The sequence below is a fragment of the Choloepus didactylus genome, chromosome 9 (assembly GCF_015220235.1).
Source record: "Choloepus didactylus isolate mChoDid1 chromosome 9, mChoDid1.pri, whole genome shotgun sequence".
Taxonomy (NCBI): Eukaryota; Metazoa; Chordata; class Mammalia; order Pilosa; family Megalonychidae; genus Choloepus; species Choloepus didactylus.
Window position 1 is genome coordinate 124,636,031 of NC_051315.1, and position 69,898 is coordinate 124,705,928.

At 50.3% G+C, this 69,898-nt stretch overlaps 3 protein-coding genes and 2 long non-coding RNA genes across 9 annotated transcripts in view; 3 read left to right on the top strand and 2 right to left on the bottom strand.

Moving 5' to 3' along the window:
* The window catches only part of NMUR1 (neuromedin U receptor 1), a 6,678-nt gene extending 746 nt beyond the window's left edge, over window positions 1-5,932 (bottom strand). The window contains exons 1-3 of the mRNA XM_037850197.1: window positions 5,810-5,932; window positions 3,137-4,013; window positions 1-1,106 (exon numbers count right to left, since the gene is read on the bottom strand). The exon at window positions 1-1,106 is cut by the window's left edge and continues 746 nt beyond it. Of these exons, the coding sequence (XP_037706125.1) occupies window positions 724-1,106; window positions 3,137-4,013; window positions 5,810-5,812 (1,263 nt within the window). The 5' untranslated portion in view covers window positions 5,813-5,932 and the 3' untranslated portion in view covers window positions 1-723. The remainder of the gene's footprint in view (window positions 1,107-3,136; window positions 4,014-5,809) is intronic.
* A 7,610-nt stretch (window positions 5,933-13,542) lies between these two features.
* On the top strand, window positions 13,543-24,452 carry LOC119544652. The gene is made up of 2 exons (XR_005218893.1): window positions 13,543-14,059; window positions 22,377-24,452. It is a non-coding gene; the product is annotated as an uncharacterized LOC119544652 (long non-coding RNA).
* A 16,277-nt stretch (window positions 24,453-40,729) lies between these two features.
* Window positions 40,730-41,902, top strand: TEX44 (testis expressed 44). The gene has a single exon (XM_037848682.1). It carries the CDS (start codon window positions 40,730-40,732, stop codon window positions 41,900-41,902), a length of 1,173 nt encoding a protein of 390 aa, XP_037704610.1.
* Window positions 41,903-58,226: 16,324 nt separating this feature from the next.
* Window positions 58,227-66,775, top strand: LOC119544548. 4 transcript variants are annotated; one of them, XR_005218861.1, is made up of 3 exons: window positions 58,227-58,297; window positions 62,261-65,153; window positions 66,322-66,775. It is a non-coding gene; the product is annotated as an uncharacterized LOC119544548 (long non-coding RNA). The 4 variants fall into 4 exon arrangements; XR_005218859.1 differs by lacking the exon at window positions 58,227-58,297 and adding an exon at window positions 60,005-60,496; XR_005218858.1 differs by lacking the exon at window positions 58,227-58,297 and adding an exon at window positions 60,785-61,849.
* On the bottom strand, window positions 59,954-61,532 carry LOC119544547 (translation initiation factor IF-2-like). Of its 2 annotated transcripts, none has more exons than XR_005218857.1 (2): window positions 60,343-61,532; window positions 59,954-60,205 (listed from the first exon to the last, which is right to left on the bottom strand). XR_005218857.1 is itself a non-coding variant. In XM_037850015.1 (2 exons), exons 1-2 carry the CDS (start codon window positions 61,380-61,382, stop codon window positions 60,165-60,167), a joined length of 768 nt encoding a protein of 255 aa, XP_037705943.1. In that variant the 5' UTR covers window positions 61,383-61,532; the 3' UTR covers window positions 59,954-60,164. The 2 variants fall into 2 exon arrangements, 1 of the variants encoding a protein (XP_037705943.1); XM_037850015.1 differs by having other exon boundaries at window positions 60,656-61,532.
* Window positions 66,776-69,898: the final 3,123 nt, after the last annotated feature.

Sequence of the window (69,898 nt, forward strand, 5' to 3'; positions counted from 1 at the left end):
AAAGTGCCAGAGCCCAATACTGTGACTGGCAGGGCCCCTTTCCTTTTGCCAGCAAGGAACCGAGGCCTGGGAAGGTGAGGCAGCCTGCCCGATGCCACACGACAAGGTGGCGGCAGCAAGGCTGAGACTGGACCAGGTCCCCCGGGTCCCTGGGGACACCTGCCACCCTGCAGCTCCTCTAGGTAGGGGTCCCAGAGCAGGATGAGTGGACTGGTGGCCAGTGAGGGGTCAGGTGCAGGCCAAGAGCTAGAGAGGGACAGAATAGGTCAGAACCCACAGCTGCTTAGCAAGAAATGGGACGGGAAGGGGAGCCCCTGGGAACATTTCAGAAATTGGGGGTGGGGTGGGGTTGTCCCAATGGAGGATTGCTGTGCCCACTGACTGTGATGTTTCTGTGGGGGAAGAAGTTTAAATGGGGAGGCCAGGGCTCTGGAGGGCAGACAGCAACACCTTCTGAGGGGTGTCGAGCTCCTTGCATGCTGCCGGGCCTGGGGGTCCTCAGAAATGGAGCTTACTCCCCCCCTCCTCTCGTGCTTGCCCTCAAATCTCAAACACAGGGGTGGGGACAGGAGTCACTGAGGTGCTGGTCAGAGATTCTAGACTGAAATGGGACAGGGTGCAAAGAGGGGCGGGCCCCAAGGACAGCCCTGCAGAAGGCAGTCACAGCTCCCCAAATACACATGGCCCTCTGGCACCTCCCAGCAAAGCTGCTTCGAGGGTCCCTTAGGCAGGGTCAGCTTCATGCTGCCCCTCGGGGCCACCGTTCTCCACCAGGGCAAGGGCCCTGCCGCCCGGGGAGCCCAAGTCACACAGGATGCTGCCCGTGGTCACCCGGCTGAGGCTGTGGGAGCTGCGACGGCGCCTGCGGCGGCGGCACCCCGCCCCAAAGCACAGGGCTTCCTGGAAGGTCTCTCGGAAGCGGCTGGACAAGAGGCTGTAGAGGACGGGGTTGGCGACCGTTCCGAGGTAGAAGAAGATGCCGGAGACAACGTGCACGTACTGGAAGGCCAGATGCATGCCCTCGGTCCACTGGGACACGGAGCTCCACATGAGGCGGTCGATATGGAACAGGGCCCAGCAGATCGCAAACACCACGACCAGCGCAACTGCGGGGGCAGAGAGGGGAGAGCTGGGTTCCCGCCGTGCCTCCAGCCGCCTTCCCCAGCGCTTTAGTGCTGCCCTTCCCACCCTCGCCCCGCTCCTGTCCCACACGTCACCCGCGCCCATCCTGTCTGGAAGGCGCCCTGCCCTGGCCACGCCCCTCGGGATAGGCCACGCCCCCTGCCCCTGCACGGAGGCGGGGTGGGCGGCGGGCGCCAAGCCAAGCTGGCCCAATCAGATTCTCTCCCAGTGGAATTTGGGACTGGGTGACTCTCAGCTGCGGATGTTAAACCACTACTGGGATACAGAATGGGGCTAGGGCCTACTGGGGGGCCTATCTGGGGGCCATGCTTGCTGATGCGTAGGCAGAGAGCAGGAGAAAGGAGCGCTGCTCAGAGAGCCGTGGATGGCGAGGTGGTGGGGCCAGAGAGAGCGAGGCGCACACACATCACCACATACACATATCACACACCACACAAACAGCACACACAACACACACACACCCCTGCCTTGGCCCCGGAAGCCTTCCCAGCCCCAGCTCATGTCTTGACCGGGACTAACTCCTCCTTTACTGGAGAAGGAGTTTCATCCCCAGCAAAAGACAAGATGGACTGGCCAAGCCTCCCTCTTTCTTCCAAGCTTCCTTTCAGCCCCGGCCATAAAAAGTCAGACCCTTCCTTGAGTCTGCCACCAGGCCTGCCCTGACTTTTGTTTCTTGTTTGTTCGGTTTGCTTCTGCGACTTGCTCTCTTTCCCCTGCTGTGCCCTCCCATCATGCCCTAGCATGGTTTTCCTTGTAATCCCTGGTTTCCAACGAAGTCTTCCGCACACAGCCTGGCGTGCAGTAGGCCCTCAGAAAACAAAGCAGAAGCAAGAAGAAAGCCAGTGGTCCCAGGCTGGCAAGCAAGTCTGCCTTAAAAAGACACCCCACCTTCCCAGCGGTGAGAGCCTGTCCCAGATGTGTGCCAGCTGCTGGCTCAGCCCTTTTGCTGGCTGGAGGTGGAGCAGAGGCAGCAAATGGTCAGTAGAACGGGCAAAGACTGCCCCAGCCTCCCTTGACACAGAACTTGGATGCAAGCACAGCTCTGAGATGCTGTTCCAGAGGGGTGGGAGGGGTGGGCCTCTCTGGGAATGGGCTGTTCCCAGTTAGCTGGCCATAATCCCATGGCTTTGACCATGGGTCTCTCTGCCTTCTCCTACCCTGGCTTCTCCCACCTACCTGATCCAGGGCCTGCAGAGGTGGGACTGGGCTGCAGTGCAGTGGGATGGAGAGTGAGTCAATGACCAGCTTAGCGTCTGCTGGTCTTGCATCCCGGGGACCACGGAAAGATTTATGGAGCCTCAACCCAGGTGGCCATGCTCTGGCCTCCACTGGGGACTGGACACATCAGCATCCTGTCCCTCTGGTCCGTGGGGGGTGGGGGTCAGGGCTCGCCTAAGCCCCACCAATCAGAACCCTTGTTGGGGACTTTTCAATAGACTAAGGGCAGAGGGCTTTCCTCCGGCAAGGGGGACCGGTGCCTGAAGCTGGGAGTCCCAGGCTGCCATGGGGAGGAAGAGCGCTGAGACATGGTTAGGAGCAGAGATGAGAGTCCTGGAAGGTCCCTATCCTGGCCTTAGTCACCCCAGAGCCCAGCCACCATATGCCCCTGCCCTGTCTGTGGTCTGGTTCCCTGAGTGAGGGCTGGCTTCATGGGAGTGAACCTGGGTGGCACACTTGGCCTGGAGCTAGAAGGGCCTGAGGTGTGGTTGAATGCTCTGCTCTTGCCATCTTGATGTTCTTAAGAGACCCTGAATTTTTCATTTCCTACCCCACAAATTACATAGCTGATCCAGCCACCAGCCAGTAACAGTTATCTTTGGGGCAGGTTTCTAGCAGGGCAATCTAAAAGAATATGCAGATGGACAGACACACGGACACATGCACATGCACACCTCCCATATCCACCAACCCACTCAGGCCCCAAAACCCAGACACTGGGCCTTCCCTGCAGGCCCCCCACCCCCACCCGCCGCCTGCCAGCAGCGATGCTTACACAGCATCTTGGTCACCTGCCTCCGACCCCGGCCTCGCAGCGTTGCCCCGGCCGCCGCGGCACCCCGGCCCTGGGGTCCCTGCCTGTGCAGCAGCCGCTCGCGCCGCAGCCGCAGCCCGATGAGCAGGTAGAGCACGCTGATGATGGCCACCGGCAGGCAGAAGAAGAGCAGCGCGGTGGCCTGCACCACCAGCCTGTAGAGGGCCCGCGGGCGCACCAGCGTGCAGACGGCCGAGTCGGGCACGGGGCCCCGGCAGGGCACCTCCAGCGGTCGGATGCCATGCAGGCTGGTGTTGGGCAGGGAGCAGAGAACCGCCAGGCCCCAAATGGCACCGAGCACGCGGCGCACGTGAGTGCGCGTCACCAGGGACCTGGCCTCGAGCGGGTGCACCACGGCCATGTAGCGCTCCACGCTCAGGGCCGTGACGTGGAGCACCGAGGCCAGGCAGACCATCTCGAAGAGCAGCGTGCGGAAGCGGCAGCCGCCGGCGCCCAGCAGGAAGGGGTAGTTGCGCCACATCTCGTAGAGCTCCAGGGGCAGGCCCAAGACCAGCACCAGCAGGTCGGCCACGGCCAGGCTGAAGAGGTAGCAGTTGGTGGGCGTGCGCATGGCCTTATGGCGCAGGACCACCAGGCAGGTCAGCCCGTTGCCCACGGCGCCCACCGCGAAGATGAGCAGGTAGGCGGCGCAGATGGGGGTGAAGAGCTCTGACTGCGGGGGCCCCAGGTACTTGAGTCTCAGCTCCTCGTCTGTCAGGTTCAAGTCCCCGGGCTCAAAGAACCCCCAGGTCCCACTGATGTTGCAGGGGAGGGGGTTCCTAGCAGCCCCCGGGGACAGGTCTCCAGAGAAGATAGAGCAATTGGAACAGGGAGGAGCCTGTGGACAGAAGACAGAGACAGAGAAAAGTCACTTGGGGAATCCTGGCTTTGTTATAATGCATCAAGCACTCAAATGACCATAATCTTCCATACTCCCAGGAAAGAAAAAAAACTGCCATCCATTGTAAAATGCATTAGTGTCAGAGGTATAAAAACGTACATCTAAAAAAATGATAAAATGTGGCACTTCAATTTTAAATGTCACAATATGCTGAAACCTTTTCCTAAATGCCAGCTCCTCGCAAGCATGGGCTTTGCCGTCACCAGTCCTCCCCATCAAGCCCTGGACTTCAGGAGAGGCACCAGAGCCTCACTTTGGGCATCTGTAAAATGGGTACAATGCACAATATCACAGAGTCTTTAAGAGCAAGGGTTCTGAAAGCAACTGCCTCAATTCAAATCCAGCCTCCCCCAATTCCTAGCTGGCTGACCTGGTGAGTGTAGACCTCTCTGGGGCTGTTGCCTTATTGTTAGAGGATCCAGGGAGTTTAACCGTGAAAGCATTAGCACAAGGTCTGCCTGACACCTGGTGAGGAACTGGTTCCTACCCAGCTCACTGGGGGGGAAGAAGCCTCTGCAGGGACCAAATGAGGGAGTGAAAAGACTCTAAAATATAAACAAAAATGCCGATGCAAACATTGGCTTTCATTTCTATTTTCTGTCACCCAAACAGTTCAAAGTCTAAGTATTTGGCCCCCTGGATGCTACCAGTTCTGAGGTCCCCTATTCTCTGTGGGGCTTCTCTTCTCTTATTCAGTCAAGCAGGTCTAGAAGTTAAGAATCCAGGCCACAGGGCTAAACAGACAGTCCTGGAGCAGATGCCGACCTAGTCTCTCTCTAGATGAGACTTCCCCTCACTGTGCCTCAGTCTCCCTATCTGTAAAATGGAGGTGTCAGCAGAGGCTACCTCATCGTATCTGTGAAGGTTAAGTGAGAATACATGTAAAGTTCTCAGGAGTGTGGCTGGGAATCTTAAGTGTTTTATTTCAATCCATATTAGCATGATCCTTACTTCCCAGATGGAAAGGGAAGGGCAGAGTCCAGGGGGAGATGGGACAGGGGCTGAAGTGGGATCTGCTGGTCATGTGGCTTGGCACAAAAGACCAGGAGCTGCCCCAGATCAAGCAGCCCTGGATGTGCCAGAGCCTGCTCCCCAAGCCCCTAATGTCCTGGTGACAGGCAGAGGGTGGGCTTGGGGAGAGCCAGGCTGCCCCGTGCCCCCAGCCCTCAGGCTCCATTCCTCTCCTCAGACCCGACCTGGGCCTCCCCGAGCCTGGTACCCACCATCCGACTTCCAGGTTCCTTCTTCCAGGTCCTTCCCTCTCCCCAGCATCTTCCTCCTCACCAAAGCCTCCACCGAGAAGTTTCCCCCAGCCTCCCTGCGGCTCCCACACCTGAATCCCGGCATTGGGGAACCAGGTGCACTTCCTCTGCTCAAATGCCAAACTCCCCATCACCACCACCACCTCCCCCGACCATCCATCCGCCCACCAGGAGTGAAGTGGTAGCAGAGCTGGGAAAGTGCAGGTGCCATCCATGGTTCGAGGGGGGCTCCCTACCCCCTGGAAAGGGTCGCCGCGCTGGAGCCCCCCGCCCGGCGGCGCCCCTGGATGCAAAAGGCAGAAATAACCTAAAGGCTGAGAGATGAGCCCCCCACCGCCGGGGTGGGGTCGCCCCCACGGGGCCGCTGCCGTGCGCGCCTACCCCTGCCCAGCCCGGGGCGCCCGCCCCTGCGAGGTCCTTTTCCCGCCTCGCCCCTCCAAGCCCCTGCCGCCGCGCCCCCCCCCCACCTACCATGAGTGCGGCCAGGAGCCCCTGAGAGCGGCCGCCGTCCACGCACCGACCGACAGACGCGGCGCGAGAAGCAAGCGGACTGACGGACTGATGGCGCCGGCCCACGAGCAGCCCGCCCCGTCGCCCCGCCTGTCGCGGCCCGGGGCGCCCCGGCCGGGAGGGCCACCAGGGGGCAGTGGCGTCGCCGCAGCCGGGGGGACCCAGGACACACGTCGGGGACCCCCCGCACCTCCACACACCCCCGCCGACAGCGGTCGTGTTTCCAGAAGCACCTTTATCTCTCAGAACCATCGAACACAACAACCCATTTTACAGATGAAAAGATCGAGCCTCAGAGAGATAAGTCTGAGTGACTGCGTCCCACAGGCTGTCCCCACCCTAGAGCTGCTGCTGGCTAGAACACAATCCCTGTCACGTGTCGCTGCAGACCCCACCGCCTCCATTTCAGACACACCTCCAAGGACATCCCACCAGCCCCTGGAAATCAATCAGCCCAAAAGGGGGTCCATCCGGCTGCTCCCTCAGTACCCCCAGGCTCCAGACAACCTCCACCCCACCCCACCCTGCACCCAGCCGGGGCCTCCTGCCTCTCCCTCCTCCCCAAGCCCCAGGACGCCTCTTCTAGTCTCTCCTTTTCGAGTCCTCCAGCCCCTGAGTTCAAGTCCTCCTCCACTCCCCAGAACTCCCTCCTCCCCTCTAGTCTGTCCTCCCACAGCGGAACCACCTTCCTGAGCCCCCAACACCACCTCACTCCTCCCCTGGAAAACCTTGCGCAGGGCCCCACTTCCCTCTGAAAAGGCACACACCAAAGTCTAGCCTGGGTTGTCCCTCCAACCCTCCCTCCACTTGCCTTACTGGTTCCCCTCTGCTATGCTCCCTCAGCCCCAAATACCCTCCCCCTCAGCCATTCAGATGATCCCCTGCTGCCTTCCTCCTACCATGAGTGGCGCTGCAGGGAGCCAAGGAGCCAGAACGCTGGGCCCCAGCCACCTCATGCTTCCCCAGACTTCACACCTGGAAACTCTCCTACCCTGTGCCCTTCCTTCTCCTCCTCCCGCCACCCCACACACGCATCCTGCACTCTCACTGCTTGGCTGGAATTTTTTTCTTCAGGGAACTTGCTAGGTTGCTATGATGGTTAATTTTTTTTTAATTCAGTTTTATTGAGATATATTCACATATCATACAATCATCCGTGGTGTAAAATCAACTGTTCACGGTACCATCACATAGTTGTACATTCATGTGATGGTTAATTTTATCTGTCAACTCAGCTAAGGTATGGTGCCCAGTTGTTTGGTCAAACACTGGTCTAGGTGGTGCTGTGAGGGGCCTTTGCAGATGCGGATAACATCTCCAGTCAGCTGACTTTAAGTACAGGTGACCCTCGATAATGGGGGGGGAGCTCAGCCAATCACTTGAAGGCCTTAGGAGCAAGAACTGAGGTTCCCCGGAGGAGAAGAAATGCTGCCTCAAGACTGAACATCACCTCCCGCCCGAGCTTCCAACCCACTGACCTGCCTAGCGGGTTTCAGACTCGCAAGCCCTACAATTGCATGAGCCTGTAAATGGATAGTAGACTGAATCATGGACCCCCACAAAAGACATGTTCTTAATCCAGGTTCCTGTGGTCTTAGCACAGGTTCCTGCAGTCGCCGACCCCTCCTCATCCCTGGAACACACACACACACACACACACACACACACACACACACACCACTTTGCGTACCCTCTGAATGGGCTGAAACCCACTGTGGACCCCTTAGAGGTGGTCAGAGCCTGGGGAGAAGCCTTACAGAAGCAGACTGCTCCCAGACAGTCAGGAAGCTCAGCACCTAGCCACAGCATTACAGCACATCAAAGACCACACCCAGCTAAGAGGGCAGCCCCCCCAAAAGAAGAGGCCCAGTGGCCATCACAGCCATAGCCCCTGCCCCTGTGCATCCACAAGTTCTGGATGCCCTAGCCTCTGGGGCCTGAGCAGGGGGTCCCACAGGAGCCCTGTGACATCCTGCTGGCTCCCTGCTCAGGTCCTGAGGTGGCTTTCTGGGCAGTGTCCCTAGTGGACACCTACCAGGCTGAGGCTTGGAGCACAGTCATCCCCAGGCTCTCTGGATGTCCACCTCCATCTTCTCAGCTTGGCTGGTGGGTGTCTATCTCCTGACCAGCTTTCCAGCACAACAGCAAACATACTAAGGAAGGACCACCCAGGACCTCCAGCCCTGGACTAGGGGATTAGGTCCAGGGCCCCTCCTCACCCCGCTGACTCCCCAGACAGTCCCAGCCCAGGTTCTTTCCAGAACTGCCTCGGGAGACGAGGCCAGGAGGATGAGATGAGCTTGGAGACACTGAGGCATTGGTGGGGCATCCCAGGATGCACCAGCAATCAGGCTCGGCAAACACAGGGAACTGAGAATAGCAAATATCCAGAGTGGGAGAGAATGGCTTTTATCTGGCTCTGCTCAGCTGGGCCCAAGCCAGGCCAGGGCCAGGAGAGACAGGAGGGGAGGTCTGAGCCCTTGAGGAGCTGGGGTCCCCACTGCCACCTCTGACTGCACCTCAATGAGCTACAGCTCATGTATGATCATCTGCACTGCCTGAGCTCCTCAGGTCAGACTTGGCTCATAGAACGGGCCCACTCCCAAGAAGAGAGAGGGTAAAAGGAAGGCAGAGACAGGGTGGTTACAAGCCCAGCTTTGGAGACAGCAGGCCTGGGTGAGAATCCTTGTTCTGCTGTGAGCTGGCTGTGCAGTCTGGGACAAATCACTTTACATCTCCAGACCCAGCTTCCCAGTCTGTGTCACCGGAAAAATAGCACTGGTCTCTCAGGATTACTGTGGGAGTTAAACGAGATAGTGAGTGTTAACGCACTCAGTGCAGGTGAGGCACTCAAGAAATGGTGGCCATGATTATGCTCGGAATTCTCTGGAAGATACCAGAAAGCCACCAGGGGTCAGGGCTGGGATGGGAGCTGGAGGCCAGAAGAGCTTTGTTTGGCAGGGTTTGGAAAGGCAAGGTCTCCAGCAACCTGGGACAGAAGAGCTGAGCTCCGATGGAAAGAAGGAAAGTGCAGACCCATGGGGAAGCCTGGCCCCAGTGCAGACTGGCAGCCGAGGGGACCTCCAGGGATTGTCACCTCCACCCTTGCTGCCTGCAAAGAGGGCCTCCCACAACTAGACATGTGGCCTCAGGGCCCTGGGACACCGGGAGTCAGTCACCTCCTCCAGGGGCTCAGCATTTGTGCCCCCACTTCCTCTTGTGGCCAAAGGGAGGATGTGCTCAGGTCACGCAGTGAGAGGGTCAGAGAAAAGCCCAGGACTCTCTTGTCCTGAGCCTGTGTGTCCCCCATGCCACCCTGGACTGGGGCCAGCTTTACTGGTGCTCACAGGCACTCCTGGCACCCAGGGCAGTAGAGGCCTGCCCTTACGTCCACTCGGTGCTTCCCGGCCAGCAAACCACACTCATATGCACTAACAAAGATCCTCTTGGGATTTTTCAATTTGTGATGCTCACCTTTATGATGAGAGTTAGGTTTCAGAACACAGGTTAGGTTTCAGAAGTCTCAGGAACTTGTTGGTCCAGAGTAGTTTGCTGTGTATGGCTTCATATTCTTGTTTTTCCTTTTAACTTTTTATATTAGCATAATTTCAGACCTACAGAAAAGTTGCAAGAATAGCACCAAGAATTCTTATATACCCTTCACTCAGTTTCTCCAAATGTTAAAATTTTACCATATCTGTTGTATCCTTTTCTGTATGTGTGTGTTTTTAATTTTTCTTAACTGTATGAGAGTCAGTTGCAGACATAATGTCCTATTACCAATAAATACTTTCTGTCTGATTTAGTTTTAGATGTTCTGTGAATATCATTAGTTCCATCTGTCCAACAGACAGTGGCTTACCGCGGGTGGGTGCAGAGGCAGCAGCCAGTCATGGCAGGACTAATATTTTATCAGTGACATTATTTAGAATCATCAGCACAGTGTGATGCTAAAAGGAAGACCACTTTCATTTGGTTTAATTATTGTTTTACAGTTCTTCTTTATTATTGCGTGTTCCCAAGACAGACCGTGGCCCTTGGAAGGCCACAGTAGTAAATGTTCAAACTGCTACTCAGGAGGCCAGGATTACAATTAAATAACATTACCTTGGAGAAAGTATATTAAAGAACCTGAAAGTGGTGGGAAAATGACATTCACACAAACACGTGGAATGAGTCTTTCTCAAGTTGGAATATTCTTAGGGTCAATGACTGAAGAAGTAAGTAAAAGAGGTTGGGCATATCTATTAACAGCCATCAAACGCGGGAAAGTGACTGAACTCAGAACTACTGTGAGTGGCGGGGAGGGTCTGGCATCAGTGTGACACAGTGGGCCTGAAGTTAAGAGAAGGCCTGGAGTTTGAGAACTTGGAGACAGAGCCCCGGGAGATGCTACCACTGAAATTCTTGCCACAGACCATGGCAGGCTCCTGTGCCTGGCAAAGACCTCAGTTTGCAGATATCCAAACTGGCTGTGGCTAATTTAGGTGGAATTTCCCAAAGAACACAGGATTAGCTCACAGTCTTGGTGAGCAGGCTGGAGGACCGGGAGGCTGTGTGGCTGGACCCACTGCCCCAGGCTCTCAACGGGAAGGCCTGGTTGTGTGGCTCTGGCCCCTGGACTCGGGCCGGGCGGGCTGGGACTGCAGGCCCACTTGTTGAGGCACGTGCTCTAGACCCCAGCCTTGGGTGAGACGTGGGGAGCGGTGCAGTTGGGCCTGGCTCTACCTGCATTGGGCAACATGAGTATCAGGTCTCCCGGCCTGGAGTGGAGGAAGGCTAACTGCCTGAACTGTGGGGTCATCCCATGGCCCCAGGCAGACAGCACAGGTGCCCAGGAATGGAACAAACCACAGATGTCCAATATCCCTGCCACTCAGGAGCCAAGGCCTTCCAAATGCACCCAGCATTCAGAAAGATGGGCAGGCCAGATATTGCAAACTACCACAGTATGCCAAGCCCCAACCAACAGCACTCCTGAAAACTCTAGGGAGCGTGCTGAGATCTAAGTCTCTATAAAAGTTTTTCTTAGTAAGTTTTTTTTTTTTTTTCAGAAACTCAAGGCCTTCAGATCGATCATATGCCAGAGAAGCCCTGAAACCCAGAGGCACCAGTGTCTCCAAGAACATCAACCGGTTTCATGCCTCTTCCCCATAAGGTCAACACCCCTTTCCAGCATAAAGAAGTTAAAATGGCCACTGCCCAGATATCCCTGAAGATTGAGAGAAAGATCAAATGAGAGGAAGGCGGTATAACTGAGAAGTTTGGATTTAACAAATGACTACCAATACTGACTCATTATATAGTTATTTCTTTTTAGTGTCTAGTGTTTTAGAATAGCCAGAAGGAAATACCTGAAGTTGTTGAACTGTAATCCAGTAGATAGCCTTGATCTTTGATAATGATTGTATAACTATATAGCAAAATAAAAATAAAAATAAAGTCAGTTGCCTGTGTTTGTATGGATCTACTTCTGGATGATTTGTTCTGTTCCACTGATCCATATAGCTCTCTCTGACAACACTACGTCTTAGTTAACCTACCTCTATTGTAAGTCTTAAAATTGGGTAGAGTGCAATACTAGTGATCAAGAGGAAGGGGATAGGAGTATGGGATGTTTGGGATCTTTTTTCTTTTTATTTCTTTCTCTGGAGTAATGCAAATGTTCTAAAAATGTCATGGTGATGAATACACAAATATGTGATGATACCGTGAACCATTGATTGTATACTTTGGAGGAAGTATATGGTGTGTGACTATATCTCAATAAAATTGTGTTTTAAAAAATGGGGAAAAAATAAATTATACAGAGAAAGAAAAAAAAAAAAAAGGAAAGACCAGAGTGTTTCATAAATATATTTTGTTTCATGCTAATAAAGTGTTAGAATAATTTTCAAAAAAAAAAAAGATTTAATAAAATTAGTTAATTTTGGCATTTTATGAAAGTAATTCTTAAATGAGACTGGCATTTTCTTACTGTGAGTGTATGGTGGTAAACAATAAAATGACTATAGAACAGTTTGTTATTATTGCTTTGACTCATGCCAAGGTACCAACTGTTTTCCCTACCCTTGCTTTTGTATTTTCAGTCTAAATATGCAGTAAGAGAGGAAAATAAGGTCATAATAATATGAAAATAGTTTTAACCTCACAAACTCCTTAAAAAAGATCTATAGGACCTCACTTTGAGAATCATTGCTCTAGAGATAAAATGATTATTTTCTTAATTGATCACTGTGAATTTAGAGTTAATATTGTTACATTTCACATAAAATGTAAAAACCTCACAACAATAAAATTTCATTTACAAAAAAGAAGGAAAGAAAGAAAGAAAAAGAAAGAAAGGCAGACAGACGGGCAGGCAGCAAGTGCAGGCAAGATGCAGCCATCAGACAATCTCACCCTACACAGGGCCCCACGTGGAGCGGGTGGCCTGTCCCAACAGGTTAACAAGGTTTACAAAAACACTTTGGAAAAAAGAGGCCCAAGAGAACATGTATCCATGGAGAAGCTAAGGGATTCCAGGTTGTAAAACTCTGAAAGACTGACTCTCTCCTATTTGGGAGAACCCCATCTGGGAATTCACAAAACAGCAGACTTATAAACAGCCTGTTCTAAAACTGAGGGACCTCTCAATGTCCATCGCTCCTCTTAGCTACCAGTTTATGACAAATTGGCTTTAAACACAAGGAAGCAGCAACTCAGAGAGGTTAAGTAATTTCCCCAAGGTCACACAGCTAAGTGTCAAAGCTGGGATAGGAACTAAGTTTGTCTGACTAAAGAGCTTTCTGCCTTTTACTCTACGGTTCTGACCCTGGTTCCCCCCATTTCAAAAGGGGATAAAATTTTAAGGACCTAGATTTAAAATATATATATATGTGTGTTTGTGCATATTACCCAAAGAGGTGGGTTTTTGTAGAGGTGTCTGACTTAGTTCCCCTTCTGAAGCCCGTGTTGCCTTTTCCTCATTTGGTTACGTTTGCTCAAGTTTTCTCTAAGAACTTCCCTGCCGAGGTGCTATACTTAACTGCCTCTGAACTGCTCGTGGGTGGCCCCTTCCGTGGGCTAGCCTTGCACTCAGGCCCAGAGGCAGCTACTCTCTGGGGGCCCGCCCTGTGCCTTTCCCCAAGGAGCAGCCGTTGGGAGCCAATTTGCTTTGGAACTTTCATGAGGGGTCGGTGACTTCCAGCAGGCGACAATGTGTGGTCGCAGCTCAGAGAGGCTGGGGAGGGGTTTCCCGTGAAGTTCAGTCATCTTCACACTCAGACTGTTGGGGACATGTTGCTTAAGACCCTCTGTGCCTCAGTTTCCTCGTCAGTAAAATGGGGATGATACTAGTCTCTGCTTCATAGGGTTAATATGAGAATTAAACGAAATCAAGGCTGGGAAGCCCCCTGGCGGCACTTAGCAGGCTCCTGGTAACTGTTTTCCAAGTCACTGAGGCTAAGTATCTGTCTTGGAAGCTCGATGCGTTTCGTGAACCAAAAAGAAGTGCTTTTGAATATTTTTATGCCAAAGCACCAAGAGAAAATAATCCCCACTTTCTCCCCTGCGAAGAGGGGGTTATGGAGAGAGAGACGGAAGGGCGAGGAGAAGGAGGGGAGCCAGGCCCCTGAGGGAGGCGCTGGAGCCGTCCTTGTCCGCCGCCTGTGCTCTCGCCGGGACCTGCCTTCCGGCCTCTCACGTTCCCACAAAGCTCTCAAGTGTGTTTGCGTGAAGCACAATAAACACGGCGAAGCTGAGGGGGCCGCCGCAAACAGGCCTTTACTAGGGCAGAACGACTCTCGCCAGGCAGCCCCGCACCCCGGCCGCGGCAAAGGGCCCCGGAGGACCCCAGCAGGACCCCCGGAGGACCCCGACCTCCGCAGCGCGGCCCGAGCCCTCTCCCCTGCGCCCACACCGCACGCGAACAGTAGGGGGCGCCTCTGGAGCACGGCCTGGGGCAAGCACAGGCCTCGAGACCTTGGACAAGTCCCTTCACCTCTGCATTCTCGGCCTCCTTGTGCACCTGGAGCCGTGTTACCCCCTCACGGCGCTGCTGGGAGGAGAACGGGAAGGGGCTGGTCAGGGCGTCAGTGAGCAGCCCACAGCCGGGTCGGGGCACGGCCCTCGCCTCACTCCCCGCAACGGGAGCTCAGCTGCGCTGGGAGTGAGGCGGCCGCCTTCTCTCCGGGAGTTGATTCAAAAGTTGACAGTGGTCATTTCTGCGAGGTAGGTTGGGGCGTGGGCAGTGGTGTTGGTGGAGGTAAAATTGTGGGGATGTTTCATGACAAAACACACTACAGAAAATTTTTGCTAGGGTAGTACACATAACTTTTTGTTCTGAACCATATGAGAGTAAGATGCTGTCCCCGCAGCCCAGCCCCCCGAATGCTTTGGTGTGCGTTTCCTGCAAGCAGGGGCCCTCTCCTGCAGCTCCACAACTCGTCCATCAAAATCAGGAACTGAATTTTGAAGCATTACTGCCGTCTGATCCTCAGACCCTTTCAAGTTCCGCCAATTGTCCCAATCTGAAACGGTTCCTTGTCTTTCCCTGACTGTAATGACCTTGATTTTTTTTTTTTTTTTAGATTACAGGCCAGTTATTTTGTAGGAGTTCTCTCAGTTAGGGTTTGTCTAACATTTCCTTGATTCATTCCAGTTATACATTTTGGGACAGGAATAACATAGGAAAGGGTGAGGTGTTCTTTTCATTGCATCTAAATGTTTTGTCCCATGACTGAAGGTGTTAACCTTATTCTTTTGATTAACATGTGTCTGCCATTAAAGAATTACCCCTTTTCCTTTTGGAACTATATTTTGAGGGGACCTACTTTGGAATTATGTCAATATTCCATTCCTCATCAAACTTTTGCCCACTAATTTTTTTTTATCTTCGTTTTATTGAGAAATATTCACATACCACGCAGTCATACAAAACAAATCGTACATTCGATTGTTCACAGTGCCATTACATAGTTGTACATTCATCACCTAAATCAATCCCTGACACCTTCATTAGCACACACACACAAATAACAAGAATAATAATTAAAGTGAAAAAGAGCAATTGAAGTAAAAAAGAACACTGGGTGCCTTTGTCTGTTTGTTTGTTTCCCCCATTTTTCTACTCATCCATCCATAAACTAGACAAAGTGGAGTGTGGTCCTTATGGCTTTCCCAATCCCATTGTCACCCCTCATAAGCTACATTTTTATACAATTGTCTTTGAGATTCATGGGTTCTGGGTTGTAGTTTGATAGTTTCAGGTATCCACCACCAGCTACCCCAATTCTTTAGAACCTAAAAAGGTTGTCTAAATTGTGCGTAAGAGTGCCCACCAGAGTGACCTCTCGGCTCCTTTTGGAATCTCTCTGCCACTGAAGCTTATTTCATTTCCTTTCACCTCCCCCTTTTGGTCAAGAAGATGTTCTCCGTCCCACGATGCCAGGTCTACATTCCTCCCTGGGAGTCATATTCCACGTTGCCAGGGAGATTCACTCCCCTGGGTGTCTGATCCCACGTAGAGGGGAGGGCAGTGATTTCACCTTTCAAGTTGGCTTAGCCAGAGAGAGAGGGCCACATCTGAGCAACAAAGAGGCATTCGGGAGGAGGCTCTTAGGCACAACCACAGGGAGGCCTAGCCTCTCCTTTGCAGCAACCGTCTTCCCAAGGGTAAAACCTATGGTAGAGGGCTCAACCCATCAAACCACCAGTCCCCTATGTCTGTGGTCATGTTAGCAACCATCGAGGTGGGGTAGGCCAATACCCCTGCATTCTCCACAGGCTCCTCAAGGGTTGCCCACTAATTTTAGCATGTGTTTTGGTTTGCTGAAGCTGCAGGAATGCAATATACCGGAAATGGGTTGGCTTTTACAATGGAGATTTATTGGTTTCCAAATTCACAGTTTTAAGGCCATGAAAATGTCCCAGTTAAGGCATCAACAGGATGATACTGTCTCTGAAGAAAGGCTGCTGGCATCCAGGATTCCTCTGTCAGATAACAAGGCACATGGCCGGCAGCTGCTGGTCCTTCGCTCCGGGTTTTGTTGCTTTCAGATCCTGCTTCCAGTAGCCTCCTCTGTGAGCTTCTGTGGGTCGTCTTTTAACTCCTCTGAGGCTTTTCCCTCTGTAAGCTCTCTCTGGGTTTTTCTCTCTCTGCTCTCTGGGATTGTCTGTCTTTTATCCTCATAAAGGACTCTGTGCCAGTTTGAATATATTGTGTCCCCCAAACGCCATTATCTTTGATGTAATCTTGTGTGGGCAGACGTTATCAGTGTTGATTAGATTGTAATTCTTTGAGTGTTTCTTTGGAATGTGCCCCACCCAGCTGTGGGTGATAACTCTGATTGGATAATTTCCATGAAGGTGCTGGCCGCCCATTGAGTGGGTCTGAATTAAATTACTGGTGCACTATATAAGATCAGACAGAAGGAGCAAGCTTGCTACCGTGCAGCTGTGAGTGATGTTTTGAAGAGGAGCTGCAGCCAAGAGAGACACTTTGAAGAAAGCACAGGAGCTGCAGATGAGAGAGACTTTGAAGATGGCCATTGAAAGCAGACTCTTGCTCCAGAGAAGCTAAGAGAGGACAAATACCCCAAGTGCAACTAAGAGTGACATTTTTGAGGAACTGCAGCCTAGAGAGGAATGTCCTGGGAGAAAGCCATTTTGAAACCAGAACTTTGGAGCAGATGCCAGCCACGTGCCTTCCCAGCTGACAGAGGTTTTCCAGACGCCATTGGTCATCCTCCAGTGAAGGTACCCGATTGTTGATGACTTACCTTGGACATTTTGTGGCCTTAAGACTGTAACTGTCTAACCGAATAAACCCCCTTTTATAAAACCAATCCATCTCTGGTGTTTCGCACTAGGGCAGCATTAGCAAACTAGAACAGACTCCAACAGAGGATTAAGACCCACTTTGAATTGGGTAGGTCATATCTCAATTGAAACAACCTAATCAAAAGATCCCACCCACAGTGTGATTGTGAAAACCTTGTGGATCATACTCCCTTTATCCAGTGGATGAGTAGAAAAATGGGGACAAAAACTAAATGAAAAATAGGTTGGGATGGGGGGGGGTGACTTGGGTGTTCTTTTTTACTTTTATTTTTTATCCTTATTCTTATTCTTTCTGGTATAAGGAAAATGTTCAAAAATAGATTGGGGTGATGAATGCATAACTATATGATGGTACTGTGAACAGTTGATTGTACACCATGGATGATTGTTTAGTATGTGAATATATTTCAATAAAACTGAATTTAATTAAAAAAATAGCATCTTCAAGAACATCAATCAGATGTGTCCCTTTTTCTCATAAAGTTGACACCCCTTTTCTACACAAACAAGTTAGAGTGGTCACTGCCTAGACATTCCTGAAGTTTGGGAAAGTGATTAAATTAGAGGAAGGGGTAGCAACAGACAAGAAGGAATTTAACAAAGGATTATGAATACTGAATCTCTGTGTAATTGTCTTTTTCTTAGTTTCTAGGGTATTAGAATAGCTAGAAGGAAACAACTGAAAAGGTGGAACTGTAACCCATAGCATCCTTTGAAATTTTTTCTATAGTTACTTGTTAAATTATAATTTGAAAGCTATCACCTTTTTTTATATATGTTATATTTCACAATAAGGAAATAGCTGAAACTATGGTACTGTAATTCATAACAACTTTGGAAATTTCATGTATATATATATATATATATAGCTACTTGCTAAATCATACTTTGAAAGATTTTTTTTTTGTATGTATGTTATATTTCACAATAAGGTAATAACTGAAGCTGTGGAGCTGTAGCCCATAATATTCTTTGAAATTTTTTCTCTGTTAAATTGCACTTGGAAAGTTATCATTTCTATGTATGTATGTTATAGTCTAAAAAAAAGAAAAAAAAAATACTGAATTGTACACTCCCCCAAAGGATGAATTTATGAATTTTACATCTCAATAAAACTAAAAAAAAGTTAAAAAATAAATAAATAAATAAAAGGTCCCACCCACAATAGTCCTGCACCCACAGGAATGGATTAAAAGAGTATGGCCATATGGCCTTTCCTGGGGTACAGAACAGCTTCACACCAGCACAGCATCCATTGATGGTTCTTGACTGAATTAATTATCACTTAATGGTTGCCAAATGGTGATTTTTCTAATTCCATCATTCTTTCTACATTTATTAGCTGGCATTGTACCATAAGGAAAAACTTTCTCTTCTTAATATTTATTCATTTATTTATATCCATACAGACTCAGGATTTCCTATTTTATTCAATGGGTAGTCATCTGTTACCATTGTTTATTTTGATGTTAAATTGTTCCAGATTTGGCCAGTAAGAGCCTCTTCAAGCTGGCTCCTTCATCCTTTTGACCTCATGAATATTTCTTTACTATCTAGCACTAAAATATGTTCAGATGCATCTTCTATTTCCTAGAGCTAGCCTGGAACAGACCCTTTGTCCAAGGAGCCCTGGTTCCTTTTAGTGGAGAATGATACTTGGAAACCAAGATTTGGGTTCTAGGGGTCCACGTCACCAGTGAGGTGTTGCTGCTCCCAGGCTCTCCCAGTAGACAGAGCTAGGGAATACATGCACGTGCAAAGATTCTATATACACACATATGCACGTCATCTTTATTTTACATCTGTCTATAAATATTGAAAAACATGGACTGACATCAGTGCCTCCAGTCCCAACACCACAGCCCTCGTCCCTTTCCCTGTCCCAGAGAGTAAGAAACTTAGCTCCTGTTATTTTCAGCAAATTACTCATTGGACTGGTCCCCTCAGAATGTAACCAATCTTCAGTCATCCCACTGCCCCACTCTGTCACCACTCCCTGTACAGGGACTCTCCTCACAGCACCCAGGCCCCAGGCAGAGGGAAATAAGCTCCCTCACTGTGGACGGGAATTACATTTCCAGAGAATATTTGGAAGAATATTTGTCAAAATATAGACATTTAGCCCTTTGACCCTGCAAATTTGCTTCTAGAAATGTATAGAAAAGAATACTAGATACAGCCTTATTTGTAATAATGCGAGTTTGGATACAACCTAAATTTTCTTTGTCTTCGCTTTCAATAGCAGAGCCTTTTCTGTGTCTCAGCCCCTGAAAGCAGAGTATACTGCACGCCTCCCAAAATCATCAGCCTGAAGGGCCAGATGATTGGTTGAGGGCTTCCTCCAGGGTGTTAACTCCCCAGCTCTCCCTGGCTGTGCTTGTCCAAAGATCCAGAGTATGGGCATCAGAGAAGTTCCTGGGGCAGAAAGAGGGAGACGTAAAGCATGGATCTGAGTTGGGACCCTTCCTCCTTAGTTGCAGCTGAAACCAGAGTTGGGCCAAGGGCAGCAGACATGGGGCCCCAAAGCCCCTGCTACTCCACCCATAGGGACAGGTAGAATAAATAATGGGGTATCCAATCTAAAGAGTGCTATGGGGTACTCAGACTATGTGAAAGATGGATGCCAATCCACGCATGCTGGCCTGGAAAGGTATTCAGACAACACACGAAAGAGAAACCAGTTAAGGAGCACATCAATATGGTGGGTCAGATCCCAGGCATGTAAATTTACAGTATGGATTTGTATGCACAGAAGATCAATGAAGAGTATATGTTAAACAGGAGGCAGTGGTCATTTCTAGAGAGTAGGATCACAAGGGCTTTCACTTTCTAAGAAAGACATTTTTTAGTTGTTTGCATTTTTGGCAATCAATATTGTTCCACCCTGTCACATAAAAATATTGCTTGTACCCCACTTCATTCTCAGGTTTTATAAATTAAAATAGGTATAAAGTTATTGAACTCAATTTTGAATGCAATTAAAATATTTATTTTTTAAAATAGTCCATCAGGCAACAAAAAATTTAATTAATTAAGTAGCTTAAAAAGTCCTGGAGGATCTGCAGAAAGAGCTGTTAATCAACCAAGGGAGGAGCAGACAATAATGAGAACGTCCCAACCATAGGACTGGAGATGGACCAATAGCAGAATGTGCTCAGGCAGGGAGGGGTTGGATATTGGCATTAGGGTGGGTGCTGGGTGGTGATGGCCTCTCAGTGGGGAAGGCGGACACCGGAGACGTGGGAATCAGGGTCAGAGCTGCACTTGTGTCTCCTGCAGACACCTGAAGACGTGGCTCTTAAAAGCTGATGTCTTTCTGACCCTCTCTTTAGCATGATGGTGTGTTTTCAGTGTGAGCTGGCTTAGGCCAGAAGTGCCAAAGGGTTACACTCCAGGAGCAGACCCTCCTACTGAGGATGGCCCTACATGGTAGCCAGCCTCCGAGGTGGCTTCCAGCGATCCCTGTGTCCCCATGTCCATGCCCTTGTGTAGTCATACACCACCCCCACTGGATAAAGCTGAACCACTCAATAGGACATTGTGTGTGACATCCAAGGCTAGTTCATGAAAGCATTGCGGCTTCTTGCCTTGCTCTTGTTTGGATCACTTGCTCTTAGGGGCAGCCAGCTGCCGTGTGGTGGTCACGTGGTGAGAATGCTCAACCAGCCCTATGGAAAGGCCCATGTGACAAGCAACAAAGGACTCCCGCCAACAACCAGCACTAACTTGCCAGGCAAATGAGGGAGCCCCTTGGATGAGTCAGTCTCAGGAAACACCCCGAGCCCAGACCCCTCGAGTCAGCTGCTCCTGGCTTACTGACCCACTGAAACAGTGTGGTATAAGAAATGCTTATTGTTTTAAGTTGCCAAGTTTGAGGATGGTTTGTTACACAGCATTAGCTAACTGAGTCACCACAGTTCCCTCACCCTTTGGTGGGACTCTGAGGCAGGTTCCATCCACACAGTCTCCTCGGAGGGTCCCCAGTGGGATTGAGCCCCCGTCACCCATGGCCATAACTTGCCTATTAATACACACTTAATTGTCTTTCCTCTCTTCTTCATCTCACTTCCCCACCTCCTCTCACTTCCCCATCTCCTCATCGTGCTTCCTGGGATTACCTCTCAAATAAACAACTTTGCCCAATTCTCATCTCAAGGTCTGCTTTTTATTTTGAAATTGTTTCAAACTCACAGGACAGTTGCAAAAATAATCCAAAACCAAGCCATAAGGACCAAACACCACTTTGTCTAGTTTATGGATGGATGTGTAGAAAAGTAGGGGAAGGAAACAAACAGACAAAGGTACCCAGTGTTCTTTTTTACTTCAATTGCTCTTTTTCACTCTAATTATTATTCTTGTTATTTTTGTGTGTGTGCTAATGAAGGTGTCAGGGATTGATTTAGGTGATGAATGTACAACTATGTAATGGTACTGTAAACAATCGAAAGTACAATTTGTTTTGTATGACTGCGTGGTATGTGAATATATCTCAATAAAATGATGATTTAAAAAAAAAAAAAAAATAAAATAATCCAAAACCCATACATAGAACTCATAAACCCATACATGCCTTACCCCCCGCCCCATAACCAAATCCACCAATTTAACATTTTGCCACATTTGCTGTCTCATTCTATCTATCCATCCATCAGGCTATCCATCTACCAATCAATCAATCTATCTATCCTTCTATTGATCTGTTTTCTGAACATTTGAGAGTAGGTTCAAGTGCTTCTTGAACACTTAACACTCCCACGTATGTTTTCTAAGAAGAAGGATATTTATTTATGTCAAGATCTGCTTTGAGGGGAACCCAAACTAAAGCAATAACCTGCCTTGGGTTTGAGGTCAAGTTATGTCCTGGCGTGGGGTTGATTCCGAGCCCCATCTGGAGGAAACCCAGCTGGGGAGACCTTCCCCGCAGGCTGACCATCCAGAGAGAAACTTGTACCAACGTCCAGAAGTCACAAGCTGGTCTCAGCCCAACAAGAGCATCTGGCTTCGGCCGGACATGATTTGCACACATGCCGGCACACACACATCTTCAGGCCTGGGAACAGAGGTGGGGCCGTTGAATAACCACGCCTCGTGGCTGCCCTTTCGCCCAGTCAGGCCGTGGGGACGTGCTCGCTTCCCCCTGTGCCTGCGGCTGGGCCTCATCTGACCACACAAACCACAGAGATACAGGAACGGGAGGTTACGGGGCGGCCTCAGGGGCAAAGTTCAGCAGGCTCTGTGGGAAAGGTCAGACCCTTCCACTGTGGTCCTGAGCATCCAGTTAGACTCCTAAAGACCCAGGGAGGGCAAGGATGGCATCCTGAGCTGGGAACACCCCTTCAGGTCCCCCCCAGAAAGGGGAAAAGAAGCAAAAGGACCCGTGTGATGAGGCATCTTTTGCCTCAACGAGGGGCGGGTCACTTTGTCTGTGAATTTTGTCGAATGTCTTCTCAGGGCACAGGCTAGGAGTCAAAAAGCAGAGGAGGGGGTTTGGGGTTGGCACGGCCTCCCACGCCAGCCTTTCACCCACCCAGGCTCAGCCTCGGTCAGTCGCCGTCACCTTCAAGCAAAGGACGGTTTGTAGATGAGCACGTCCCTGACACTCCTGCACAGGGTTGCCCAGGGCAACAGAACAAAAGGGCCCAGAGATTCCGTGATTTGATCATAGAATGAGAACTCTGATTTGGTGTTTTATGCATTCTACCCCTAGGGGAGGAAGGGACGAGAGGCGCCGTGTGGCCGCGTGTCGAGGACATCGAGTCCACCGTTCCAGAGGGAGACCGAGGTCACACAGGGCCGGGGGGAGAAACCTGTCTCACTGCTCTGCTCTCAGAAAAGGCATCCTGTTCTTGGTTTGACCAAAATGGCCAGAGAACCAAAAGTAACCCCTGCAAAGCTATCCCACAATGATGCTACGAATGAAAAATTACAGAAGCCACTTAGAGGCTCACCAAATCCAGACCCACAACCAGCTCTCACATCAGTCAGAGCAGATCACACCCTGACCCATGGAAAGTGCTCCTGATGCTCTTAGAACAAGCCCAAAGCTTGACCACTGCCCAGGGCCTGGCCCCATCCACCGCAGCTCACCTGTCCTCCCTGAGCTCCCACCAGGCCAGTGTCTGCCACTGCAGGATCGTGGCATGTGCTGTTTGCTCGCCGGGACACCCTTTCCCTGGCTCTTTGCCCGGAACCTTCTCATTCTTCAGGGATCTGAGCTGACTTCCCTGACCACACTCTCTGACATGGCCTCACCTCTGGAACCTTCTACTACGTCCCAGGTTTATGCCCTTCATGGACTTACCACAGTCTGGAATGATCTGGTTTGTTTCTCTTCTTGTTTACTGTCTGTCTCCCTGCTCTGGGATGGAAGTTCCAGGAGAACAGGCCCATCTCCTGCTCTCATGGATCCCTAGTATCAGGCCCACAGTAGACACCACCTGGCACATACTTACTGAATGAATGAATGAGAATGAATGACTCCTCAGCCCCTAAGCTCATCCTCCTTTGGGTCGGGGCACCCCTCATGCTCCCACAGTGCCCCTAGCTGACCCCATTGTATCCTGTGGCATCCAGCTGTCAGCTGTCCACGAGCCGTGAGTCCCGACTGGAGCTGGGAGCACTTGAACACCGTGTATGGGGCCTGAGGAGAAAACCTTGTCCCTGGGGGGAACCAACTTGCTTGGTAGGGCCCTGAACAGCTCAGAAAGAGCATTCCAGGCAGAGAGAACAGCAAGGGGGAAGGCTGCGGTCGGAAGGAGAGTGGCAGGGTCTGAGGGCAGAGGGTGGTAAACAGGGATGGGACGAGGTCTAAGTCACAGGTCGAAGATGGAGAGATTGTTTCTGGGGTGAGGGAGTGGGAAACAGTGGTAAGAGGGAGACATTTTTTTTTTCCATAGTATCATCTACATTGCTAGATGTTTTTAATCAGGTACCTTAAAATTTAAAAAAAATCACTCTGGTTGCCAAGTGGACCTTGGATTGTAAGAGGCGAGAGGAGATTTTGGTTGGCACTTGTGACAGAGACTTCAGGCTGCCAACCCAATATCCATTCTTCTCTCTCCCTCTTTCCTCTCAGACAGAAACCTGGTGTGTTTATCTGTTTTTCCCAGGTGATCATTTATACAGCATGTATTCAGCTAAAAGATGACATTTCCCAACTAGGGGAGGCCATTGAGTAGAATTTACTGAATGGGACTTACGGGGAAACTCTCTGAGAGGAACAGATAGCTAACAAGAACCACTTTTACCCCTTCCTTAACCTCCATCTCCTACTTCCTTTCTGGAATGTGGACATGATGGCTGGAGCCCCAGCAACCAACACGGATCCTTTCATGATCTGGAGACTGGAAACCGCACATGAAGGATGGCAGAGCTGAAAGGCAGAAGAAGTGTGAATCTCTGGTGATGTTGTGGAGCTTCTAGACCAGCCCTGGACACAATAAAAGTTTATTTCCCACTTAGGTTACATGTCAGGGAGATGAAGGGGGGTGTTCTTTTCATCCATGTGGACCGAGGCTGATGGAGCAACTGCTATCTTGAACATCACTTGATTAGCCAGAGTTCTGGAGGCTATTGCACCAGCAAATAAAAATTCAGCCTGGAAGTCACTCAAGTCACTTCTCATTGGCCAGAACTAGTCATATGGCCCCATCCAATCAATTGTGAAAAGGTTAAGTGCCCAGAAAGCAGGAAGCCGGAAATAGAGTATTCATCAATAAGAAATGAAATAGAGTTTAAGGTTTCTTTTCCTTTTTTAAAAAATAAAATTGATTGTGGTAACATATATACAGTAAAAATTTTCCATTGTAATCACCTTCAAGAATTACATTCACAATGTTGTGCTACCATCTCTACCATTCATTACCAAAACTTTTCCATCACCCCAACGGAAACCCTGCACTCATTATGCATTAACTCCCCATTCCCCCTCTCTCCAGCCCCTGGTAACCTATACTTTCTGTCTCTATGAATTTGCTTATTTGAGTTATTTCATATAAGTGAAATCAAACAATATTTATCCTTTTGTGTCTGGCTTATTTCATTCAACAGGATGTCTTCAAGGTTCATCCAAGTTGTAGCATGTATCAGAATTTCATTCTCTTTTATAGCTGAAATAATATTAATTATATTATATATCACATAATGTGTATCCATTCATCTATCGATGAACACTTGGGTTGCTTCTAACTTGTGACTATTGTCAATAATTCTATTTACATTGGTGTACAAATATCTGTTTAGGTCTCTGCTCTATATTCTTTGGGGTATATACCTAGGAGTGGGATTGCCAAATCATATGGTAGTTCTAAGTTTAACTTTTTCGAGGAACAACCAAACTGTTTTCTCCCATGGCACCATTTTACATTCCCACCAAGATTTATTCTTCTAGATACATAAGGAACATATAATATTTAAAAATATTGACTATCTTTAGGCTTCTCTCAAATAATATAAAGAACTTTAGATCATTTTAATGGCAATCCCCTTCCATCTTTTTGGTATTATTATCTAGAAATTAAGTTAATATATTTAAATTGCTTAGAACAGTGGCAAGAATAACATTAGTGTTTTCTATTATAAATAATGGGATTAAAGTCAGATTTTTATTTCTTCTCATTTTTACTTCATTTTTGAGCTCTCCAATTAGTCTTTTTCTTTATTTTTCAATACTTATTTATATTTGTTTACCACAGGTTTGCCAGTTTCTTGCTCCTCAAATATTCTTCTCTGACAGTGTCTTTATCCTTTCCCTCTGGAGCTTTTATTTGAAGAAAATGGAATCATTTCATTCTAGCCTCTCTGTTTTCCAACTCCTTTTTCATTTCTTTATCTCTTTGTGCTGCTCTGGGAAATCTCTTCAGCTTCATTTTCTAATCCACTAACTCTCTCTTTGGCTGTGTCTAGAATACTGTTTAACCAATCCAGTGAAGGTCATTTTTTTTTTTCTTTTCAGTAAGTGTTTTTAATTTCTATAATTTTGACTTGATTCTTTTTCAAATCTGCCTATTCTTTTTTTTCTTCATCTTTTTCTGTCCTTGCCTTAATGGTTTATATCCCCCCCCCCTTTTTTTCCTGTAAACATTTTAAACATTTTTAGTTAAAGTCCTTCTCAGGTTTTTCTATTAATTCTATTAATTGGGGTGCTGATCCTTTTATTTCGCTCTGGCTACTGCCTTCCTTGGTTTTAACATTTTGTGACCTCGAGTGGGGGTTGCTTTCCATGAGAGTCCCTCATTCCTAAACCAGAAAAACAATCCTCCAGAGAAGCCTTGCATTTACCTCTCCCAAGCCACTGAGATTTACCAGTTATGCTAATTTCTTGTCTCTCAGTACAACCCCAGAACCCCAGCCCATGATCCATTTTGACTTTTCCTCCCACTAACCTCTCTGATTTTTTGCATCCCTGGCACTGGTTAAGTATTCAAGAATTCTTTTATTCTATTTTACTTATTCAACATCACCTTATGTCATCATTTATCATATACTGTCTTATCCTCTTATCTATAGCACACAATTTAGCAATTAATTGTATACCATCTTTTTGTTATTTAAGAGTGTATTTTGCATCCCCAACTGCACATAGACTCTCCATTCCTTCATTTGTTCAGTGACACACACACACACACACACACACACACACACACACACACACACACACGGATTGAGCTCCTACTGTGCTTGGGACTCATGAGTAACTTCTGGTGCCGTCATTCCCGATCCTGTCTGCTTCCCTTTCTCACCCCCTGCCCCTGCTTGGCCTGGGTGGGGCTGTGGGACAGCTGGTCCCCATCAGCTATTTATAAACTTGGCCCCCTTGGCAGCACCTCCTCCTCCCTGTCCCCGAAACACAAGCCATCTCCTAGCCTGTTGTCTGACCCTCTGCCCTCTCCTCTGCACCCTCCCGTGCTCACTCCCTTGGGTGTGCCCTCACCAAGGCTTCCCTGACCCCTCTGTGTAAAGCATCCCGGCTCAGCTTCCCACCCAGCCCTGCCTTTTCAAAGGGCCTTTTGGAAATGTCCATGGACCAGTCCTTCCATCACTTTAAACATGGAGAGAACAGCTTTTTCATGTCCCCAGCCCTGGGGACAGGGCTCACTCTCCCAGCCACCCTGACTCACCTTAGCTTCTTTCTCTCCTTGCCATCCCTCTGCCACCAAGCCCTGTTGATTAAGCCTTCAAAATGCCCCCCCCCCCCGCCCTTTCCACTCCGTCCATGGCCACCTGCTCGGGCACAGCTTCTTCTCCCCTGTAGGTCTTCCTGGCTTTTGTTTTCTAGAAGCTCAAGGTTGTAGGAGCTCTTGGAGAGTTTTCTGAGAAAGTAAAGAGAAGAAGGGCAGAGGATCTGGCTAAAAGGAGAGCACAAGTTCCCTCTTCTCCAAGTACAAATTAGGAGGGAGAGATGGGGAGAGGGAGGTGGGTGAGTGCATCGAAGCAGAAGGGCCCATATCCTCTATCCTGACAGTGCCCCGGAAGGTGGCAAGACCACCGAGAGGACTGGCCTGATGCCTCCAGGAATATGCAGCATCATATCAGGCTTCGGAGCCCCAAGGCAGCCCCAGAGCTGTGGGATCTCAGTCAGATAAAGGGAGCCTTCCAGCCACGGGGTGGAGGATTGACAGGACCCCAGAGCCCACCCAGCCTTGGTGCTGGGGGGAATGAACCAGGCAGAGGGGTGCAGTACAGAGAGAGCCCCACAAGGGCTGGGGCTGAACCTCTCAGACTGGGAGCTGGGGCCCCAAACTGAGCAGGTGGACTGAACTTTGTGCCCTTTAAAACCCAGAGTTGGATTTAATTTGGACATCTCTGGCATCTGGAGGCTTGGTATTTTTTTCATTCATTCCCTACCTGGCTCCAAACCAGATGGCAGGCAGTTCTGGGCCAGGTGAGGGCTGCTGGGACCTCCCAGGGCACCTGGTCCTGCCCCCAAAGCAGAGGACTATTCCCAGGACACCCAAGGGGACCCTGGGCAAGACTCGTGTTGCCACAAACTTGCACCTGCACACACTCGCACACTCAGAGCCAGGGGTACTGAAGGGTACAGGAGCACCCCTCACCCAGGATTTGTGCTGTCACTGCAGTTTGGCTGTGGTGGGTAGGGGAAGGAGTGGGCCCCAGGTGGGGAGGAACTTGGAAGGTCAGGGGTCAGAAGTCTGGCTGGAAAACAATGTTTTTAATAGACTCCAGTGAGGGAACAAAATGAATGAGGACTCTATATTTTCAGGGATGGCTCAGTAACTAAGTGGGTGATGCCACATGGACCATCAGCTGAAGGCTCCATTGCATGAAGTCCAGCCCATCACCCCCAGCTCCCACATCCTGCTGTTGTCCCTTCTCCGTAACCCCCAGATGAACCCAGCTCCAAATCCAGTTCAAGGGTGGCTTGACCAGGGTCTCCATCTTGGCAGACCCTCGACTGCCCAGCAGGGCCAGGCCTTCATGGTCTCTCGGGAACGCAGACCCAACAGAAGCCCTGAGCCAATACCAAAGCCCAGAGCAGCCTTCCCAGGAGCAGACGGGTCACTGGCTTCCAGCTGGATGGGACCAAGTCGGTCATCCCCACTCCTGTGTTTCCAAGACGTCTCCACTTGGGGAAGCCAGTGGGTGCCCAGTAACTGCCCATGGACGGGCACTCCTAGGTATTTCCCAACTAAACCTGGGTGCTCCTTCCTCCTCCTGACCCCTTCCAGAAACCCTCTGACCCCAGAATCTTACCCTTTTAGCCCAGAAACCCCCTCTGACTCCAGGCCTTCTTCTCCCTTTATCAGACTCCTCCTTCCCCTTCTGACCCAGATTCTCCAGCTCTCACCTCTCCCCAGGGGTGGGCTAGGGACCCCCACCCACCCCCACCCTCACACCAGGCACCCCGTAGCTGTGCTGCAGCCTGACCCTGGTGGCAGGAGGGGGAGTGGGCACCAAAGTGGGTAGGGACAGGGGTGGCATCTCCACGTTCTCAACTGTGTCCAGAGCACCATGGGCAGGGGCTGGGCACAGGTACCTTCTCGGCCTCTCCGAAGGAGGCAGCCAGCGGATCCCAGCAACCTCGAGGCTGGTCCATTTTTAGTGTCCATCAGAGTCACCTGAAGGGCCCATTAAAACTTGTGCAGCCAGGCCCCACCCCCAGAGTTTCAGAGTCACCTGGCCTGGGGTGGGGCCTGAGAACTTGCATGTCTGAGGTTTCCCAGGTGGTGCTGATGCCTGCTGATTGAGGACCACACTTTGAGAACCACTGATGCAGACAGTCAGCTCCGCGCCTCTGGTCGACCAGCAGCCCCGTTTCCAGTCTCAAGTCTGCCCCCTGCTGGCAAGTGTCCTCTTTGGCCACAGAAATCACTTCTCAGTCTAAATGTCTTCATCTCTTTTAGAGAGAGGAAAAAAAACATTTTTACCTACGGGGGTAGTTGTAAGAATACATGAATACATGAGGATAATTTGGGTAAATTATTTCACACATTACCTGGCACATAGCAAGATGGAGAAAAGTTGAGGTGTGGTAAGTTGAGTAGAGGGAAGGTACAGGAACTGCTGTTTGCAATAAGCCTTGTAAAATTATTTGACTTTTTGCAATATGTACTTGTACATCTTGGGTGAAAGTAAATATTTTATTTATAAAGTTTATTAGATTTTAAAACATTAAAGCAGAGAAACCAACAGCCCTGTACTGATCGTGTAATCATGGAAACCTCTGCGAGAGACTGTATTATGGCTCCCCATTATTCACTCCCCCTTCCGGAAAGAGGAGTAGACGACCCCACCCGGTGCCGTGTGACCTCCTGGGGAGCAAGCACTCTCCCTGGGCCCCACTCACTCCGGGCTGGATCATGTGACTTCCTTTGTCAGTGATCTGCATGCCTCAGGACATGGGGTCTGTTGGAGAAGACACTTCAAGAGCCATTGCTTATTTCCTATTTCTGCCTGCTCTCTCGTTCTCATCCTCTGTGAAGAGACTAGCTTGACCCATTGGGGGCTGCTCCTTCAGCTTGCATTCTGGAAAGCAGAAGTACAGTCACGGTGAACCCACAGCCCAAACCCAAGCCACAGCCAACCTGGGAAGAAAATATAAAGTGGGTGAGAAATAGGCCTTTATTGTTGTGAGCCACTGAGATATTGGGAGAGTTTGTTACTGCAGCCTAACTTAACGAAAACTGACTTATAGTCTATCTTACGAAAGAGGACTGATTAACTAAAGTATGGTGTATCTATATGATGGGAAAGATCTGCAGCTCTTAAAATTAAATTTAATTATAATTGTATTTAATGATATGATTATATAACATATATTATATGTAATATAATTATATTCCTTGCTCAAAATATAATTTTTTCATAAGTGAAAACGAAGTCTAAAACTGGAAGTACCGTGGGATCCCACTTTTGTAAATGAAAATATGTCTCCTATACCTTGGTTGAGAGACAGTGATTTGCATAGAAAAAAAAGATTGGGGAAAAAAAATGCACCCTAAGGTTAACAGTGGTTGTCTCCAGATGGTAGAATTTGGGAAGACAGTTTTTCTCCTTTATCTTCATCTATACTTTCCCACTTATCTATAATAACCATGGAAGACATTTATAATTTGGAAAAGTAGTTATACCATCCATGTATTTTTAAAAGAATCAATAGCAATGGCAGAGGGAGAAAGAGAGGGCCCTGGGCAGGCAGCAGGGCCTGGAGGTGGGAGTGGAGAGGGGACTCTCTCAGGTTCCCCGTGTACCCCAGCACTCAAGGCCCAGGCCTGGACCCAGCAGCTGCTCAAGATCCTGTGAGACTATGTGAGATTTTCAATGAAAATTAAATGACTCCAACTATGAAAAGTGTGACAAAGTGAATAAATGTTTAAATGTCTAAAAATGTTAACCTTATGTCAAAAAGTCAACTGCCATGCAAGTCAACTCAAATAATTGTGAGAAACACATTTAACATGGGGCTCAGATCACCTTCGTTGGATCTTATATGACATGGGTGCAGGATCCCAGAAGAAAATTGCCAAGGGTTTGCAAAGGTCATCTCTCCACTCATGACCAGGGGAGGGAATAAAGGTCTTATTCTTTCCTGCTCTTTTTCTCTCTTATTCTTCCCTAGGGCATGGCCACATTCAGGTACATCCCCGCCCTCACAGGTGTGTCTCTAAGACTACAAATTCCTCTGGGCAGGGAGTTTGGCTCTCTGTGTTCTCTTGTAAAATATGAAATATCCCCAGAAGGAGAACCCCCGAGAGCTTTGTAAATACAGGAAGGTGTCTCGTCCCAGCTTAACCTCTCAACAGCCCTGGGACTCTGGGTAAGAACAGCAACCTCTTTGAGCCTCAGTTTCCACATCCTTAAAATGGGATAGCAGTGCCCTTCGAAGATAAAAGCAGCCCCTGCGTTCATTACTCTCTGCTGGCCCTGGGCGAGCCCTCAGGAGGGCAGAGATTGCTAATGACCCTTCTCTTGTCAGTGGACACCTTGTAAGGGGACAGTGAATGGGCAGCTTTCCGGTTGGGGTGGGAGCGAGGCACCTCTCCTTCGCCTCAGACCCAAGCCCTGGGACAGCTCTGCCATCCTCCTCAGCCAGGAACCTGCAGCCAGAGCTGTACCCTGCTGCGGTGCCCAGAACCAGCACTGGGGGGCAGCAGAGAGCCGGATCCACCTCTCCCCTCTAACCCCCTCCCTGCACATCCCTCCACCAAGACAAACTTCAGCTTGGTTTTCCAAAGACGGTGCCATTTCTCAAAAGGAAATTGCTTTGCAAGTAAAACCTAAGTGTTTCACCAACTCCTTCCCAGTGGGATATTCTGTCGGTTTTTAAGAGAGGTCAATGTGTAATGTTTAACACACTGTGTCATTTAAAACATGTTTTGAATTTCTCTGTAGCCAGTCTGTGGCTAATTTCAGGGGCTGACAGCCCATTTTTGTGAGGTAGTAATTTAAGGTTTTTCACCTGATACTCATTAAGAGGCTAGAAACCTTTAATAGCAAGACTGGTTGCAAAGAATAGTTCTCCATAATACTGAAAAGATTAACTTGGTACAGATGGGAGCACCCTGAACAGACCATAATCAGAGGTCTCAGCTAAGATGCTCGGTTTCTGTTAGCCTTCACTACAAAACAAACCACCTCAAAGCATAGTAGTTTAAAGCAGCAATTATTATTACTATTATTATTATTACTATTAGTAATCATCATTTACTATTTGGGCTGGGCTCTGCTGGGTGGTTCTTCTGCCAGGCTCAGCTGGGTTTTCCATGCAGCCACTGTCAGTTGGCAGGTGGGCTGGGGGCCAGGCTCAGATGGCCTCACGCTGGTGTCTGGGTTGACAACCAGACCATGTGACTGTCATCACCAAGCAGGCCAGGCTTTTTCACTTGGCAGCCGAGCTCCAAAAGAGACAAGAGAAGGCAGGCCCTGATGCACAAGCTCTTTAAAGTTCTGCTTAGATCATATTTGCTACTATAGGTCAAAACAAGTCATGCGACCAAGCCCTGATTCAAGGAGTTGAGAAATAGATACTGTCTTCTGATGGAGGATCTGCAAAATATTTTGGCCTTTAAAGAAATATCTACATGTTCTCTCCTTTCCTACCACTACTGAGGACATCCTTTTACAGGCAAGGGTAGATGTCAGGCACCTGCCAACTAACAGGGCCCCCTCCCCAACACCCCTGGGATCAAGTTCAAGGCAATTTGATTTGCATTTCTCCAGGTGTGTTGGGTGGGGAGGGGACGAAAACAGTGGCATGAAGTTCGGGTTAAATAAGTTTGGGAAATGCTGTGTCCCCCTTGGGATTCATAAAGCTATTTATTTATTTTTTTTTTAATTTTAAATAAATTTTTATGGTAAGTAATTTTAGATGCAAAGATTGCACAGAGCGACTGTATACTCTTCACCCAGTGTTTTAATTTACTAAAGCTTCCAAAATGCAGATACAATGGGAATTTTTATTTTTTTATGCTTTTACAATAGGAATTTATTAGTTTACAAGCTTAGAGTTCTAAAACCTTGAAAATGTCCAAATTAAGGCACCATCAAGGCATCATCAAGGCAATACTTCCTTCCTGTAGACCAACTGCTGGTGATCTTGGACTCCTCTGTCACATGGCAAGGCACATGGCAGCATCTGCTGGTCTCATGAAGCTCTTTGGTACATTAAAGGTTCTGAGAAGTTCCTCAGCAAAGAAACCTATTATTTACAAAGAGTTTTCCAAATTTATTTGAGCATGAGCTCCTTTTCAACACCTGTGATCACCGTAGAAAGCTGTATTGTTTCCCAGGCTGACGTAACAGATTATCAGAAATTTGGTTGCGTAAAACAACAGAAACATATTGTCTTATAGTTCTGGAGGCCAGAGGTCTGAAATAAGGTGTCAGCAGGGTTGGTTCCTTCTGGAGGCTGTGAGGGACAATCTGTTCCATGCCTCTCTCCTTGCTTCTGGTGGCTTCTGGTGACCCTTGGCATTCCTTGGCTTGTAGCTGCATCACTCCAATCCCTGCCTGTGTCTTCACTGGCCTTCCTCTCTGTGTCTCAGTCTCAGATCTCCTTCCTATCTTGCTTACAAGAACACTAGACATGGGGTTTAGGGCCCACCCTAAATCTCAGATGATGTCATTTCGAGATCCCTAACCTAAGTATATCTGCAAAGACCCTTATTCCAAATAAGGCCACATTCTGAAGTTCCAGGTGGCCATATCGTTTGGGGGCCACAGTTCATTGGACAACAGAAGCTAAGGGTCAATCAAGGTTGTTGGCTGAGTGAGGATGAGAGCTGGGGGTGAGCAGGACCCTCCAGAGTTGGTGTCTACAAGCCGAGGGTCTGTCCCCTCTCCTGGGAACCTGGCCTGGCAGACAAGGGAGAGCGCTCACTCCCCTTGATGATGTCAGCTTCCCAGCTCCTCATTTCCTGAAAGCCTTGCTGATGGTTCCCCACAAACACTTCTTATTTCGGCCAGGTCAGGAATCATTGTTCTATTCACTCAGAGCACTCCCTACTTTGTCCTGGATGACAGGGCCTGTCTTCCTGGGGAACATTTGCAAAGAGTGATGCTCCTTCCTAGTGGCGATATGGTGGGCTGGCTCTTACAAGGCTTCCTCCCAAAGCCTTCCCAAAGCTCTGCTTCCTCCTGCCTCTCTCCTGCCCAGAACCATCCACCGTTCCCACGGCCTCCAGGAGGAAGTGTGACCTCCTCGCCCCTCCAGGGTTAGACTCCCAGGATTTAGCCAGGGTGTTCCCACAGCTTTCCCACGGGGTCTCCTCTCGTGCCTTGGTGTGGTTCCATCTGGACGACGTCCCTCCCACGCTGCCCTCCACCTGTCCACAACCTTGTTCACCTACCAGTTGCCCAGCTGGTGAGTTTTAGGGGCCCATGGAGCCCAGAATACAGGTCACCAGAGATCATTCGATTCTTCACAGTGGGGAGCCAGGAGCCTGGGAGTGTGCATTTTTCTGGGGAGGGGGTCCATAGCTTCTATCAGTTCTCAAAATAATTCCTTCCTGACACAAATGAGGCTGAAAACCACACGTTGAGAGCTAAGGCTCCGTGAGTAACCGAGGCAAGGGCACTAAGGTGAAAGAAGCCCTCCCACCCTCCCTCCATGTGGAGCAGCCTGGGGACTCAGACCATCTGAAACGGGGCCGCCATCCCCAGGGGCCAGCACGGAGGCCAGGCCAGCCTGGATGACCAGGACAAAGTGGAGAGCAGGCTCTGTGCAGAAGCCAGGCCCGCCCAGCCTCAGCTCTGAGCGGGAGGGATAAGGGCGGCTCAGGCCTCTGCCCCCTGGATGTAAATGACCAGCAGATCCCAGGCGCTGGGCAGCCTGGGGCAGAGGGGAGGGGGAGGGGAGCCTGAGGGCAAAGGACAAAGGTCACCACCACCCCACCCCAGGGTTTGGCCCCTGCCTGGCCCTGTCTGTAGGTTCTGCCAACATCCCAGATCCCGGTAACCTGGGGGCTTCTGGAAGTGTGCATGTGGTCCCCTATACCATGGGACAAACAACAGGTCCGTGAATTGTCTCCCAGTCTGGAGACCCTTATCTTTGACCTCTCTGGGAGTCTATCTGAGGGCCTAATCCGGTGCCCAGGGACACCCAGGAGGATGCAGGAAGGTTGACTTCTGGGGTCTCAAGTCTGGTCCACACCAGGGTCCCTGCCGGACCCCCTCAGGTCACCACACAGTCAACTGCCAGGCCTATGAGAGGTCTGAGGGCCCACCTGCCCGGGCCGGGAGGCAGCCCCCCACAGGCCCCTTCCACAGCTGCTGGCTGGGCCAAACCTGGGGGTGGAGAGGGGCTGGGGCCAAGTGGGGAGGGCTGAATCACCCCTTTGTTTTGAAGACGGGGGTGGGAGTTTGGGAGGGCCCCAGGAATGCCAGGCTTCTCTGGGAAGTTGGGAAGAAGGAATTTATTTTAACTTGCTAATTTGCTCTAATTATTAAAGTAATGTTTACCCATTGTTGAAAGGGCAAATGCATTGCATACATTAAAAAATCCACAAAAACTTGAAAGAAAAAAATTGCCCATGATTCCACCACAATTAATGTCTCTGGCTCTGTCAGTGACTTTACTAGCTAGCTGACTGACGCTGGTTACTCATTCGTTACTTGATAGTATCTCCTAACTGTGTGCTTTTGACTTTTAATATTTTCTTTTAATGCAAGTAATAAATGTTACTGTAGAAGAATTGTAAAATGCAGTTAGCCAAAAGAAGATAATTTTATTAAGTCAATTATAACCCCCCTACCTAAAGACATTTTCTTTCTTATTTTATCTACTGATAAATTTGAATATTTTCCCATGCTTATTAGTTATTCAGATTTCTTTGGTAAATACTCTGAGCATCTTTTGCACAGTAGTCTTCTGGTATTTAATAGTCTTATTGATGTGTTGGGGGTCATCATATATTGCAGATATTAACCCATTGTTGTATTTGTAGCAAATATTTGTTCCCAGTTTGCATCTTAAAAATTTTAGAGTGCTTTTTTGAACTCTATTTTCCCCCCTTTGGACTTTACTTACTTACATCTCTACCCCTAAATCAGATTATTTTCTTTTCATTTGCTAATGGCTTCTCTCCCTCTCTCTTTCCCTCCCTTCCTCCCTCCCCCACCCCTTACATTTACCCCTTTAATCCATCTGGAAGTGAAGGTGAGATACCAGCCCAGTGTTTTTCCCAGGTCTTAGGCACCACGCCTGCCCTCCCCTCCACCCCACCCCAAGCCAACCTTCGGGACATCACTCTCCACGGGGTCTTGCAGTCCCCCGACACCAACTCACACAAAAACCTAGTAAACTAGGTGAGATATTTGATGTCGTGGAGAAGGTGAGGGGTTTACCTTGGAGACTGCAACGCAAACAACCTAAAAATTCCCTACAGACCGCTCTGCTGTCCTCAAGTCTCACCTGACCCAGCCCCAGGGACGCCGGCTCTTTCCTGCCCTTGGCCCACCTCTAACTCCAGCATTTCCGGGGAACGTCAAAATCCTCACCCCTCTCTCGCGCCCAGCAACGGGGCTCTCACCCAGGCTCCTGCCTCCAAACCCAGCCCCTTCCACACAAAGGCCCCCCGGGGCAGCTAGCAGCACCCACTCTCCATCGAAAGCAGGGTAGCAACTTCTGTAACCTGAGAATGCCCCCGGGGCTCATTAACCTATTTCTTCCAAACAAATCCGGCCTGTGTTCCAAGCGGAATTCCCACACCATCTGCGAACGGAGCCCGGGTCTCTCCGTCTCGTTAAATTTCTTGAACATACAGGAAGTGAGAGTTCTGGAAACTCTTAGCGTGGGGAGTCCCCCCACACACACTTAGGGCGCTGCCATTAGGAGAGGCCGAGCCCGGGGAGACGCAGCCCGCCCCACCACCGGGGCCTTTCCCGCAGGAACGCTTCCCGGGTGCGCCCCCGTGGTCTGCGCGGAGGAGGCGCCATTGGGACCGCAGAGCTCCAGCGAGCCCCGGGCGCGCGCACCCCGGAGCAGCCGCGGGGGCCCGGGAAGTGGCGGATCCCTGAGCGCCCCGGGTCAGCAGCAGCTAGAGAGGTGACTGCGCTGATGGCACCCACGTCGGGGAGGGGGGTTGGAGAGAGGGCGGCAGCGGAGGGACACTGGGGGTGGGGAGCTGGGCGGGAGGATGAAGTAGCAGCGGAGTGAATGAGAAGTTTGGGGCCCGTGCAATAAATGGTCATCATTGTTTAGATGCTGTGTTCCTTCTCTGCTGCTGCTGTAACGAACGACCACACCCCGGGTGGCTTAAAACGAGAAACATATATTGTTCACTGTCCTGGAGGCCGGGAGTCCGAAATCAAGGTTTCAGCAGAGCCACGCTCTCTCCCCATCTTTCCTGGCCCTTTCCCAACTTCCATTGGTCCCAGGCGTTCCTTGGCTGGGGACAGCTTCACTGCAATCCTGCCTGCGACTTCACAAGGCCGGCTCCCAAGTGTGTGCGTGTCTTCATCCCCTTTGCTTCCCTTCTTAAGACACTCGGCATTGGATTTAGGGCCCACCCTAATCTAGAATGATCTCATCTCAAGATCCTTAACTAAATTACACTACAAAGACTCTTTTTCCAAATAAGGTTGCATTCATGAGGTAAGACAGGGACATATCTTTTGGGGTAACAATTCAACCGACAGTGGATGCTGATCCCCTGGATTAGTTTCTCAGTCCTTTGCTGGCTGGTGTAGACTCTCGGGGGAGTGCCTGCTCTTGTTTTGGGGCTGATGAGCCTGGTGATACTGATCTGTGGTGATGTTCTGGCCAAGTGCCAGCACCCAGAAGGAATCTGGGAGTGGGGTGAGAAGGACCCTGTGGGGGTGATTTCTAGACAGCGTGGGTGGAGGTCTCGGGGTGGAGGGGTCTGCAGCCCTGGTGGGAGGGAGGTGACAGGAGAGCAGTGGCCATGACAGCAGGGCGGTGGGGCCTCCACGGCTCAGGTTCCCTGGATGATTCCAGGCTAGGGCTGCCAATCCTTAGGGTGCTGTTCCCGTTTGCTAATGCTGCCATCATGCAAAATACCAGAAATGGATTGGCTTTTATAAAGGCGGTTTATTTGGTGACAAAGTTACAGTCCGAAGGCCGTGAAAATGTCCAAATTAAGGCATCAACACAAAGTATACCTTTGCTAAAGAACAGCCAATGCCATCCGGAACACCTCTGTTAGCTGAGAAGGCACGTGGCTGCATCTGCTGATCCCGGGTTGTGTTCAGCTCCTCTCTCAGTTCCTGAGCATTCTTGCTTCTTTCTGCCAGGACATTTCTCTCTAAGCGCCTGGGGGTTCTGTCTTAGCATATCCCAGGGCAACCTCTGGGCTTCAGCTCTTAGCTAAATGTCCTTCTGTCTGCATTTCCAAGCATGTCTAAGAATAGGCATCAGCAAGTGTCTGGGTCTGTGTGGCTCTTTTTAAAGTACTGCAGTACACAAATCAAGACCCATGCTGAATGGGTGGAGCCATACTTTCATGGAAATAATATAAGCGAAATTATCACCTACAGTTGGGTGAGTCACATCTCCATGGAAACAACCTAATCCAAATATACCACAAGGCTGGATGAAGACATATCTTTTGGAGGGACATAATGTATCCAAACTGGCACAGGTGCCTTCACTCAACTTGTTCAACTTGCTCAAACTTGGAAACTGATCACCTCCCATCACAGTAAGTGTGGTGGCTGGGTAGCTGCAGGTACAGTTCGATCAAGGCTCTGTCCCATTTTTCTGCAGCTCCCCTGGCTCCACCATTCTCCATATAGAGCTTTTTTCTCAGGCCAGGTGCCCTTGTGATTGTGTACTAGAGCAGAGGAGGACTACATTTTCCTGGGTCTTTCTAATGAGTGAGCCCTGACTAGTCACATTCTGGGTCTCAGTTCCCTGGTCTGTAAGACAAGGTTGGAGTGGTTTCAGATCCCTAAGTCTCCTCCTAGCTCCTGGTGCTCCAGACTGATAATTCCCATCACCCACATCTGGTGTGGTAGAGGCTCCAGGGACGAATGAATGGCCACCTCAAAGGGGAAAGGTGAGAGGGGCTCCTAGAATCCAGGGCTGGCCACACTGCTAGTCTTTTGGTTTTGTTTTTGTTGTTGTTGTTGTTGTTGTTGTTGTTTGTTTTGGTTTGTCTTCAATAGACTATTTTTTAGAGTAGGTGCTGGTTTACAGAAAAATCATGCAGAATTGTACTGAGTTCCCATATACCCTCCCACACATAGTTTTCTCTATGATTAACATTTTGCATTAATGTGGTACATTAGTTATAATTGATGAGCCAATACTATTACAATTCTACTATTACCTAAAATCCATAGTTTACATTAGGATTCGTTCTTTGAGTTGTGCTTCTATGGGATTAAATTTTTTTTCTTGTGATAACGTATATACAACATAAAATTTCTTTTTAAGCACTTTCAAGTGGTGTTAACCACATTCATGATATTGTGCCTCCATTGCCACTATCCATTACCAAAACTTCTCCATCACCCCAAATACCTACTCTGAATCCATTAAGCAATGATCTCCCCATTTTCCCCCTCCCAGTCCCACCCCACACTGTAGTCTTAGGGCAAGGCCTGGCCAAGCCAGAGAGACCAACCATGGGATTAGAGGACTGGGGTTTAGGAAAGGGAGGGAGCCTGGAAATGGAGTTCAAGCGCATGGCCAATGATTCTATCTACCACATGCCTATAGAAAGATAATAAATTCCGGCCACCAAATCTTGGGTGAGCCGCCCTGGCTGACAATTTTCTTTGAATGTTGCCATACACCTTGGCCAGGAGTGTGACGCATCCTGACTACTCCACGGGGAAAGGACACCTGAAGCCTTGTGTTTGAGACTCTCCCAGACCTCTCCCTGTGGTCTCTCTAGGCTCCTTTTTATTTGTAACCTTATGACTATAATAAAGCTGTCACTGTAAGGATGGTGCTTTCCTGAGTTCTGTGAGCCTCTCTAGTGAATTATTGAGCCAAGGGGTACTTGCAGCCAAGTTGTCAGAAGTGAGGGTGGCCCTGGGAACCCCAGAGAACTTGCAGCTGGTGTCAGAAGGGAGCGCAGTCTTGCGGGACTGTCCCCTTAACCCGTGAACTTGTCCTAACTCTAGGTGGTGGTGTCAGAACTCATCGCAGCCTCTGGAAGGGTGCCCGTAGCCTTACAGTCATGCAGTACTTTTACTGTCACTCCTGGGTATAAGATAGCGGTGATGAGCTTGAGTTCTGAAGCCAAAGAAGGTGCAAATCCCAGATTCAGTGCTTTATTAGTAGTGTGATTTTGAGAAAGTCACTTACCTGCTCTGAGGCTCAGCTTCCTCATGTGTAAAATGGGTATAATCATAGATTCACACCTACTCCTAGAGGAGAGGCCGACTGGAAGGATGGGATGCTTGGCTCATTCTCCTGAAAGAATCAGTAAGTGTTGCCTGACAACCCCAGGGGGAGCCCAGACACAACAGGCTGGACCTTCCTCTCCAACCACCATGAAGAACACAATCCCAAATACGTTTATCTGGATCCACGTTTTTCCAAGGAACACTCAAGATTTTGCAGATTTTTTGTTATCAAGCACAGAGAAGACAGAGATTGTTCATCTTGTGTCAAAACAATAGGTTTATCCCACAGCCAAAGGTAGTCAGGGCCAAGGGCACCCAGACTTTGGCCTTTGCTTATTCTCACTCACTGCTGCTGGAAAACTGATGCTCTTCAGAAAGACTGGCTAAATCTAGGTCCAGGGTCACCAGTGTGGACAGAGGCGCTGGGAGGCGTCCCTTATAAACATTGATTACAAATCAACATCTGCCTTCCGTTCTCATTCAGCAAAGTCACAAGCAGCATGGCCCGCGTGGACCCTTTATCTGCAGCTGCACCTGCACCCAGGCTGCCACCCTTTTCCAAGACACTTGGCATTCTTTTCCTGCATACCTGCAAACTTGGCTCTAGATTGTCCTATGGACCCAGCCCACTTGGGCACTGCTCCAAGGCTGGGGACGCTGGCTCTGCAGGTGCCTGTGACATCACCAGCTGCCCACAGCCCCCTGTGACCTCACCACCTGGACAGCTCAGTCCAGCAGGACTGAGGCCACTCTTTTGAACCACCACAAGTGGCCGAGGGGGCATAGATGAGCACGGTGCCCTCAGGAGAGGCCAGAGCTGCCAACCAGCCCAAACAGGATGGCACTCCCAATGGCCCCATGCAGAGGTCCCAAGGTCAGTTCCCTGCAGACGTCCCTGCAGCCAGCGGCACTGCAGCATCAGCCGCACAGCAGGATGTAAGTCAGGCCCCTGTCACGTCAGCCACCTCTGGGGACAAAGACAACAAACCAGATGTTGTTCCAGAGCAAAGCAAGAAGCCCAAACAGGTCGCGGCAGCTCTGTTTGTCCCCCAACCCCCAGGGGCTCTGCAAACGTCCATGAGTCTCAACAACCCCAAGAGGGACAGGCCACCCCAACAGCATCAAGACACAAAGGCAACACAGAGTCTGCTGATTTTCCAGCACGGCGAGAAAGAGACACCACAAACCGGGAGGGTCACCAACAGGGAGTTGGACTTAGCCCCATCTCCCCTAAGTGTCGAGGCACAGTCCCCCCAAAATGTGGAGGTTCTGCCTGCCTCGCTCTCTGCCAGGTGGTCTGCTGTGGATGCCAATGGTCAGTCAGATGCCCAGGAAGCCGGCAGCACAGCGGCTGTGAAGGGGACGCCCGGGGAACCACAGGCCTGGAACCCGGAGGCTGACGTGTCGCCGTCAGAGGAGCCCCAGGTGGTGATGGAGGTGAACTTGGCAGACAGCTCAAAAGACCCCTGGCTTTGGTCTTTCCCTCCCACCCCAGTAGGCAGCATGCCCCAGTTGCCTGACTTGCAGGAGGAGGCCCTAGGGAGGAGGCCCCTGGACTCCAGCCTGTACCTGGCCGACGAGGAGAACGACTACATGCGCTCCATGACCAGCCTGCTGGGCGGTGGCGAGGGCTCCATCAGCTCCCTGGCGGACATCCTGGTGTGGTCTGACGCCGCCATGGGCATGGCCACCAGCTTCCTGGGCTCAGGCCATGGCTCCGTGTCCGACCTGCTCCACAGTCCGGGGCCCAGCCTGCGCCCCGTGTCCAGCCTCCTGGGGAACGCCAGCTCAGCCTTCTCCTCGGGGCTGGCCACAGGCACCGGCTCGGCCTTCCGCTCCGTCACCAACATGCTGGGGGCCATGGAACGGAGGACGGTGGAGGGCATGCGCTCGGCCATGCGCTTCTTCAGTGGCCTCTTTGCCCCACACCGGGCCCCGGCCAGCCCCAACTGCGACTAGACCCCGACTCCGAGAGCCTCCGAAGAACCGGAGCTGCCTCGTGACCCATGTGCCCTGCTCCCTCACCCACCCAGACTGGGCAATAAATCACCAGCGAGCGTTTATTTTCTAAGCGCCAGCCTTAGCCCTTGTCCGTGCGGTGGGCAATGGGGCACAGGGGCAGGAGGGGGTTTGGGGCACCCCGAGAACAGAATTGTGTCCCTTAGAGCTGTTCGGGTTGTCCCATTCAGGCTTGGGGCTCGCCTGGGAGGATCCAAGGATAGTGTCTTAGTGTCCTAGGGCTGCTGAAACAAGGTACCACAAATTCAGTAGCTTAAAACACCAGATATATGTTCCCTCACAGTTGTGGAGGCCAGGAGTCTGAACCCAAGGTGCCGGCAGGGCCTTCCCTCTGTCCTGCCTGTCCAGCCTCAGGGGTGCTGGCAATCCTTGGCTCTCCTTGGCTTGTGGGCGCATCACTCCAAGTTCTGCCTCTATTGTCATGTGGCCTTTTCCCTCTGTGTCTGTGTCTCTTCCAAAGACATGAACAATATTGGACTCAGGGCCACTATGACCTCAACTAATTACATCTGTTATTAGTTATTTCCAAATAAAGTCACATTCCCAGGTACCAGGGGTTAGGATTTCAACACATCTTTTGGGGAGACACAGTTCATGATGATGACTGTGCAGAAAGAGAAGAGCCTGGCAAGGATGGGGTGCAGGGGGTGGGGATCCCCAAGCCTGGAAAAACGGTCCCGACTGGATCCTCAACCAGGTAAGTGTGTTCCTGAGGAACCGAGACCCAGTTCCTCCCCGTGGCCCGGGCTGGCTAGTGGGGCAGAGGGCTCTGAGTCAGACAAATGTGGGTTCAAACCCCAGCTCCACCACTTACCTTGGGTGAGTCACTTCACCCTCTGAACCCTGACTCCTCATCTGGAAAACAGAGATGATAACTCCACCCCATGAAGATCTTAGGACCTCAGTGAAACACGGCAGATCATAGCATGGAGTCGCCTGGCACTTACCAAGCTCACACATTTCAGCCGCCGTTATCATTGTCCTCCTGTCAGGCTGGCCCACTGTGGGGACGTGTTGGGAGTAGCCAGCTGGGCAGCATGACTGGCCGTCCCGCTTTGTCTGGGACTGAGGGGTTGCTGGGATGTAGGACTTCCAGATTTAAAACCAGGAAAATCCCAGGGAAGCCAAGACAAGTTGCTCAGCCCAGGCCCAGCTGTCTTGACACAGCGTTTACTGTCTGTGACTCTGTCCACAGTGGAAGCATCAGCAAGGGTGGGGCTTGGGTGCAGGGGGTGGGGGGTGGTACGGGAGCCGCCTGCTTGGGAAAGCAGCAGCCCACCCTCTGGCTGCACGCAGGGCCGCACCAGGCCACGTGACTCGGTGGACATCCGCTCGGGACCCCTGCTCTCGGCTGGGGGCCTCCTGCACCTCCCACCCACACTCCTTCCCGCGGCCGCCCTGGCCCCACGTGGATTCCCCAGTTCATCTGGTCCCCGCTCCCATCCAGTCTCTGCGGGGAGCGTTTGGGCTGAAACCAGCCTGCTGATGAATTTCTTTGCCCCACCCAGTGTTTCACTCAAATCGTGAATCAGTGTCTAACATATAAAAATCAGGAATTTTTTGTTTCTTTGGTGCAACCGGCAGCCAAGCTGCGGGGGCACGCTCACCGATTCATACCGTCACAGGCGTCACCGGTGTGGTCCCCAGAGGCAGGCACTCGCCACCCCGCTTTGCAGGTGGCCTGTGCCAGGCCCTGAGAGGGAAGCAAAGACGACCAGGCATGTTGGACACCTTCCTTCAAGGAGCTGACCCTTTCTGAAGGTGAGATGTGAATTGTCCACGTAGGGACACGAAGGGGCCAGTGTGATAAAAAAAAGAGAGAGAGAATTCCAGGGTGTGAGAAGGTCCATTCTGATCCCAGTAACCAGGGGCCTCCTGGAGAAGCACCTGAGTCAGACTTAAAATGAGAAGAGAGATGGTGTCCCCAGACAGAGGCAGCGGGAGCGAAAGCTGGCACAGGTGGGATGGCAGCTGGGGGGGGCGGCCGAGCAGCTCGGTGCGACGGGGGCAGAGGGAGAAAGAGTGGCTCCGGTTCCCCAACCAGCAAGTGCAAGTGATGCTGGGACCAGGGCTCGGCTGCGTCCTCAGGCTCTGTCTGTCTTTCCAGCTCTGCTCCCTGGGCTGCTGGCTCCCTTCTCAGGCAGGCTCACCTTTCTAGAAAAAGAGAGAAACGTGTTCCCGCTGGCTCTGGCTGGAGAATCCCGGGTGAAGACACGCTGGGCCAGGCTCAGCTCCCCTATCACCCCTGAACCGACTGCCGAGGTCGTGGGAACGCAATACCCTACGCCGGGGCCAGCGTCAGCCCAGAATTGGGGTTCCCCACAGGAAGGCCACTGAACAAACACTGTTTTGTGTGTTAATGCCAGAAGAGTGGAAAAGAGTGTGGATTTTGGGTCCAGGCTGCCTTGAACCCTGGCTTTACCACCCACTAGCTGTGTCACATTCACCCTTCCGTGCCTCAGTTTCCTCATTCAAAAAATGACAAGGGTCACTGAGGATTAAATGAGTCCATGAGGCAAGAGCTCAGAATAGGGCCTGGTGCGAAGCTGGGTGCTCCATGGGTGTCGGCCGTCACCGTGGTGGTTATCGCACAGCAGGTCGTGTGCAGCCGGGTCCCAAGGCAAATGGGTTTGGAAGCCACACCTGGCGGTGGCTCGAGGTGGCCTCAGTGTGGGACAGGGCAGGGCCCCCCAGGAAGGAGGAACTGCAGAGCAGAGACTGAGCAGCACGGAGACAGTGGCCTGCAGGAGGGTGACAGCGGGCACCGCTCCACAGAGAGGCGTTCCAGACCCCCCAGTGGTACTCGGGGCCGGCGGCGGGGGTCAGCAGAGGGAACGGATGGGAGACCTTGCTGGAGCCCATTGAGATCCCTCAGTTGTTGAGCCGGGGCATTTAGAATTGTCACTGAGAGCGGAAGAAAGCAGGGGGACGGGGTTGGTGGAACCTGGTGGGAAGATGCTGTGTTTGCTTTCAGAAATGCTGAATTTGAGATAAATCTGAGGTAAATCTGACTCATATGGTGGTCCCTGATATGAAAAGTAGCAAGCCAGCTCCCTTTGCACTGTTCAAGTGCTCATGAGGGGCTCGTCTCACTAACACTCAGAGGATGTGGCTACTTGACAAGGACACGGCTCGCTCCAAGGCGCTGGGACGGGTTGTGGAGTCCAGGCCGGAACCCCCTGACCCCTGTATCGAGTTCCCAGCCCCAGAAGGCTGTGGCAGCCGCTCCCCATTGGTCCTCGGAGCCGGGGCCTCCACCACTTGCTGATGCACGTATACTGCCCCGAGAGACCAAATCGGCGTCAGTCGGACGGGTTCTCCTGCTTGCTCCCAGCCTTCCCCTTTGCAGAGGGCACAGCCACGTTGGCAAACTCGCCTGCCCACAAGTCTTCCCCACGGGTGGGGCCCGAGCATCCAGGGGCCGGCGGACTTGGGGAGAAGATCAGAGCTGCAGACTCAGGGGTGGGGAGTCCGACACGGAGGGAAGGGGGTGAAGCACAGCTCTGCACAGGACAGCTGAGAGAGAGATGACAGAGCAAGCACGGGAGAGCTGGGGGACAGGGGCTGGGGCAAGGTCCCCAAAGAGAATCAGGCAAAGCAGCTCATAAGTCACAGGAGCAATTCCTATAAGAGTCAGAGTACTACTGAATGAGAAAAAGGCATATTTCCTGATAATGGATATGAATGGAATATTGGAATATTACTCAGCTATAAAAAGGAATGAAGTCCAATAGCTTGTGACAACATGAATGAACCTTGAGGATGTTTTGCTGAGTGTAATAAACCAGACACAAAAGGACAAATACTGTATGATCTCACTGACACAAACTAATTAGAATAAGCAAACTCAGAGTTAGAATCTAGACTATAGGTTACCAGTGGATAGATTGGGATAAGAGAGTGGGGAGTTGATGCTTAGTTTGTACAGAATTTCTATTTAGGTTGATTGTAAAGGGTTAGAAATGGATGGTGGTGATGGTAGCACATTATTGTGAATGTAATTAACAGTGCTGAATTATATAGGTGAATGTGGTTAAAAGGGGAAACTTTGGGTCTTATAATGTTAACAGAATAAAAATTAAATGATAAAACATGGGACTGTATAGCACAGAGAACCTTATTGTAGATGATGAACTATTGTTAACAGTACAAGTCTAAGAATGTTCTTTCATGAATTATAACAAATGTATGACAGTAATATACAGTGTTAATAATAGAGTGGTATATGGGGAAAAATACAGCTAATGTAAACTACAGACAATAGTTAATACTACTATTTTAATAATCTTTCATCAATTGTAACAAAGGTAACTAACTGTTAAAAATAATAGTACAATTACAAAAGAGTGCTATCATCAATTTTAATAAATGTTCCACACCAATACAAAGTGTCGGTGGTGGCATAATGTATGGGAATCCTATATTTTATTCATGATTGTTGTGTAAACCCACAACTTCTCCAATAAAAAAAAAATTAAAAAAGAAAAGACACAGGAGCAGACCGCAAGGTGGGGATGGACCAGCCCACCGTGGGACATGAGCCCAAAGGCCCCCAAAGGATGAGAGGTGAACATGGGGTGCCCCCTTGGAGAAATGCAGTTCATGGGGACGGAAGGCAGTGTGTTAAGGGATAGAGAATCAGTGGTAGATGGAGTATTGGGGTGGCAATTCATAGGATCTCTTTCAGTGCTGAGAACTGAGATGTGACAAAGTGACCAACTCAACCCTACAAAGCCCAGCACCTCCTCTCCAGACAAAATCAGGGACCCTTCTGCTCAGTGCCTTCTCGTTTCTATATGGGGCACTGTCTGACAACAACCGGCATTTCTCTAGGATGACAAGCACCTTTCTGGACGTGCATTCTCCCCTGAGAGACCAGCCCGTAATTAGAGGTTCTGCTTAACTGTCCAGGCCAAGAGCCAGCGGGGAGGCCCAGTGTCCTAACATCCAGCCCTGTCGGGCTTGGCTGAGGGAAGGGCACCGGCCAGTACTGGCCGACTTCAGAAGGGTGGACACCGTGACGGGCCCACCAGGCCCCCCTTTGGTGAAGGGCTCATCCCCCCAGCTGCGGGGGTGATGTGCGCCCCTGCAGAGGCCAGCGGCTGGTGTGTGCAGGAGGGAAAGGACTGACCATCCCCCCGTTGGCGGGATTCCAGCTCCAGCTCCTGGGCTGGCTGGGGCTGGCAGGTCTACAGCGTGGCCCCTCTTCTCCCTCTGCCCACTCAGGCTTCAATCCCCTCCTCCTCCTCACAGGCCTTGACCCGGGGCACTCCTGAGTAAACATCCTGGCCCAAACCCCGCTCAGAGTCTGCATTCCAGGGGGCCCCAACCTGTGACATATAGGCTGCTAATTTTTCCTACCTGAGACGGGGGTAGGGACGGACTCATAAATTCAAATCATGGGGAAAGGTGAAAGAGCATCTTTCTTTATTTGTTTTTAAGAAAAAGAAATTTGGGGCCAGTTTGAGGATAGTTTAAAAAAATTAAATTTTTGTCACTATTTTTTTAACAGATTTTAACAAAATTTTGAAAAATACTATTTGGTCTGTGGCCACATGGCTAATTGGTTAAAATCCGCATGTGACTGTGGTCAGGAGGCACAGATTCTACCAAGTGTATCTCCACAGATGAGGGCGGTTCCCTGAGGGGGATGTGAAAATACTCAGGTGTTAAATCCATATTTAAATATTAAAATGAAAGTCCTGGTCCTCTCGGGGCTAAGAGGTGGCCCCCCTTAGGCCAGCTAAGCCTGAGCTTGCGGATCCTGAGCTTGCAGAGCCCCTAAGAATGGAGGATGTGGGCGCAGAGGGAAGGCCCCATCGGCTGGCACCTGGAGGGCCCAAGACTGCAGCCTCTCCCTGCGGGCCTATACTTGGGGATTAGTGAGAGAGAAGTGGGACTCAGAATATAACTGAGCTACCACCAGCTGATTGAGGCTGGAAGCGTGTCTCTAGGAAGCTCTTAGCCACAAGTCAGGAGGACAGAAGGGGAACGGACCCCCCAACACCGTGGCAGTGTTTGTGCTGCAGAGCTCTGAGACTCAGACCGCCAAAGGCCCAGGGTCCCAGGAAGGACCCAGGATGGCACAGGTGTCAGGGGAAGGCCTGGCTGGCGGGTCTCTGGACAGGGAGTACCCACTGAATCTATGTCTGGAAGCAGCTGGTCCACCCTGCGCAGTCCTGCAGAAGTGGCCCTAGATGAGTGTTTTAATGGGTCCAAACCTCAGCTTCCTCATCTGTAAAATGGGTCTTTCATTTCCTCACAAGGATGCTGTGATCAATTATGTATATTTTGTGGAAAAGATGTTGTGCAGCTTCTGAGGCTTATTATTAAAAAAATAATATTGCCTATTTTAAAAGGCAGCTAGCATTTGAAAGTGGGCAGGTAACAAAAGTCAGTTTTCTTCCTTCTTTGGGGTTTCCTGCATTATCTGTATCTGGGGTCAGGAGTCCCATTAGAGAAGTTGTAGGTTTTCAGAAAAATCGAGCAGAAAATACAGAGTTCCCAAAATGCCCCTATTATTATTATTTTTGCCTACTTTTCTTTAATTTTTATTAGAAATGATGTGGATTTACAGAAAAATCATGCATAAAACATGGAGTTCCCATATACCACCCTATTATTAATACTTTCCATTAGTGTGGTTTATTTGTTACAACTGGTGAAAGAATATTATAATTCTACCGCTAACCAAAATCCAAGGTTTACAAGAGCATTCACTGTTTGTGTTGGACAGTCCTCTTTTTTAAAAAAAAATTTTTATTCTAGTAACTTTCCCGTTTTAACATATTCACTTATATAATTCACTCTCTTCATTGGAAATGACAATCAATGTGAAGGAGCTTGGTACCTCCCCCCTATGTGGGACATGACTCCCAGGGGTGTAAATCTCCCTGGCAACGTGGGACATGACTCCCGGGGATGAACCTGGACTTGGCATTGTGTGTTTGAGAAAATCTTCTTGACCTTTTGGTCAAGGAAGAGAAATGGAACAAATAAAGTTTCAGTGGCTTAGAGATTTCACATAGAGTCAAGAGGTCATTCTGGAGGTTATTCTTACGTTTTATATAGATACCCCTTTTTAGTTTTCAGTGTATTGGAATAGCTAGAAGGAAATACCTGAAACTGTTGAACTACAACCCAGTAGCCTTGATTCTTGAAGACGATTGCATAACTATGTAGCTTACATGGTGTGACTGTGCGATTGTGAAAGCCTTGTGGTTTACACTCCCTTTATTCGGTGTATGGGCAGATGAGTAGAAAAATGAGACAAAAATTAAATGAATAATAGGGACAAAGGGGGAGATGGGGTGTTTTGGGTGTTCTTTTTTACGTATATTTTTATTCTCTTTTTTTTTTTGAAGTAATGAAAATGTTCAAACACTGATTTTGGTGATGAATGCACAACTATATTATGTACTGTGAATGATTGCACAACTATATTATGTACTGTGGATGATTGCAGGGTATGTGAATATATCTCAATAAAACTGAATTTTAAAAAAATATGTAAAGAAATCCTACAACTCAGCAGTAAAGAGACAAAACAACCCAATTTTTAAAAAAAGAAGCAGCAGCTTCGGCGCAAACAGGAATGATGGGCTAGACCGGAAAGGGCCAGTATGGATCTGGTCTGTGGACAGCTGGAGGCAGGGACTGTCTCCCTGGCTTGTCTCCTGTACCTGTCTACCAGTGACAACGCCCCTCCTCCAGGCTTCTGATCCTTGCAGGGAACAAGACTCCTGGGGTGCCAGGAGCCTGGCGCTTTCATGGCCAGAGAAGAAAGGTGTCTGTTTTCCCTGCTTGAGTGGGATAACTCCTAGGGGAAAGCACCCTGATTTGCCTGACATGCATCACGTGCTGGAAAGGCCTTCCTCTCTGAGAGGCCACTCTGCACTCCCTGCGGGGCGCCCTGCCCCTCCCGGAGAGGGGAAGGAGGGCAGCCAAGACAGCCTGTCCTCTCCGGGGTCCCCAGGGTCCCCCCACTGCTGGTAGCACCGCCCTAACCTCCCAGAAGACTCTGGGCAGATAAAAGTCGCCTCTCCCACAAAACAGGCCAGGATTTCAGATCTAGCCACATTTCAGATGAAGTCAGAGGTTGGCCTGAGGCCACACAGAGCCAGAAGCAGCAGCCAAGCCTCCTCTTGGGCTCTGAGTCCTGGGGTGTGTCCACTACAGCTGAGCTTGTCTGCGAATGCTCTGCAGACAATCAACTTTCCTTGACCATACTCTCTGGAAAGATCTGAGGCATTCTCAAATGTACTCTCCCTACTCCACAGATTAAAATATTTCTTTGCATCTCTGAATTTTAAAGGTCAACCAATGAAGAGACAGGATTCATCTAAAAAAAAAAATCTGTATTTGCTACTAACTTCCCATATTTTATTAGTACTTTTCAAAACAGCCTTTGGTCTGGGAAAAACACCTCCCACAGATGACCTCCACCAACCAAACTTGAACAGGACAAGCAAGCTCCTTAGCAAGAGGAGATGGTTAGGGTTACCCCAGGTTGTAGATGGGTAACTAGAGGCAGAGCGAGCCAGGAGTGTGGCGGCAGATGGGCTCTGAGCTTTGTGTCTCAGCCTGGGCTCCAGGCTTTAGCCCTTCATAATGTTTGGTGTGAAACAGAGATGAGCAGGGACATGCAGTGTCCCCAGAACAGACCCTCTCCCCTCTGTGAGCTCCTTCCCACTCCCCTCACCCTGGGGGTGACCCACCTGACCCAAGTCCCCACCCCTCTCCTGCAGCGGCCACCCCAGCCCATCTAAAAGGAGAGGAATGTCAGGGCACCAACAAGAAGGCCCAAGACCCGAGAGGCAGGGAAGCCGGGGTGTGAGCAGGGCCCAACCTCTCCTCCCCCAGGCAGGTGGCCAAGCCCCGCCGAGATTTCCGGGGTGAGTGGAGGGGGCCGAAGGCCAACCCCGGTGCTGCCACCTGCTCCTGGTTAGCAGAGCGGGAACCGGGCTGCAGCCTGGTGAGAAAATGCAAGTGGAACAGGAAACAAGGCAGTCAGGTGGGAAGATGGCGAACAAAGGCCTCTCTCAGGGAGAGAACCCCGGGCTGCGGCGCGCACCAAGGCCACAATGGGGCCTTCCCCGGCCACAGGCGGCCCTGCTGCCCTGCCCGCCAGCCCGAGGGCCAGGTAGGGTGTCTGGGTTGCAGCGAGCCAAGCGACGCCGTTTCCTCTTAGGGGACTGTCCCCTTCGGTCGGGGGCAAGAGCAGCTCCGGGGACACGACCGAGCGCGGGCGGGAGCTGCGTAGGGCCAGCCAGGCCTCGGCTCCCGGCCCCGGCCCCGCCCTGGCGTCTCCATGGCGACGGTGACCTCAGGGCGGGGCGGGAGAGTCTGAGCCGGTTGCTACGCAACGGCCCAGTGACGTCAGGCAATTGAGTTTGGTTCCCAAGGTAACTGGCCGGGCAGCAGGGCCGGGAACTATTTGTGTCTGTCCCCAGAGGGGCTGCCGAGCCGCCCGGGTCTGGCGCGCCCGGGGAAGTGCGCGGCGGGGCCTGCGGGAGGCGGGGGACGGGACACAGAGGCCCCTTCGGCTCCCCCCAGGCGGCTGACCCGGCCGGGAGGCGTCGCTGCGCCCCACGTCGGGGCGCTCCTCCTTCGCTCCCAGTGCGCCCTGGTTTTCGCTCCTTTCTGGCCGGGGAGGCCCCAGGACCGCCTAGCTTTGTCCTATTTATTATAAACGTTCTCCCTGGTAAACTCCTTAAAGAAAGGGGCCCCTGCTTGTGGCAGCCCGGCCCACTCTGCCACCCGCGGCGGCGCGCAGTAGGCGCTCAGCCTGGCGCTCCGGTGGGTCCGTGGATGCTCTCGGAGCCCTTCTCGGGCTCTGCTGGCAAACGCCTCCACGCCTGTCCTTGTACACCAGTGAGCAGATCGGCAACGTCCTTTGTGGGGCAGAGTGTGAAAATAAAACGGGAGGCCACTTGTTCAGAAATTACTGAAGGGCGATGTAGGTAACAAAGCCCAGCCTGTGAGAGAGTGGAAGTGACATATATGTGGGTAAACTGAGGCAGGTGGCATCAGTCTCAACAGAGAGAGGTGAGATTTGAATCTGGAGTGGGAGGAGGTAACAAGATGTGACAGGAGCAGAAAGACCATGGCGCGTGTAAAGAGAAAGCAGTAACCTCAATTTGGCCTGAGAGCTGCCCGTCCCTCCTCAGGGACTCAGGGTGAGGTGACTGGGTCTCAGGCTTAAATAATGCAGTCCACCCAGGCTTCTCCAGGCACCCTGTCACCACAGGTAGCATCCAGGCAGCCGCCACCACCTACTCCAGTCCCATGGATTAGCCCCAGGGTCACAGGTCGCCGGGCCTGGGCGTCAGAGGACAGAGGCCCAGCACTGACGCCATACCAGCTTTCTGCCCAGGAGCTGAACACGCTCTGCCGTCTGGCCCTGAGGGAGGCATCTGCCCCATACCCATAAACTCCATCATCTCTGGGTAACCGCCCTGAGGCCGCCATCTGACCCTGACAAGGACTCTGAGTGCAGAAGGCTGCTGGCGTCTCCACAAGCCACCTCCAGGCTGGCTTTGGGGGCAGTGAATCTCCACCCATCTTCTCCTCCCCCTGGGTAGAACAGGCACCATGATCTCTGTTTCACACATGAGGACAGTGATGATGGGAGGATTGGGGGGTTATAGGACCAGTCCCCACCAATCCAAGGATGAACTTGGGGCACCACCCACCCAGATTCTCCATGGGGCTTCTTGCTCCCAGATGATCCCGTGGGAACTGGCCCTGGGGCTGGGGGCCAGAGCCGGTGAGCAGGACCAGCTATGTCATATGTGCTGGTGGAAATGGAAATGTGCAAGGCTCCTTGTTCAAAAATTTTGAAGAATTCCAAGACAGCAACGGCAAAGCATTAAACCAAGTATAGGGATCTTCTGAACACAGGGCCTGTGTGATTGCACAGGTCACACCCAAGAAGTCAGCCCAGCTGGGGAGTCCCAGACCAAGGCCTGGAGTCCTTCCTGGGCAAGCTTCCCCTTTGCCCTCTCACTATGTCCATCTGTCTGTCTGTCCCCATGATGTCACTTCCTGGGTGCCACCCTAACCCCCTGTGCACCACAGTTTGGGCAACTGGGGATCATCAGGCCCACTAAATATCACATGGGGGTGGGATGCACCCAGTGCTTTCCCATCAAAGGACCAAAAATAAAACACTCCCATAATTTCTTCCATAAATGCTCATTTCTGCAAATGCTAGGGGTTTGGCTCTCTATCATCAGCTAAAGAACATTTGCTCTTGAAGAAAAGATGAGTGTCATCTATGTGAGATGATGAAATATGAAGTGTAGCAGTTGATTGATGAGCATTTGGCATTGCTCAAAATTAAAATAAAAGAACAAACAATTGCCAAAAGGTGGAAACTACCCATGTGTCCGTCAATAAATGAATGAGTGAACAAAATATGGGTCCTACATACAATGGAATATTATTCATCCATAAGAAAGTATGAAGTTCTGAGATATGCTGCAACATGGAAGACACTTGAAAAAACATTATGCTCTGTGAAATAAGCAAGGCACATAAGGACAAATATTGTATGATGTCACTTGGGAGAGATATCCAGAAATAGCAAATCCATAGAGACAGAAAGTAGATTAGAGGTTACCAGGAGCTAGTGGGAGGGGGGAAGGGGAATATATGTTTGGTGGACATGGAGTGTGTATAAATAAAATTAATTTGAAAAAATTTATATATAAGAACAAAAGTCAAGGATATGTTTACAGCTCCCTAAAGTCTGCAGCATGCCTGGGAGACATCTCCCTCTGCCTTTCTGGAGCCAGGGGGAGTCATCTAGGTCCCTCTCTGCCCTGGGGTCAGGCCATGGAAACTCCCCTGCTGGGCTTCCTGCATGGCCCCTCACCCTCTTTCAGGCTTATCTGAATCCTGCCCTCCTGTCCAAGGGAGGCTGTGCTGCACTGTCTAGAACCCTCTTCACAATTGTGGCGGTCGCAAGGTCCGGCCCCTTTGCCCCAGCTGCGGACAGTGGTAAGAAGCTTCCAGTAATAGCTAGCACTATCTATCTATCTATCTGAAAATTTCAGAGTAAATTGTATATGTCTTGCTCCTTGGACACATAATACTTTGAAATACATTTCCTAAGAACAAGGATCCTCACTCCTGCAATCACCTTAAGTTTATATCAATTTAACATTGATATAAAGCTCACAGTCTAGATTCCAATTTTTCATATGTGCCAATAAAGCCCTTTTGAGCCTTTTCTTCTCCATTATTATACCCCATCTAGGACCATGTTTTGCATTTATTTGTCATTGTCTCTTTAGTTGCTCATTCTCTCTTTTAATTGTGGAAACATATATACAACATAAATTTTCCCATCTCAACCACTCCCAAGCATATCATTCAGTGGAATTAGTCACATTTACAATGTCCCAATACCCTCACCGTCATCCATTACCAGAACTTTTCTATCTCCCCAAATAGAAACCTTATATCCATTTTGCATTAAATCTCCACTCCCCCTGCCTCTGCCCCTGGTAATCTGTATTCTGCTTTCTGACTCTATGAGTTTTCATATTCTAGATATTTCATATAAGTGGAATGGATATCTGTTATTTTCTGTTTTTTAAAAAATAGCCATTCTAGTGGGTGTGAAGTGGTATCTCATTGTGGTTTAGATTTTATTTTCCTGGTGGCTAATGAAGTTGAGCACCTTTTCATGTAATGGCGATTTGTATATCTTTTTTGAAGAAATGTCTGTTCAAATCTGTTACTCATTTTTAAATTGGGTTATTTGTCTTTTTGCCGCTAAGTTGTAGGAGTTCTTTATATATTCTGGATATTAAACCTTTGTCAGATATATAGTTTCCAAATATTTTCTCCCATTGTATTGGTTGTCTTTTCACTTTCTTACAGCATCCTTAGATGCACAAAAGTTCTTAACTTTGAGGAAGTCCAATCTAGTTTTTTCTTTTGTTGTGCGTGTTTTCAGTGTACATGGGACTTTTTTTTTTTAATTTTATTTTGAAATAAATTCAAACTTACAGGAAGTTTCAAAAACAATACAAACCCCATATACAGAACTCCAGCATACCCTGACCCCCCTCCCCCGATACCCCTATCCACCAACTTTAACATCCTGTCACACCACCATTTCTTTCTTTCCCTCCCTATCTATCATCCATCATCTATTGCTCTGTTTTCTAAACATATGAGAGCTAGCTGGACACATCCCTGAACAAACAATATAATTCACATATACATTTCTCATGAACAAGAACATTCTTTTATGCATTCCCATTAAGCACAGCTAAGAAGTTCAAGAAATTCAACATTGATACAAAGCTTACATTCTATATTTCCTTTTTTTTTTTTTTTTTCTTATGTCCCAGCTGTGTCCCTTTGAGCCTCCTCTCCTCCATCCTCAGATCCCATCCAGGATCATCCTTGGCATTTAATTGTCATTGTCTATTTAGACTTTTTTTTTTTTCCACTTGTGAAAACATATATACAGCCTAAATCTTCCCATTCCAACCCCTCCCTAGCATTCCATTACTGGGATTAATCACATTTAGAATGTTGCAATGCTACCACCTTCCCACCATCCATTTCTAGAAATTTCATGGGACATTTTGAAGAGGGCAGTCCAGGGATGCTTTACTAGTTTAAAGCATGAATTCAACACCTGTACCTGTTTGGCACATGCTTGCACCTTGGCCTGACCATTCGTTTTAACCTGCATTTGTGCAACAGCCTGTCTGCTGCTTGGGGCTAGAGGCCAGCCCTTGGAATTGTTTGGCTCTCCACATCCTTGCACTGAGCGGGTGCTCAATAAACAGTAACAGAGCCAGCAGCTGACACTTCTGTTTTTGCAATGCTCTTCTATAATCTGCTTCTCAAAGTGCAGTCCTCAGACCAGAATCAGCACCATTTGGGAGTTTGTAGGAAATGCAGAGTCCCAGGCCCCACCCAGACCTACTGAATCAGAATTTACATTTTAACAGGGTCCCCAGGCGATTCTGATACATAGTGACATTTGAGAAGCCCTTCTAGAGGGCAGAGTAACTTGAAGGCTTCAGAGAAAATAGTCACAGGCAGCAGGAAGCAGAGGAGTTCATAAAGGGGGCAGTCTGGAGCCCAGCTGGGATGGAGGAGGATTTTAATGGGAGGAGGAAGGTACATTCCAGGCTCAGAGAAGGGCTGCGAGGGAGAAGGCAGGTGTGAGGGTGGAGAACCTGTGTCCTGCAGTGGCCAGCCCCAGGGCCCAGCTGGTTGGGGGACATGGAGAAAGCCCCACTGCAGAGTCTCCCTGAGACGGTTAACCAGGACTCTGAAGTCAGACTTCCCGAGTTTCAGTCCTGATGTCACCTCCCACTGAGCAAGTGACCTTGGGCAAGTTACTTAACCTCTCTGAGCCCATTTCCTCTTCTACATAATGTAGATAGTAATAGCCTCACCAGATGGGGTTGCTGGGAAGGTTAAATGAGATGACACACGTAAAACACTTAGTAGAGTGTCTGGAATGCAGTAGTTAACTATGATGATGATTATAAAAGTGTGGGCTAGATTTGGTAGGACATGAGGGGCCGCTGAAGTCTTCAAAGACCTCTGAGAGACCAAGGGAAGAGATGTTTATTTGCTGCAGGATCCATATTTTCTAAACAGTTTACCTTGTACAGTCAGTTTGTTCAAACACCATAATTACATGGAACTTTGAATAGGAAGTGAGATCTGGTAGGTTTGTATAGGTTAGAGTGAAACCGCGACACATCCCAAAGTAATTGCGGCAGAGAATAAAAATATATATGCAGGGCCCCCTGAGGAGCTGGGGAAAAATGCGGAAGTGTTGGACTTCCTCACTTCAATTGTTGCTGACGTTCTCACAAACATTGAAAACTGGCGGTTTGGTGTGCCGAGCCCTCTATCTTGGGGCTTGCCCTTATAAAGCTCGTTACTGCAAAGGACAGGCTAAACCTGCTTATAATTGTGCCTAAGAGTCTCCCCCTGAATACCTCTGTGTTGCTGAGATGTGGCCCCTCTCTCTCTAGCTAAGCCAACTCAGCAGGTGAACTCACTGCCTTCCCCGCTACGTGGGACCTGACTCCCAGGGGTGTAAATCTCCCTGGCAACGCAGGACATGACTCCCAGGGATGAATGTGGACCTGGCATGGTGGAATTGAAAACATCTTCTTGACCATAAGGGGTATGCTAAATGAAACGAAATAAAGCTTCAGTGGCTGAAAGATTTCAAACAGAATCGAGAGGTCACTCTGGTGGGCATTCTTATGCACTATATAGATATCCCTTTTTAAGTTTTAGTGTATTGGAATAGCTAGAAGGAAATATCTGAAACTATCAAACTCCAACCCAATAGCCTTGACTCTTGAAGACGATTGTATAATTATGTAGCTTACAAGGGGTGACAGTGTGATTATGAAAACCTTGTGGATCACACTCCCTTCATCCAGCATATGGATGGATGAGTATAAAATGGGGACAAAAACCAAATGAAAAATAGAGTGGGATGGGGTGTGTGTGTGATAATTTGGGTGTTCTTTTTTACTTTTACTTTTTATTATTATTTTTAGTCTTTCTGGTGTAAGGAAAATGATCAAAAATAGATTGGGGTGATGAATGGTATGTGAGTATTATCTCCAAAAAATTGAATTAAAAAAAATAAGACCTCTGAGATGGGGGTGTTGCAGCCTGTGTTTTAGGAAGATCAACTGGGATAGGTGGGTGGTGAGAGGCTGCCAGCAGGTGGAGGTGGTTGCTCTAATGAGGCAAGACAGAGAAGGGGGAAGCTGCTGTCCTTGGGGCAAGGATCAAGATGGCCATGGACTTTCTGGGCTAGGAGTCCGGTCTGGGGGTGGGCAGGCTCGGGGCGGGGGGGGTGGGGGTGGGGTGCTGTAGGAGTGTCTGGCTGGGATGGGGAAGGGGATTCAGGGAGCAGAGGTCTGGAGCATAAGAAAAGGTCGGGAGAGGCAGAGAGGAAGAGATCTTCAGCCACAAAGGAGTTCCATGGGATGGATGAAGTTGCTGGAGAAGAAACAGAACAGGAGCCAGAGAAGGAGGTGGAGGAGACAGGAAGTGGGCCAGCTGGAGGTGCACACAGTGGGCTCACTTGGGGTGTCTCCCCAACGGTCTGTGACTCAGCCCTCTACAGGAGGCAGCTGAAAAACAATAAACTCAATGTGTACTGGGCGCTTGCACCTGTTTCGCAACCCGTCACATGCCTTAAAACTATTTGGTCTTCTACGCAGCCCTGTAACTTGCTATTATTGCCCTCACTCTTCCGGCGCATGCAGCTGGAGAAGCGGGGTCCCGGAAAGATTGAGGTCATTCCAGAATCTTCGACAGGTACACACCGGTTTGACCTTCCCAGGTATTTTCGGCAGGGTCTGCTCTGATTGGCCGCTGCCTGTCCCTAATGGTTGTCAAATGTTTTGAACGTCGCCCGGGTTACACAGCTGGACCCAAACCGGGCCTGCGGGTGCCAAAGGCGGTGGTCTGGACCGCGACCCTATCTGCGTAGGCCGCCACGGCCCAGAGCGGCACACCTCACAGATAAGCAACGCGTAGCAAGGCGCCTTCAACTAGAAAGCAGTCGAAATGCCAAGCGCGTTGATTCCTCCGCAGAAGGAGTAAGAGGAGCCTGTTGAAGCTGGGCTGCCGGAGGGCGGAAGAGACACGGCTGTGGGGAAGCAGCATTCCCTCTGCTTGCTCGAGGGGGAAACTGAGTCAGAAGGAAAGGCCTGCCTGAGCGGAGCCCCATGGTCAGCCGCCCGGACGGCACTAACCGGGTTAACCCGGGTGTGTCTTCAAGGGCTGCCCAGGCCCTTCCGAATGGACCACCAGGTGGCGCTGTCCCCCCAGGCTTGTCCCGCTGGACCCCACCTGCCCTCAGCAAACCAGGACCTGGAAGCAAGCCCCAGGGACCTAAAAAGTAGAAAAGATATGCTGAAGGGGGTGCGGGGGGAGGGGGTCTCTCCTTACGCATCAGGAGGGAAGGCAGGATGCAAGGGGGATTTATACACCTGTCAATCCCCTAAACACCCCTGTGGAGGCGCTCTTGTGTGTCCCCCTTTTTTTACTCCCCCCCCTCATTCCTACTAGCCTGTTCCTATTTCCCACTCTTTCTCACCCCTTTCCTACCCACCCCTTGTTGATTACCAATCTCTTTAGTTTCGGGTTTATCTTTCCTATGATTCTTTTGCACGATGAGTAGATTTATATGTATTTTCTTGTCTCTCTTTTTTTCTTACATGATTCTCCACACTTTGATTCATTCACTTAACTGTATATACTAAACATTATTCTTTATTAATTCATGGAGATCTTCTCATTATTTTTAATGTGGCATAATACTCCATTGTGTGGATATATCATAGTTTTTTCAACTACTCTTCAGTATGTGGGCATTTAGGTTGTTTGCAATATTTTACAGTCACAAATAACATTGCAGCAAATAGCCCAGTGCATGTGTGTTTTTGTATCGTTGAGTTTGTTCCTTCAGGGTAGACTCCTAGGAGTGAGGTTGATGTGTGTCTTGTCCCACTTTACAGATGAGGAATTTGAGGCTCAGAGATGTTAGATAAGATTCCCCAAATCAATCGAGAAGCTAGGGAGGGGCAGCACTCGGTCATTTGATACCAAAATTAGCTCCCAAGGGGACCACAAACAGGTGCCCCCATTGCTGGTGCCACTGCCATCACTGATGCCTGTGTGGACCCCAAATTCTGAGTGGTGGCTTGAAGTTCCACCACAACTTTATTCTTTGCAGTGTTCCAGTAACAATTCCAGCAGCCAAGGCCTCAAAAAGACAGCCTCTCCTTGCACATGAACCTTTTCAAAGCCAAGGGTTCAAGCCTCCTTGCCCTCTGGTCTCCAGGGACCCCACCGACCCACCCCCCAACCCAACAGCCTCCAGCTCTATAAGGCTGAGGTTACCTCTCCCCATTCAGGCAGAGCCTGGGGCCTCCTCTGCCCCAGGAGACTAGCTCTGGGCTCCCCACCCACCCAGGGCCCCAGCTGGCACAGGCTTTGCCCCCCCACACACACCCCATGGCAAGCAGCACAACACAAATAAATGCGGGGGCCATTTGAACCAGAACAGACTGCGGCTGGGGCCACGCCAGGTGCCAGAGTTTTTTCTGCTTCCACCAACTCCTTTTATGGCTTCTGGACCCAGTTCCTTCTTCATGAAATGTCAGAACTGGAAAAGGCCTCAGGAGTCACTGGGTCCAACTGTGCCAACACTTGCCTTTTCTATATAAAAGAAAGAAAACCGTCGGGAGGGATCCCCGCCTCCGGCCATAACCACGCTAGGCGGGGCGGCCTCCTGCCCAGGAGAGAAACGCCATCCCTGGGGCGGGACCTGGGCCCGGGAATACCAGTCCCGGCACCTGTGAAATGCTTCCGGCCTAACCAGGGCTGCTTCCAAGATCCCTGTCCCCGGCTTCTGAGATTGCGTGTCTAAGCCCCGGAACCCCGCGGTCGGACCCTCTCCTCTCAGCCCTGGCAGTTTGGGGCAGCTAGTGTGTCTGGGCGCACGTGCGTGTAAGTGAGCAAGTATATGCAGAAGCTTGCGCGCGGCCGAACTTGCCAGCGCGCGCGTCTATGCGCGCCCCCTATGGGCCCAAGGCCGCGGCTGGCTGTCGCAGCTGCGTTCACCCCGCCAGGTGGCCATGTGCAGCGCCGCGTGTGCCCGGCGTGTACCTGCCCGGACTGCCCGCCACTCGCTGCCGAGAGTCCGGCTGTGCACCGCTGCCGGGCGGGCGCGCGGCATCGGAGAGTAGGGACTTCTGGTTCTCGGTCCCGGGGCCGAGCCGCCCCTCCCCGCCGGGCATTTTCTGCTTTCCTGGGGCCTCCTCCCTCTCTCCGCGAGGCGCGTTCCAGGGAAGGGGAAGCAAAAGCAGCCCCTCCCGGGCGGGCCGGCGAGGGTGGCGAGGGTGGCCCGGCTGCCCGGCCCCTCCCCTGCGCTCTCCGCGCCACCCCCGCCCCGGCGGCCGGATGGGTTTTTCCATGACTGACGCGGCCGCAGGCCGCCTTTGTTCCCGCCGTCCCCGTCGGTGCCTGCGAGGGGCCCGCCTCCCCTACGCGCCGGGGTTTTTCCAGGGTTCAATTGGAGCATGGCGAAGCCGGCCCCCCGCCCTCGGCCCTCCGCGCGTCCGGGCCTGAGCGGCGCTCCCAGCTGCCGCGTTACCCCTGCCCCCGCCGCTCGGGCCAGCGGACTCGGAGCCCCACACTGATGCACCCTTGGCGAGGCGCGGTCCGATCCCGAGGACGGCCCCGGGCTACCCGTGGGGGGGCGGGGGCCAGGCGGGGGCGGTGTTTGCAGACCGCGAGCCCGGGTGGCCTCTGCCTCCGGGTGACGGAAGGGCGTCAGTTTCTCCCAAGGGGCGGGCGGCGTAGTGGGGCTGTGGGAGGCGGGGGCAGCCCCCATTGCGGAGGGGGCCCCACGCGCGCGCGCAGCTCCGGGGCGGAACGCGGGGTGGAACCGGCTCCCACCCCCACTGGAAAGTGAAGCACCCCGGCAGAAAGCGCCAGGGCCCGGGGCTGTCCCCGCGCTCCCGAATCCCTCCCGCCGTCGAGAAGTGTGTGATAGGCAGGCAGAAAAGGGGCGGCGGGGAGATTACCTACAAGAAAGGAACGTTCAGAAAGTGGGGGCAGGTCCGGTGCCCTCGGACCCCCGTGAGTCCCGTGGGGTCTCTGTCCAGCGGCGCAGGGCTTGTCGGGGCTGAGCTGTGTTCAGTTTGTACGTGTTTCTGCGAATCCCGCCTTTGCGCGCCTGGGAGCCTTCAGCTGTTACCCGGCCATGTTGGCGGGAAAAGCGTAAAAAACGCTGAGTTTGCTTCCAGTGAGGCCTGCTAAGCATTGGAGGAGAAGCCATACTCAGAGGGTGGCCTCCAGGTCGGGGTAGGGACGTCTGGCAGAGGAGTGGGTATTGGGTTAAGAGGGTATCTGTCCCAGTGGGGTTTGGGGAATCCTGGGCGGCCCTCTCCCCACAGCGCTGCAGGAGGTGACTCAGATGGCTACAGATCCCCCAGGCTAGGGTGGGAGCAGGAGGGAGGGTAAGGGGCTCCGTGTCTGCTGCACAACCAGATTCACAGAAGCTCAGCACTGTCTCCCTGTGGGAGGTGGAAGCCCCTGCACCTTGAGTGCCAGCTCCTTTCCCCCTCCCTGAGGGATTATCCTGTTTCCTAGGCAGTAGTCGGGAGCCAGTGGCACTGCCTCCGAGTGCCAGCTTTGCCAGCTTTGTTCCTTCTCCAGTGTCTGCTGTCTGACGGCCCCACCCCTCTTAACCCTCTTCTCTGCTTTCAGGTGCCGTGTGTCTGCCAGGCTCCCACAGCCCCTAGGATGGAAAAGCCTGGGTCCCACACAGCCAGGCTCCCTGCTCACACGTGGGACGGACTCAGATGCCCCTTTACCCCTGTGGGGTTGGTGGGAAGTTCTAGAAGTGAGGCAGAGCCCCTGCCCTGGCCCCTCCCACAAGGGGGACTTTCACTGAGATACCTGTGGACCTCCATCAGTCCCCACCATTCCACAGTGACTGGGACTCTCAGAGTGTACAGGACCACCACCTCATGTGGACCGGAATGATCAGATGAGCAGGGCCCCCCAGACTCAACTGACAATACTGGAGTGAGGGTGGCCATAAACAGAATGCAATCCGGCAACCCAAATGATGGCATTTTGGCTTCTCCTTTCTGGAGAAGGGGCTTCAGCCATTGTTTCATATCTAGTTAATACAGATGGTTCAAATGGTAAACGCTATGATTTCTGCTGGTCCTCACTGGCCCAGGTCTGATGCAGGTTAGAAAGAGGTTGGCAGGTGTTGGGCAACGGACCCCAGGTGTGATTCCCGTGAGGCACAATCGTGGAGATGAGGTCACTATAGCACTAGCACCCTGTTCTCACCCAGACGGAGACTCTTAGGCCCTGGCCTAAAGCATTACACTCACATACACATTCCTGAACCTGCTGAAGGTCGGAGTGTTTTCTTCCCCCTTTAAAGGCAGAGGGGGTGGGAGAGCAGGAGCAAAGAGGGTGCTGTGGTGGCTTGGAGTTGGGAACCCCAGAAAGATGTATTGTTGATCTTAACCATTCCTGTGGGGTGAGCCCACTGTGAATACGACCTTGTGATGAAGTTGCTTCATAAAGCTGTGGCCCCCCTTGATCAAGGTGCATCTTAGTGCTGGGACTGGAAGCCTTATAGAGAAGGAGTAGCTAGGAACTGGCAGTCAACGGAACCCAGAAGAGAAAAGAGACGATTCTGCCACGTGCATTGCCATGGGGTGGAAAAGCCAAGGAACACGAAGATTGCCGGCCAACTAGAAGATGCCGACCCCCAGGAGGAAGCAAGCCTTCTAGCCTCTGAAACCATGTGCCAGTAACTTCCCATTGTTAGGCTGACCCGTTGTGTGATATTTGTTTTAGGGAAACTAATATAGATGCTTTGATCTTGGTGGGTTCTAAAAGTGGGATGAGATTTCCAATGATGATAGCAAAAGCTTATTTAGTATTTGCTCTGTGCCAGGCTCTTTACACATAGTAATCTGTTTAACCCACCTAACAACCCTGGGAAGTAGGCACCGTCACCCTTGCTGGCTTTGAAGAACATTTGAGAAATTGGGATATAGACTAAACTTTTGATCAATGTTAAATTTCTTGAACTTGATAACCATACTTAAGGTAGTTGTGTAAGTGAATATCCTTGTTCTTAGGAAATGTACATGGAAGCTTTAAGTACAGTTCATGGAGCATGATGTATACAACCTACCCTCAAGTGTTCAGAGAATGAATAGATGGATCGAATGATACAGTAAGTGTGGCAAAAGTTAAAATTGGTGGATCTGGGTATCTGAGGAGCAGGGATATGTTGGAGTCCTCTGTATGGGGTTTGTATTTTTTTTTTAACTGTAAGTTTGAACGTGTTTCAAAATAAAAAGTTGAAAAAAAGAAAAAAAAAGGAAGGGGGCCAAGGCATAGCCCCATCAGTCCTGCTGTTCACCAACACGCCTCTCCCACACCCCCACTGGTGTTTAGCAGGTGGGATATTCACTTCCCTTGTACTGGGGGTTGAAGCATGTCCTCCACAAAAGGCATGTGTTCAGGTCCCAGCCCCTGGTTCGGCAGGTATGAACCCATTTGTAAATTAGATATTATTAGTCAAGGTATGCCCAAACTGAATGAGGGGGCCCCGTAATCCAACCTGGCTGAAGTCCTTATAAGCAAAGGAAATTGGACACGGGAGAAGCCACAGGGAGCAGCCAGAAACTGGAAGTAAATGGAACCTGAAAGAAAAAGGAGGAGACTCAGCCATGTGCAATGCCATGGGATGGAAAATCCAGGGAACCCCAAGATTGCCGGCCAACTAGAAGATGCCGACCCCCGGGAGGAAGCAAGCCTTCTAGCCTCTGAAACCATAAGCCAACAAATTTCTGTTGTTAAGCCAACTCGTATTGTATTTGTTTTAGCAGCTGGGAAACAAACACCTTGTAACTAATGGCTGCCCTCCTTAACAGACTTCAAGGGGTGCTGCCCACACTGGCAGGTGGAGTTTGGAAATTTCTGTGGGCCTTGGGGGGTACAGACTGTGGCACTTGGCATTATGCCATCCTCCCACTGCCCCCTCCCCTCACCAAGCGGATGATTTCTCTTAAGTTCCAGTTTCCTGGAAAGTCTCCTTCCCCAACTGTCCTGGCACCCACCATGGGGGAGAAGTGAGGTGCTGCCCCAAGTCCCTCATCTGTGGGGTCCTGGCAGCTCCTTGTAGGGCTGCACCCCAAATCCTGCATCTTGCTGGTCTTGGATGGATTTTCCTGGCTGGGGCCCATCCCTGCCCCTGAGGCCTCCTAGATCTCTGCTCAGAATTTCCAAGCCTCTCTAAAGACCACCAGTGGGAATCCCTCCTCCCCCAGTGATAAGGACCTCTATAAGTCCTTTTTGGAGTATAAGAAGGTTCCTGGAATCCGACTGGAGTTCTGCCTCATTCCCTGGAACATGTTCACTGAAGATTGTGGCCTCCTTACTAGGGGGTTATGAGAAGTCTTCTCCCAGTTCTGGGGAAGCTGTTTGTGCTTGTTTTTTCACTGCCCTGGTTTGCTCCCTTCCCTCCTGGGCAGAGCTGTCGCCCCCTTTCCACGTAAACTGCAGGGGAAATGACCTCAGGAATGGCCTAAAAAGCTGCTCTTCAGCCCCAGAATCTGAAATTGTAAGTATCCTATGAACCATGCTCCTTGTGTCAGCTCTCCTCCCTCCTCATCCTCCCTCGATCCTCACCATTTTTGGTGTCCTATCTTTATACCCGTTTTTCTGCTCCATCCTTGGGAATTGATGACCCCAGTGTTGGCCGAACCTCTGGGCTAGAGACCTGGCATTACCTCGTCTTCCCCCCCCCCTCCCCAGACGTAGCACAAGGGTGTAGAAGGAATGCCCGCTGCTGTGCCCCTTGCATCCCCAGAGTCCCAACTCTGCCCAGCCCCAGCTACAGTCCCAGGGTGTCGCCCCACTGAGGTCACAGCAACGGATGGTGCTCCAGGCTCTCATCTCTTCCCCACCAGACAGCTGGGCCCCAGGCAGTGTCCAGCTGATGCTGTTGGACTGATAAACTCTACAGGGAGTCCTACTTTGAGAAAGAGATAAAGAGAGAAAAAGGAAGGGAGAGAGGAAGGAGGAAGAAAGAAAAAGGGAGAGAGAGAGGGAGGGGGATGGGTAAGAAATGTTGGAAACAAAGCAATACCTGTAAGGTAATAAACGCTTACTCGGTTCTGGAGGGGAAAAGAATTTATTTACGATCTTGCAAGAACTGCACACAGCCAGGTATGTGGCAGGCTGGCGCACCAGAAAAAGAGCATGGGACATTTATATCCTACTCCTAATATGCATGTCCCTCCCCTGTTTCCCCATTGGCTGGATGCTCCAGAGGTTGCAGCCTATCCGGGAGAGCTAACTAGCCCACCTTTGAGATTTTGGATTATACAGCCTATCCGAGAGAGCTCATCCAGTTTAAATTTCCCGCTGAGAGTTCCCGCTTTTCACCATACCCCCACATTCTTTTACGTTCCAGTAACCCTGGTTATCTTTCCCACCTAAGGAACTGGCGCTGATTCTAGACTTACCTCACGGCGCGCTCTCTCTCTCTTTCCTTCTCCTCACTATGGGCTAGTTTAAGCCACCTCTTCCGCCCAGTCTCCGTTTTTCTCTATTCCATGTGGTCTTTATGTGAAAGCTAAATTTAACCCTTTCTTACAGAAAGAAATCTCTTTTTGAAAAATAATTATGCACATGATTCAAAAACAAACAAAACCTGTCTCTTCTATCCTTGCAATTCTACTCCACAGAGGTAACTACCTTTAGTGTTTCTTGTGTTGTTCTTCCAGGTATTTTCTAGGCCCCCCTCCCCAGCGAAAAGCCCTGGTTTGTAGTGTTTGCCAATTTCCGTGGTGTCAATTCTCCCACCGTGGCTGGTTTCAATGAATGCAGAGCTGAGAAGAGAGCACGGCATCCTCCCGGAGTGAGAGCCCCCCCCAGCCATGGGAAATTACATGTGCATCGTTACCCGCAGCCAGAAACACACACAAGTGGGATCACACGGCACCTACACCTGGTGTTTGCGTTGCCCTTAACAACCTTTTCAGTAAGGTGAAGACAAGTCGGTAACAACAACCAGCATGTGCTCCTCACACAGGACTAGAGATTGGCGGGGAGAGAGAGGTTGTGGTAGGGAAGCTGAGAAGTCTATGGCAAAATGACCACTGGGAAACTAAAGGACAAGGGGATTTAAGAAGCTAATAGTGTGATGTTTCTGAAGAATAAAACTTTGATTTAAATAAATGTTGAGGAAATAATATCTGAGTTTCTAATTGAGTAATGAGGAGTTAAGGGAGCCCTTAATTCAGGACTGGATTTCAACTGTTCTGGCAGAAACAAAGATTCTTCACCTAGCTCCATCTAAAACATCAGATGATTGACACATTTCCCAGCCAGAGGGAATTCAGGAATCCGGAGAAACATCCTATACGAGTGTGACCAAGAGATTTCTTGTCCCCTTCAGAAACCATGGACGAACTAGGCCCTGCATCTGCAGCAATTATTCACCCTGGTGACTGCCCAGGCCTCCCTCTGAGCTCCATTAGGAAGCATTTGTTTTTGGAAAACAAGCTCTTTAGAAGAGGGTTGGTGCTCCCCGGGATCCTGGGTGGCTTCCTCCATGGTTGGCTCTCCACCCTGCCTCCTGGCACCTCTGCCAGGTGTTTGAGCTTCCAGCAATGGCTGTCAGCAGGATGATGGGGTTTGGTGACCACCTGTGCCCTGGTGCTCTGGGTTGTTGGCTGGAAAACTGCTTCTAGCAGACAGTTGAGATGCAGTCTCGTAAATCCTTTAGGTGGCGGCAGGTGGCTCAGGGGACCCATAGCCTCACGCTGTGTGAATCCTCACCCCCCTGCCTCCACCCCAGGAGTGGTTGTACAAGAGGGCATGGTGTTGAGCCTTACAATCATTTGTGGGAAAGAAGTGGCTTTCTAAAACACCCATCTCATACCTAGAACTGAGCAAAGAAGGAGTCAGTCCAAATGCTCAAGTGTGCAAGGGTCAGGATCCCCCAGCTCAGGGGCCACTGATCAGTAAGAGGAGGTTACAGATGACTTGGCAGGCAGTACCCTGGGGCCCCTTGAGGGAGGTGACTGTTTCCCCATAAGAAGCAATCCTCTGGGACCCATCTTTATTCCAGCGGTGCATCTTGAGCAAAGCCATTGTTAATAGATGTATGGGAATACACAAAACTGGGTATATACAACTAATGGGAATATACAAAGTTCAAGAGATTGATTGGAACCAGATAGCTGAGAAATGTCTCCAGTTTAACATGTATACCTGAGGACAATACCACTTTACTTTGTTTAGAGAGCAGTAGGAGAAAAGGATCACTTTGAGTGCCCTGTAACTCGGAGATGGTCCTCCTGGGTGGCGGTAGCTCAAGTTAGCCCACTGCTCCAATAGGATTTAAAAAAAAAAAAAAAGGGTTAAAAACCCAGTGCAGAAAGGAATTGACTGTCTAAAGGCCACAGGCTGGTACAGAAATGAGGCTTAACCTGGGAAGAAAGGACAGACTCTTTGGATTTATTCCCCATCCTGCCACATTCCAGGATATAGTGTTTAGTTCCTTGGTAGGTGTGTTTCAGAACACCCTTGGGGACAGGAGAAATACAGCCATTTATTTTTTTGAAGTTCAGGACCAAATAATTTTAGTGTAGATTGGCGCTCATCACCAGTTAAACATGTCTACATCATTGAGACTGAAGGGTTGCACAGGACCCCTAAGTGGGGGAAGTGTTGCACATGCCAAGGAGGGCCGTGGGCAGAGAGCAGGGCTGCAGATCCTTACAGGGAGAGGCTCTCCTGGGGCTGGCACACAGGAAGCTGAGTGTGGGCAAAGGTTGGTCTGGAATCAGGAACTCCAGCAGAGAGGGAATCTGGGGTGGAGATACCAATACAGAGCAAAGAAGTATCACTGGGTAGATTTATCGTTCAGGGTTGCAGATGGGGGAAAGGTCCCGGTTGCATGTGATGGCTATGTTCATGTGTCAACTTGGTCAGGTTATGGCGTACAGTTGTGTGGTCAAGCAACCACTGGCCTGATTGTTACTGTGAGGATACTTTGTGGATTTAAATCATCAGGCAAGTTGATTGCAACTATGGCTGATCCCATCTACAATACACAGAGGAGATTGCCTTCAGCCATGAAAGTAGTCTCATCTAATCAGTTGAAACCCTTAAAGGGACAACTGATGATTTCAGCAGTCAGAAAGAATTCCTACCTCTACTTCAGCCTCTCCTGGGGAATTCATGGAAACCTTCATCGGAGTTCACAACTTATGGTCTGCCCTATGGAATTCAGACTTGCCTACCCATCCCCACGGTCATGTGAGCCAATTCATATAATAAATCTCATAATATTTACATGTATGTGTACTGTTGGTTCTGTTTCCCTGGAGAACCTGACAAATACAGAGCAGAAGAGCAAATTTATGGCAACCCCTAATGAGGCTGAAGGGGTACAGAGCCCAGAACCCACTCTCCTAAGTGTCTCCACCTAGGCCTTTACCAGCAGGATTCGAGAAAACAAGAATGAAGATGCCTATGGAAGCCCTGTTTGGAAGAGCAGAAAAGCAAATGCAACATGTCTCTCAGCAGAAGAAAGGACAAATGAATTCTGACTTGTTCATGGAGATGTTTTCTATACAGCAGTCAAAATGAATGAACTAGACCTTTATGTATCAACATAGATAAGGCTCCAAAACAGATTGAGTTTTTTTTAAAAAAGGAGGTTGCAAAAGAATGCGCACAGTGATTCCATTTATATAAAGTTGCAAAACACATGCAAAAATAGTACATTCTGTTTAGAGATATATGCAGCAAATGAACAAAAAAACTGCATGGGAATGATTTATACCTACCTCAGACAGGTGGGACAGAGAGAGGGAAAACAATGTAAGCCTTTAGCTATTTCTATAAAGCTTTATTAAAAAAAAAAAGACAAAATATTAGCACCTGTTTAATCTTGGTGGTAGATTCCTATTTGTCTGTCATATTATGCTTTGCACCTGTGGTAGGTGGCATAATGGCTCCCAAAGGTGCCCGGGCCCTAGTCCCTGGGACCAGGTGTATGTTACAGTGATGGTTTGAAGCTGTGTGTACCCCAGGAAAACATGTCCTTAAACTTAACCCATTCCTGTGAGCATGAGCCCAGTAAGAGGAGCTTTTGATGTGGTTACTTCAGTTAAGGTTTGTGTGGCCCACCTCAGTCAGGATGGGTCTTAATCCTATTACAGGAGTCCTTTACAAGCAGAATGAAATTCAGAGAGAGACAGCACCACAGAAGCGAGAAGCTGAACACCAATGGAACCCGGAAGAGAAGAGAGAGAGCCTGTGTGCTGCCACGTGACAAGCTAAGGACCA

Excerpts from the sequence above, each read along its gene's own strand:
- LOC119544547 (XM_037850015.1), bottom strand. The coding sequence starts at position 61,382 with ATGGGGGCTGCCCCCGCCTCCCACAGCCCCACTACGCCGCCCGCCCCT. Across the intron at positions 60,206-60,655 it reads GTGGCGGGCAGTCCGGGCAG|AAAAGGCAAGTGTTGGCACA; the intron begins GTACACGCCGGG and ends TCTTTTATATAG.
- TEX44 (XM_037848682.1), top strand. The coding sequence starts at position 40,730 with ATGAGCACGGTGCCCTCAGGAGAGGCCAGAGCTGCCAACCAGCCCAAA.